Source organism: Balaenoptera borealis (assembly GCF_965194805.1).
Source record: "Balaenoptera borealis genome assembly, chromosome: 9".
Lineage (NCBI taxonomy): Eukaryota > Metazoa > Chordata > Mammalia > Artiodactyla > Balaenopteridae > Balaenoptera > Balaenoptera borealis.
The window spans coordinates 72,247,500-72,319,588 of NC_138873.1; the positions used below are offsets into that span (position 1 = coordinate 72,247,500).

The 72,089-nt window shown below is 39.0% G+C and overlaps 1 protein-coding gene across 2 annotated transcripts; it reads right to left on the bottom strand.

Annotated features, from left to right (window-relative positions):
• Positions 1 to 218: 218 nt before the first annotated feature.
• On the bottom strand, positions 219 to 41,851 carry LOC309635036 (cytochrome b5 reductase 4-like). Of its 2 annotated transcripts, XM_082405772.1 has the most exons (12): positions 39,609 to 41,851; positions 37,383 to 37,443; positions 35,915 to 35,972; positions 34,205 to 34,298; positions 32,364 to 32,396; positions 30,289 to 30,411; positions 17,773 to 17,913; positions 16,004 to 16,156; positions 13,066 to 13,216; positions 12,671 to 12,757; positions 3,536 to 3,700; positions 219 to 1,379 (listed from the first exon to the last, which is right to left on the bottom strand). In XM_082405772.1, exons 1-12 carry the CDS (start codon positions 39,682 to 39,684, stop codon positions 1,325 to 1,327), a joined length of 1,197 nt encoding a protein of 398 aa, XP_082261898.1. In that variant the 5' UTR covers positions 39,685 to 41,851; the 3' UTR covers positions 219 to 1,324. The 2 variants fall into 2 exon arrangements, with proteins under 2 accessions (XP_082261898.1, XP_082261899.1); XM_082405773.1 differs by lacking the exon at positions 32,364 to 32,396.
• Between the last annotated feature and the right edge of the window lie 30,238 nt (positions 41,852 to 72,089).

Here is a 72,089-nt window from a genome sequence, read left to right on the forward strand (position 1 = left end):
TGAAAAATCCAAGTTAGCTTACGCATAGCCGCCTACGCATCCAACAGTTTCCTCATGAAAAGCTCACAATGGCTTTTCTTTTTTTTTTTAACATCTTTATTGGAGTATAATTGCTTTACAATGGTGTGCCAGTTTCTGCTTTATAACAAAGTGAATCAGTTATACAAATGTCCCCATATCTCTTCCCTCTTGCGTCTCCCTCCCTCCCACCCTCCCTATCCCACCCCTCTAGGTGGTCACAAAGCACCGAGCTGATCTCCCAGTGCTATGCGGCTGCTTCCCACTAGCTATCTATTTTACAGTTGGTAGTATATACAGTGGCTTTTCTTGATACCCTTTGCAGAATCCCAACCTGTGAAAGCTTTTGAAGGTTGCACACAGCAGCAGGGAGAGAGAATAAGATGCCCACACAGCAGAGCTTAGGAGGGCTCCCTGCTGAACCGCCAGCTGTGGGGCAAGCAGCCAGCCAGGGAAGGTACCATTTAGGATGGAGTGTTCCTCATTTTCCCAGCTGGTCTAGATGGGCTCAAAAAGAATTTAAATTTAACCTATTTCAAAGCACCGAATGATTATTTTAGACCATGAGACCAGATGCTATACTTTCATTATTTTTCCTGATGCCTCTAGTTTTGGCTAAGAATCAAAATAGTTGTCAAGGTTGTCTTAAACTTTCTAAACACATATAATCCAAAGCTGCGTGTGTGAAGTGTCTCCAGAATCTTTTATTGCTGCTTTTAAAATTTCCCATAGACACTAACCCATACTGTTGCACTCAAACACATTTCTACCACAAAAGATTAAAAAGTACTTAAGAATATTTTTTATTCTACTCTGTATCAAGGCCATAGACACACAAAATGTTTGGATCACTTAATAAGTTATAACATCCCATGTTTTCATAGTAAGAACAAGGACATAAATGATCATTTCCTGAGTTTACAGTGCAATGTAAAATTTAATCTTATTGCTAATCAGACATCTTACAGCATAGAAATGTGATCAAAATGATCATTTGCTTTATCATGTCATAAAACACAAGAGCTTATTGTAGAACAGTGATACAGTTTAAATGGTAAGGAACTTTGTGATTCATAACAAAGAATCCTGTATATACTTGCCACGATTGACCTTCCAGGACAAATATCAGTAGTAAAATAAGTTACGGTACAAAATAAAGTCAACAAGGTATCTATAGTGAAGAAACATTTGGTTTCACTTAAGAAACTAAAATCTGGATTCTAGTTAACCTATATACAAAAATGTTCTTTTAAAAAACCCTAAGTAATCACAAATTTAGCTAAAACAGTTGAATGACAGCTCTTCATTATGCTGTAAAACTATGGATCTCATCTTTGGAAAAGTTCAAATCATGCAGCAACCTGAAAAACAAATAAAAAGCACATGTTTCTTAGGGAAGATGTTTAAAAATAAAGAAGTAAGATCAAAGTTTACCATCGTAACCATAGTATTTTTTCATTTTTCCTATTTAGCATGTGTGTTCTAAAAAACTCCACAATTATCACTTCTAAAAAATTAACAGTAATTCCTTAATATCATCTAATATCTAGTAAGTGTTCACATTTTCAATTGTCTCATAAATGCTGTAATTTTTTAAAGTTTGTTTGAATCAAGATCCAATTAAAGTCTACTCACTGTGATTGGTTTATATGTCTTTTGGGTATTTTTTGATCTGTAACATCCCCTCCATCTCTCTCTCTCTCTCTCTCTCTCTGTCCTGCAACTTATTTGTTGGCAAAATCATATTTTTAAGTGTTGAGTCTCCCACGGTTCTCATTTTGCTGCATCCCTGTGGTTTACTTTAATAATATGTTCCTTTTTCCTTTTATCTCCCAAAATTTAATAATTGGATCGAGAGGCTTAATCAGATACAGGTTCAATTCTTTTTGACAAGACTACTTCATAGTGCTCTTTCATCAGGAGGCACATAATACCGGGTTGCCTCTCTTTTTGGATGCTAACCACCACTGGTGATCTACGTACAGATCTACTAGTTTCATTAGGGACCGAAGTTGGTGATATTCTACTTCTATCATTCTTTATTCGTTTATCAGCCGAGGAATTCTATAAAGGATAACTTCTGCTCATCTATTATGTGGTTATCCAGTAGTATAACTCATACAGAAAAGGGAGAATAAATGCTTGTTTTCTTCCTCTTCATTCACCAGTTTTTGAAGTAAGGAGTTGATCCCCTAGCATTCTATCTTAATTTTCCCCCACTGAACAGGAGAAGCAGAAATACTGCTTAAGTATAATTCAACTTGGCAAATACTGTAAATGGAGACTGAAATCTTAAAAGTAGCTCTGTTTAAAATACTGCTGAAGGGAACTTCCCTGGTGGTCCAGTGGTTAGGACTCCACGTTTCCACTGCAGGGAGCATGGGTTCGACCCCTGGTTGGGGAACTAAGATCCTGCAAGCCATGTGGCATGGCCAAAAAAAAAGGAGGTGAAAAAATAAATAAATAAAATGCTGCTGAAAGTATAAACATTTACTTAGTACTCATTCTTTGTAGTCACTGTGCTAAGCATTTCACACGCATAAATATTATCATTTATTCCCTCGGATAGGCGAGTGCACTAAAGCTTAGAAGGTTTTGGCCCTAGGACACTTAGCTGATGATTGTAGGATGACTGTAAGTCGTGGAGCTGGGATTCCAACCCAAAGTGGCAGCTTCCAGAGCTGACACACACGTTCAGACAAAGGGACAGGACGGCACAGGAGTTACGAGGGCCAACGTGGTGCGGCACGCAAGCCTCTCGCCATCTGAACCCAAATAAAATAGCAAGAGAGAAAATTACCTAGCAAGTGTTAGGTTCAGTCATATACCAAATAAGGAAATGCAGGGCATTTAAGGCAGTCATATTTTAAAATCATCTAGAAACCCAATAGTGGCTATATCTAACCAAATATTTTAAAGTGTCATTTTAGAGTTAAATAAGATCAAGGTGATTTTTAAATAAGACGATCACTACCACTGGTTGTTCTTTGTGCAGAGTTCAACTCTTGGTCTTGGCTTATTTATGTTCTAGTCTTGATTTTTGTCTTGCTGTTTGGCTTTCTCTCACTGTGTTATCGATTAATGCTCACCCAGTTGCAGAGAATGATGGAAGATCAAAAGCTACAATGAGATGAACACTGCTTATTATGATATATTTTAAAAAAATTATTATATATTATGAAGCTTTGGTGGAAGAGGAGGTTGAATCTAGTGTCCCCAAAACTATCTGGCACCAATCTTGTGAAAGTGTCCACACTACCAGCCACTACCAGAGGCCATCAAGAGCTGGCTGTGTCTGACTTTTGTGTTCATGTCTAACTCTGTGCATAATCCAGGCCTCCGACGCTTCACCTGCAAGCAGATTAAACACTTTGTTATTATTTTCTTACGCTGTGACATACTACTGAAGTGCAGGTTCATATGAATAGGAAGAAATGAGAGCCACGTCAACTGCTGTTTATAGGAGGTCGTCATTTCACGGTGCTGGGATTCTCTCTCCTACCACGTTGCTACTCACTTCATTCCTTGTTCTGTAAATGGCATTGGCCCACAAATGCAGATGAGGACTTTGGATGTGTTTAAACTTCTTTTCAAAAATTCAGAAAGCAGAGCTGGTGAAATGTATCCCCGTTTGCCGTTCCATTCAGAAGTAGGTGCTGAGAGAACAAATTCAAGGTCAAATCTGGAGAAAAGAAACATTTTTTTAAAGTCTATTACATTAAATATATTATGAACATGTTTCCAGTTCACTAACGCATCTTTTTCTCCCCTGGAGAACAAATGAATGTATGAAGGTTGACACGCTTGCTAGAAAAGCACTAGAACAGAATGTAAACAAACATTTCGCAAAAACATACAGGTAAGTCCACATTTACTAAAGATAAACTTTTGCTACAGATAAGAGGATAATTTGACATTTTCTATTGAACTCATTAGAAAGAGAGCTCTAAAGGATCTCAGAGAACTCCACATTTTTGTTAATGATTTGCTTGTATAAAGCACAGCAAAGAGCAACGACCAGTGACATGTGCATTTTCATCTCTGACTCAAACCCCTCCAATGAGTCCTTGACCCCGATAACCAACGGCCTATCTGACTTCTTACTGTTACTGTCTTCATGGCTTCAACCTTGACTTACAGTATCCCTGTGCCACACCCAATGTCACTGCTGTGAATGGCACCACAGTCCGTTTGGTTGCGCAAATCCCGGGCAGAAACCCGGGATTGATCTGCCTCACCCTCCACGTCCAAATTCTCCCCAATCCTAGCTCCTAAGACTGTGCTCTGCTTCTCTCAGCCTCCACTGCCACACCCTGCCTGTTCTCTTTCTCCTTCTGTAATGTTTCTACCACGCCCCACTGTTCAGTTTCTTAGCTCAAGCATCATTTCCAGGGAAGCACTGCAGCCCCACCAGTCTGGAGCCCTTTCGTAATTACACGTGGTGTAGAAATGTTTCCCTTTTCCTCTTCCTTATAGCCTTTCTATCAGGCTGTAAATATGTGGCCACCAAGATGATTATTCTAGTAATGTCTACCTTCCCCATTAGACCAGAAACTCCGTGAGAGCAGGGACCATGTTTGCTTGGGTTATCACTGCACCCCTAGTGGCCATCACACAGGAGGCACTCAAACACTATGGAGTGAAACATTTCAAAGAAAAGAAAGGGTACAGAATTACAATCAGAAAGAAGCACATCAAACCAAGTCTCACAAGGGAACAACAGACCATTTCTTCCCACAGCTCGGTAATCTGTTAAGTGAACTGCTGATGAACAGCCATAGCAAATTCAAAATTCTAAGCTGTACCTGCTCCCTTTGCTCCATTTTTGTAAACACAATTAGTTCTTATCATTTTCAGTAGCATCAGATCGAATGTGTTTCTACATTTTCCACTTGAGTAATATGTTAATCTCAATCTTAAGAAAACGCTGAAGTGAATAATTTCTCTCGTGAGGTGGCCCTGGGAGCCAAACATCAGAACAGAAGCAAGACATGGTTGGAGCTGTGGTCCTCGCCTGGCTGGGCTGCAGCTGGGTAAATGCTCCCAAGAGCGGACGGGCCAGCACAAGCATACAGACCAGCTCAGGGCGCCAGCCGGGGCTACAGAACCCGTCCCAGCTCTCACCAGACCCAGCCTCTAGGGCTTATAGGTCCATCTGTGGAACAAGGTGGGAAAACTATATGCTCTCTTACAATTCTAATATTCTGATTTTATATTTAAAAACCCAACAGAGACGTGTTTTATTTCTTGCCTTCAAGGTTCCCATTTCACTTTAGAAGCAATAGGAATCCACCCTATACAAAACAGTACCCCAAATACTTTCTTTCACTAACATTTTTTCCTTCCCAGCACTTATAATTAAGATAGCATTACATAATTCTGGAATGTGATGTTTGTTTGCTGTTCCATGAGGGCAGAGTCCTTGCCTGTCTTGTTCATACTGTATCCAGGCCTGGCTTGAGGCAAGTGTGCAAAAAATACTTGATGAATGAATAAAGGAATTTATTTAACAAGAAGCCATATTGGTTAAAAACAAACACTATACTCAGAAGAACAAAGTCATATGCTGGCATCTATGAAAATTACATATAAAAATGTACGTGAATTTGTAAGGGCATTTTTCTGGGAAGAAGGTCTATAACTTTTCATCAGATTATCAAAGGGGACCCAAAAGCAGCTGTGGAACCACTATCTTAAGACATTTCTAATTATACATAGACAAGGCAATAAAATGTAGCAATTGCCTTGTTAAATTACGAATAAAAGATAGTCTCCTCTGCCTCTATTTCCAATCAGTCTGTCACTGGAATAAAACTGCTAAGATATATAAATCAATACTGGCGTCCTTTGTCATCTGAATAAAAATCTTAATTTTCCTTTAGTGAGATGCTTTAAAAAGAAAAAAAGAAAAAAAAAGCCTAATCAGTGGCATGCTTTCTGCAGGCATCTACTAAAGGGTGAAAAATAACTGTGATCCTTACATAACTGGTATAAATTCCTCATGTATTTTGTATTTATTCACATATTGGTCCCCTGGGTATACTTTTGGGTCTCTCAATGGAAAAAGTGACCAGGTGGCATGGATGCAATTTTCAGGGGATCGTTAGGAGGCTGCTATCCTGTTTATCTTCTCCTTCACAGCACTGGAAAAGAGCTTACACTGGAGCGGGAGCAATCCCAAGGTAAGACTCAAGAATACACGAATGAAGGATTTCTTATACCATATCAGGATACAGATGGTTACTGTGGATGGTTGCTTCTGAATTTTTCTGAAGGGCAACTTACTGTCTGAAGCATTTATAGCCTTGAGGCATGAGGGGATGCACTGGCAAACGTCCTGAAACTCCTTTCTGCCCTGTGATTTCAGAAATGCCAGAAAGGACTGGTACTCTTGAAAAGGTTACCTAAAAATAAATTTCGAGAATCCATAAAGTGCAAAGTAACATGAGAGAGAGAGACAGAGAGAGCGAGAGGGAGAGGGCTGCTTCTGATGAATGCCTATGAGGTCTAAATGTCAATGGAAGTAAACAAGCTTGTCCAAAAAAAATTACTTTAAAGTAGGCTGATAAATGACCTGAGATAAAAAAAATCTTGAAATATAAACATATGCATTCAGTCTAAACCATACGCAGAGACTGAAGTCATTCAACAACATATTCCCTCCTCCTCCAGGCAATCAGCTTCCCAGACCCACTCCTTCCTATTTCTTACACATACATATCCCTGCCTTCCCATTTTTTACTGCCACAACTCCAGGACTGGCCCTTCTATCTCTTGTTTAAGATGCTGCTCTACTAAGCTTACCCTCATCTATCTGGCACATCATTCTTATACTAGTTCTCCTAAAAACCCAGATCCAATCTCACAACTTCTTTGCTAAAGCTTCAGTGGCTTGTCACTGCCCACAAAGTAGTATTTCAGAGTATCTGGGGTCCCAGCTTTTCCTGGTTTCTCTAGCTAAAGAAAAATACTAGAATCTGCAGAAAAACTTGCTATTTGCTCATGGGAAAAACAGCTCACAAAATAAACAGCTAGGGGTTAAAAATATTTCTCAAAACGAATCTGATTAAACACTTGTGCTCCTCCAAATGTTAGTGGTCGTCCATGAAAACAAAAGGCTAACCTGTCAAATAAGTTTGGGACTACTGGGTTAAGAGAAGTTAAATAGATTTGTTCAGAATTTCTCAAAGCTTTGAATATGTTAAGTTCATATTAAACTTCAAGAAGATAACATAGTATACATTATTTCTCAGACTTATTTAATCATAGAGCCCTTTAGGGGGAACACATGAATATTTCAAGGAACACATTCCAAGAAACACACCCCTGGGACTTCCCTGGTGGCGCAGTGGTTAAGAATCTGCCTGCCAATGCAGGGGACATGGGTTCGATCCCTGGTCCGGGAAGATCCCACATGCCATGGAGCAACTAAGCCCATGCACCACAACTACTGAGCCTGCGCTCTAGAGCCCGTGAGCCACAAGTGCTGAAGCCCACGTGCCCTAGGGCTAGTGTGCCGCAACTACTGAGCCTGTGTGCTGCAACTACCGAAGCCCACGTGCCTACAGCCCATGCTCCGCAACAAGAGAAGCCACTGCAACGAGAAGCCCACGCACCACAATGAAGAGTAGCCTCCGCTCGCCGCAACTAGAGAAAGGTCACATGCAGCAACGAAGACCCAATGCAGCCAAAACATAAATAAATTTTAAAAAAACCCAAAAAACTTTGGGAACTGTATTCAATACCTTGTAATAACCTATAATGGAAAATAATCTAAAAAATATATATTTGAATCAATTTGCTGTTCATCTGAAACTAACACAATATTGTAAATCAACTATACTTCAATTTAAAAAACCCAAAAAAACACCACCCCTGGAGGAACATCTGGGAGGAACAGAGAGTGGTATAGGGTCCAGATTAGGGGCCCACAGGCTGGGGAAAAAGAAAGGCATTCAAGCACCTTATTTAACTTACTTGTGCTTCTGGAATCACTGGATTTTGCTGTCTTAAATGGGACTTACACATTGCTGGTCCCCAAACTGACACCAGAATATAGAAAAACTTTACCTTTCGAGAGGCTATTGTCAAAATGGATCAAGAGGCCTTGGTACACTTTGACTTAGTGATTCTTCTGGTGAATCTTTATCCTGCATAGTTAGAGAGGTACAGAAAAATTTGTACTCACTATGTCAAACAGTAGAGGGTTGGTTAAACAAATTATGGTATGAACTCAATGACCAAGTACAATGCAGCTATTAAAAATCATGGTGTAGTGTGAGTTTTCGCAACTAGCACAACTGGCAGTTTGGGCAGGATAATTCTTTGCTGTCCTGTGCTGTCTTGTGCAATGGAGGCTCTTAACAGCATTCTTGTAGGCTCTTAACAGTCTCTACCCACTAGGTGCCAGGGGAACCCCTTCCATCAGTTGTTACGATCAAAAATGTTTCGAGACATAAATGTCCCCTAGGGTGTCAGGGTGTCAGGCGGGGAGAAACAGAATCACTCCAGGTCGAGAACCACAGGTTGAAAGTATTCTATACATAGAATACACACAATTCACTAAAAATGTAGTTATAAACAGTATAGTCAGTATGGCTACATTATTTAAAAATACAAAACAAAAATGTATGCATTTAAGTGTATAAGTGCGTGAGTGCTTGTATGTATGTGTGTGTCTGTGAGAGAGAGAAGGAGAGAAAGAGAGAGAAAGAGAATGGAAAGATACAAACCATAATGTTGTTCCTTGGATGGTAAGATTATGGGTGATCTTTTCCCTTATATATTTTTCTATACAAACGTATTAATTTTATAAACGGGGAATATCAGCAAATCATCAAATTCTACTATTTATAGAAAACAATATGCTACTAACTTTACTAAAATAAGGTTATTATCTTCAAACATGACTGCTTTGAAAGGGAAGGAAAATACTTATTATATTTATATATTACAAAATGCCATCCAGAAGTCAATCTCATTGTCAAACTGTCCTGCACCTCAAAAAGAATTCTGCAAAAGCAGAGAACTCAGAGTGGGCGCATTCTACTGGGGGAGGGGGGAGTACCAGTGTGTAAGACTGAGTCAACCAGGCCTCATAACACTGCTCAGTAGTGGAGACAGAGATAAGTGAAATCTAATTTGGATTTCAGTTTACATAGTAATTAGCTACACCTGCTGCTGTACATATTTACCTTCTACTGGAGTTAACAGTCAAGTGTAATAAAATATTTGGATAAAATTCAGGCAAACTAACTTTTTTTTTTCCGTTGAAATTTTATGCTTAATGACATGAAAAGTGAATTGAAACAGAAACATCCTACAAGAGTACAAATGGTCTACCTATTTTCAGCAATTCTGTTAAGTTTAGCAACATGGGAAAATGAAGAGATCCATTCCCTGGATTGCATGAGAAGATAAGCCAACACAATATCCTGTTCCCTGTTATACCCCCATACAGGCACCTGGGAGACGCTCACAGGAAATTCATGAGTAAATGAAAGTTACAAATATGCTAATTCTGGGCGAGGCACCCACATCTGCTATCTCATGGCCCCCACTCCCAAACAACCCTATGACGGAGATATTGATGTCCTTGCTCTACAGATGGAAAAACTGAAGCTCCGTCAGATCAAGTGACTTGCCCGAGGTTAATAAGGTTAATAAGTTTCCATCATACAACAATGTTTCAAAGAATTTCCTTTGCTAACTATATTATTTGGATAAACTCTGAGGACAAGCACAGCATGCTTGCTGAAAATGAAAATATTAGATAATACACCAGTCTCAGTATACATTTTTCCTATCCCTCCTTGTTCTGCAAAGGATTGAATGGAAAGCTGTGTCCTAATCCTACAGAGTAAGGTATTTCATTTGTTTTAACTATAGAACTTATGTTTTTTAATAGTCACAATCCAATAATAATTTAACCAAGGAGATGTGTTCAAGTTTCACATTCTGCCATCAGAAACTTTATTACTAAAACGAGCAGTGACATAGGAGAGTCAAGATGTAGGAAAGCGTGGTTTAACAGATAAAAAAAATTAAGCCTTAAATGTTAACTAAATGACAGATGTGACAAATTAAAACTACCTTATATTAAATTTGAAGTTTCACTTTCCTTCTATGTATGGGACTCAACAATTATGCTCTGAATGAACAGTACTACCGACAGCCATCAGTAAACCTTTAAGACTAGGTTTCTCCTCTATCTGCATAAAACCTGAGAATATGGAAGGTTCCTGATAAATGTTCCAAAGCCACGTACATACACAAGGCCTCTGTGTTTCCCAGTGAGGGTCTGACCCCAAGGCCTTTGTGTTTTCCAGTGAGGGTCTGACCCCGAGTCTCCAGGGGGCACAGATTATCCGATGCTGGAAGTCAGTGCCAGTAGAGGGCCCCCAGCAAGGAGGGTGTACCTCCAGAAAGTGGAAGGAAAGGGAGGGGGCAGAGAGCGCACAGGAGCAGGAGCAGGCAGGTGAGAGCCGGGAGAGAGGGAGGGAGCAGGAGAGAGAGGATAGAGGCAAGCCAGAGGCAAAACACTCTCACCTCTCCCAGCAAACTGGAGCGTCTCACTCACTTAGAGCCAGTCATCCAGAAGTGAAAAAAAAAAGGGCCCTTTCCTCATCCTCAATCCTGCAGCCTATGCAATTCCACCAACCCAAATTATGTGGACCAAGCAAGACAAAACAAAACAAAACACACAGGGGACGTTGTTAAAGGGCACTTCATATTCAGAAGCTGTCAACACATGCCTTTTTACCAATTCTTTCTTTTTTTTTAATTTTTTTTAACTTTTTATTTTATATTGGAGCATAGTTGATTAACAACGTTGTGTTAGTTTCAGGTGTAAAACAAAGTGATTCAGTTATACATATACACGTTACTTCTTATGTCGAGTTTAACATCAATGGATAGACTAAGAGCACAATGTCTGTTCGCTGAAATAATAGTAAATGAATTTTTCTTGTACAATCAAACTATCTTGAAGAATACTATGTCCCAAAACTGCCAGAAATACTTTTTTTAAAAAACCTAGCTAAGAAAGTGTAGCTATGTCTGCTTAAAGTCTTTTAAATGCTTGTTTAGGAAACAGGAGGTCAAACAGTCAACACAAGAACACATGTATACAGAGGTCCTTCATAGCAGCAATCCAAATATCTGAGGCAGGGCTTCACAATTTCCAAGCATTTACACTATCTTCTCTAGTCCTCACAACAGGCTTATGAAGTAAGTAGGAAAGATGTCATTATTCTATTTTGAAAATAAAGGGACAGGCCCACAGAGCTACGTAATTTTTTAATACAGTTTCAAGCTAGTAAAGGGTAGACTGAAAACCAGAATTTAGGTCTTTAGGCTTTTTGATAAATGCTGCTTCCGATTTTCTACTTTGAAAATTAGTGAAAAAGACACTTGAAAAACCCAGGAATTTGTATTTCTTTAAATTATGCTCTAAATTGCCATGCAACTACTGAAGTATAGTACATATTCTTAGGTTTATGTTTTAAGTATGTAAGAAAACACTTCGATGATTAAATTCAGGTCGTCCTTCATTTGTGCAAATTATTTACTAAAAGAGAAAGAGGGGGAGGATGGGAGACAACAGGGAGGAAAAGACTAGAAGGAATTACGGCATCACCTTAGTGAGGATATTCAGAAAATGTTCAGAAGAACCTGGAGCCCCTGGGACAGCTGAATTTCTGAGGTCTTTAACTTTTAAAATGTCTGGAACTTTATCTCCACCATACTCCATACTGTCATAAATACTTAAGTCAGATATTTTGTATGACTTATGACGTTCTGCAGTTCTTCGAAATAGTTTTTAATGATTACAAAAATGCTTCAGAAATATGACAGCTTGTCCAATTCATTCTTCTTCTGAGAATTTTGTTTTGAATTTCCAACTGCTTTCATATCTTTTTAGGGGAGATGGGGCATATGCGTGGTTAAATTATCTCACTTCCTTGGACTGTGCTAGGGCTCCTTTTTCAATGAAACAAATTGCCACCTTGCTGTCCTTGCTGCCTCATTTTACCACTGAATTCAGCCTGACTCAGACTTTTTTCTATTACCTATACCAGCATTTCCCAAAGTGTGTACTGAGGACCACTAGTGATATTTAATACGTGTTAATGTAAACGAACAATAATGAAGAGAATCTTGCTAAACAATGCAGAAGGAATCCCCTTCTTGGAAAGTCACAATGGACATTGGTATAGTAAAGGCTCTAAGAAATCCTGTAGTAAAAAAAAATGCTTATTTTTGCTTATCCTATCTCACCAGATTTATTTGATCTGTCCCCATTATAACAAGAAAATCTTGAATTACCAAATTGGCTACACTGGATCATTTTCAATGAAACCTAACTCAGTATAAACAACATAACATAAACATAAAGCCCAGTATATATTTTATTGATACATATTTGATGTCACATTGACCTTATCAAACTATTTCTTTGGGGGAGGTGTACTAACATTACTTAACATTACTTACATTTAGCTTTTTTTTCCTTTTTTTAAAAGAGAATTAGTGATTATTTTTGTTTGAAGGAGTTTCCTGGTCAGTTAAAAATTCCAACCAAAGGAGGCAGGGTATCAACTGACTAAACCTGTATGAATATTTAAAAACAGAGCTAGTACCACTTTTATACCTTTTATCCTTAAATGATAATTTCTCCAATTGGCTTCTCCAAATTATGTCATCCTCTGTTTTATTGAAGAACATCAGCTTCACTTTCCTTAAAAGAAAAAACAACAACAACTCAAAAAGTACTATTTCGATTATAGAATTAAAAATATGCATGAATGGAAAGTCTAAAAGTGAACTAGCATGAATGTTTTTTTAGTGACAATTAGGTAACCAAAAATATCAAAAATAAAGGAATCAAGTAAATAAAACAGTTTTGAGTGGAGGAAGAAGAGTGAGAAATGATGACTGAGGGATAACATGTCTGTCAAGGTCCACTAGGTATTTAATCGATTTAGAATACCTTCTACTAATCTAGCAGTCTTACAAGGGGTAGTAATTAAAGACAAAATGACATACCTGAGACTGGGTATATTAGTCAAAGCATAACTCAGTACTTTAACCATTGGTGTGAAGTCTGTTCCCGCTGTCAATAAAAAGAGATCTTCCAATTCTTGGAACTGGGATATTTTAAAATTGCCCTTGGGATTGCTTACAGAAACATAATCTCCTAAACAATGAAATATACATAAAATCAGGAAAAAAAAACTGAGACTGTTAACCTAGCTGAATTAAGAACACTAGGAGAAACAGGTTGCATAATTATCAGACTACATCTCAATTTTTAAGGAATGTAAGGGGTTTTGAGAATACTCATTAGGCTCCCAAGTATGTCATTATACTCAAATTATCATAATCAAATTAATAATCAGATTTCATTATACTCATTTCCCAATATTATTTTCCCAAATCAACTGGAGTCTCTAACATACAAACTACTGCCAAGTATTTAACTACAAATTATCAATAAAGGCTTGATTGCTAAAGTAAAACTAGGCACTTCAAAAGCAGAGTCCGAGTATACCTGTCTTGCACAGTATAGGGTGGAAAATACATATTCACTACTTACATACTGATTCTTAACCACAGTAATAAGCGTAGTAGGAGAGAAAATTGAAATAAAAATGTATTCTAATATCTTATGTTGTTAGTAAATGTGCTAACTTTGCCTCCATCAAATCTCTGAAAATACCTATCAATTAAAACAAGAGCTGTTCTGCATTTAATTTCCATAAAGACAAAACAAGATCAGAAACCGTACTTGGGGCATGCTACTTACAAATTTTCAATCAAAACAGTTGAATAAACCCTTTTCTGCTATGCAGTTGATATAATTGCTATGTACCACTCATATAAGAGAACTGTCTTTAGGACTTTTCAGAAGTTTTCAATGTAACTTTAAAAATAAAAAATAAAGCTGACCATATTTTAAAAACAATTTCAAATGCTCTGGTTTATTTTTAAATGTTTGGATGCTCATAATTTTTCCCTTTTTTGTCCATGGCAGGATAGTAAGAATGTTGTAGTAATTGATGAGTTAAACATTAGAAAGTAACAGAAGCTCCTTGTTATAGTTTGAAAGGGACCATAAGATCAGAACATCCTCAAGAAAAAGTCAGCTGGTTGTTTACTAAAGCAGCCTCACAGAATGATATTAACTTGATAACTTTTGTCCACAGTCCAGTCCTTCCAATGTCATAAAATTGATTAGACTCAGGCAAGGACTTGATGCTAATCAAGTTCACAAGAGATTAAAGCACACATGCCAGAATGGCAATGGATTTTCAGCCTGACTACCTGCATCTAGTGACCTGAGCATTACTTGCCCCATCCAGGGCATCTCATTCCCAGTATTGGAAGACCAAATATTTGGAACATTTGGAAGGGCAAAATAATCGTTTAAAAGTTACTTGATGAGCATGGAATTGAAACAAAGAAGTGGATAATTTTATAGGGTAGCTCACATAGGCCATAATGAGACTTCATGAGTTACCACTGCCATGCCAGTGTACAACCCTCTAAGTGGCACCAGTATCTGTGCCATGACTGGTTCCCCTAGATGAAGTTGAAAAAACACTGATCTTGCTATTTTGACTTTCCTTTCCCATGCTCTATGCTGACTCTCCACGCTGCTCTCTGTTACGCAATCTCTATGGACAGGTTATAATACCATCAGTTAAGTTTCCACCTGCTATATTACAATCATGTTGTCAGTCCTTCACAAGGTGATATCACCTTCACTAGATCTGTAGGTTTTCCAAACTTCTTTAGGTTCACATTTATGTTCAATATTTTGATTTATGTAACCAAAGATGACTCATCACATCTATTATATGTAGACTGCTGAACTTAACTTTCAGACAGCAACAAATTTTCTCTATTTCCAAATTTTAGTGATCTACTTCACTTGATATTACTGCTAATACTGTCTTAAAAGGGGAAGAGCTCTTTTATTGTTAGGCAAAAGGCAGTGAAAAGTTGAAGACACAGAAAAAGGAGTAGAAACAGGAAGGGGGGGTGTCTCTAAATATTAGTAGATTTCATTATAGTCCCTTTGTTAATTCTTTCAAAGTACTTTTATTGAGAGCCTGTTATGTGCTAGCTGCCCTGCTGGGTATGGGAAATACAAAGATAAGACATATCTATCCTTAAACTCAAAGTCCTGTAAAGAAGGAATATTATTTATTCTTATCCTAGATCAATGAACAAAGTGTTAGTTACCGAGGGGTTCAGAAGAGGAGGGAGGCTTCAAAAAGTAAGTGATATTTTAAAAAAAAATTTTAAAAAAGGTACTTGACAGGTAGAGAGAGGCATTCTAAAAATCTCAAGCACCTAAGAATGAGGATGACAAACTTCTGGACTGATTAAGTCCTCTTCATGGCCTGCAAAGACTTGGGTGCTTTTTCCAGCTTCACCTCTCACTATACAAAATACTTGTGCTATTCAGGTAATGGAGACCCATCCAAGGCGTCAAAGCTGCAGAGCAACATGATTAAATCTATCATCAAGGCAGTATGGAAAAAGAACTGGAAAATGCAGATTAATAGAAAGATACCAGTTAGAGGCAACTGTGAGAGACCAATTACAGATTAAGAGAGAAATGATGAAGGCTTGATGTAAGAAGGTGGCAGAAGGGATAGAAAAGAAAGATTAAAAAGTCACTGAGTGGTAGACTCAATAAAACTTAGTGACTGACTGGATTGGGAGGGAGAAAATGGGAAGACTCAGGAATGACTCGAGTCTCCAGATTGGGTCGAGGATGAACAGTGATGCCGCAAATAACAGATGAGGAATATGAAAGCAAGGATAGGTTGGTGGGACTAAGAGAACACGACTTTGGTTGCAGACATGATGAGTTTAAAATATTTGACAGACTCCCACAGGGAAATAACTAAAAGAAAGTATAACTTGTGATCCAATCCAGAACACAATCTAGGTTAAAAAAATATATACTAACCAATCTGAAGATGATCAAGCTCTGGCGTGAAGAGTCCAGCAGGGTAGATTTTGATCAAAAAGTAGATGTATTTATTGTTGGGAAGAACTGGTTCCTTGAGCTCTGAGAATAAGGGATCAGATACAGGTGTATATGGCTTCACAATTTCAGTACCTGGAAAAAGTCACAACAAAGAAATTCAAATCTGAAAATCTAAATGAAGATGAAGCATACAAACTTTATGATGCTATCAGCATATATTTAAAACTATACACTTAATGTGAACTTAATTCTATGTTCTATATGTATGTAGTACATGTATATATACCCTAAACCTATGTGTGCTGAGATAATTTTAACAAATCAGTAATCTACCCATAATATAAATAATCTGTTTTTATTAAGCGTGGCATAAGGTGATGGGGTTTTATGTTAATAAACTTAGACAACCATCTACACCATCAGCATGTAAGCTTTGTAATAGGCCACAACAAAAATGGCATTAAAAGTTTACACAGAGATGCAAGAAGGTACTTACATAATAATTTTAATTATACAACAAATTTTTAAAATATTTTATTTTATTTTATTTATTTTTTATTTTTGGCCTCACCACATGGCATGCGGGATCTTAGTTCTTTCTCCGATCAGGGATCAAACCCGTGCCCCCTGAAGTGGAAGCACGCAGTCTTAACCACTGGACCACCAGGGAAGTCCCCATACACCAAATTTTTAACAATGGATACCGATGGCCAGTGGGATCATTTGAGTTCCAGGAAGGGAAGAATTTCACTTTTTACTTTATATATTTCGAATTGTTTTAACAATTTAATATTTTATATATTACTTTGGTAACTGAAAAGAATGTTAATCCAACTACTTCTAAGAATATAATAATAAAAAACAGGGTAAAATTAATAAGAAGTCATATTTTAGCTAGCCAAATTCCAAAGAAAGAGGAGTCACCACATATTTGAAAGACCAAAATTTTATACATGGTTCCATCACATATACAAAAATTAATCTATGTGTAAATTATAAGACATTGACAATAACCACACTGGGGGAGATACCAGCTATTGAATGATAACGTGGCATTAGTGATGATGGAGAGAAAAACTGAACAGTGCCGTCATAATAGACCATATTCACCAAATCCTGGCTGGTAGTCTGTGAGGCTGATTGCTGGAAAGGCTAGGAGTGTTATCTTCTGCAGTTTCAAAAGACTAAGAAGATGTTAGACATCAGTAAGAAAGGTATTTAAAACAAGTAAATGAGGTAATTTTAGGATGAAAATGAGGGAAAAAGAATTTACACAGTAAGGAATATGTTTACAGAGCTTCTTATACTAGTGGCACATGCAAGGAAATCATTTATAATCATCCACTCATTTTCAGGTTTATAAATTCAACTTCCTAAATGACAAACCTGTTAAGTGGCTAAATAAGAGACGTTAGTGTGTGTTTCTGGCAGTTGTCTTCACGGAAGACCATCTGTGTGCTCCCTCACCTCTTTCCTCTAAGGCTTTGTTAGTAATAAATTACAGTGCTGGTGGCACTACCTCTGTGACGAGTGATAACTTCTTTGTTCATACAGTGATGCAGCACAGCTATAGTTCCCACATGTAGGATCACTGCATCCACAAACCTAGAATCTGGCTATCACTAAGTCTAGCTGCCCAGAAACATTTTATTTATAACCTAAATGGGCGCTTCCTCGAGAGATTACTACTGATTCCGAACTGCTTATAAAAGAAGAAAATGTTTCCGCAAAGCCTCTGCTTGCCTTACCTGTAATAGTTAGCTTGAAGTAAACATGTTGCCCCGTTGGCACCTGAAGATGTATGCTTGGTGGCAGCATCAAGCAGAAAAGCTTCGTATCATGAGTCACATCTTCCTTGGAAATTAACTGGCACTTTCTGTAGTACAAACCTAGAAAGTGATTCGTCTTCTCTTAGTGATGAATAAATTAAATAAGAAGCACTCTCAGACCTACCACGCGAAAACACAGGCTCTGCTTTGCTCTTTAGTGAGCTTGAGTTTCACTAACAGGCCTATGACATTTTAAAAATTCATCAGTATTTTGAAAATCTTATAGTGTTAGTTTTTTCCATTTTGTTTCCTATGATATCCATTTTCTAAAACCTGTAAGTACTTCTGTAATTTGAAAAATAAGCTCTATAAAATGAGTGTTATTTTCTCATATCTGTTGGTATAGCATGTTAAAACCATTATAGTCTAAGAAATTAAAGTCTAGTTTATTTCTTCTTAAATGTACTTTTTAAAATAATTCCATCCTTTAAGCCTATAACAGCTATATAATTAAATTGTAGATGTGAAAGATATTTGATAATCAACAAAGCTCATTCTAAATTCTTTTCTTACAGAATGGAAAAGTCCTGAAACTCAAATATTTAAGGTTTAACAATACCAGCACTATTCAGTAACTTAGAAATATTTCTTTGATAAAGGCAGGAAAAATATACATTCTTGTGTCCCTGTATATGTGAATTATATATACACAAACAAAATTCATATGTATATGAATTATAGAACATTTCAATGGTCAAAAAATGATTAAAACAAAAAATAAACTTAGGTTTAAGGGTGTAAGTTCTGATTATCTGGAAAATTAGTTTAAGTGAAAAACTGAAGATGCCAAGTTTGTGGTACTAAAATACAAGTAAACAAAAGGAATCAAGTATTTCTATAAATATGGGAAATATTTGAAATTAATACCCTAAGCTCAGGAAATATTATTTGTATACAGAGAAAAATAATACCACTTGGATTGGAAGATCTTGTTATAGAAGTTCTGAAAGCATGAACATTTTCACTTGTAAATTTTCTTTCGGATGTAAACAGCATGCCAGAGTAGACTTTGTTTCATAATTTCCTCTCTTTTGTAAAACAGCATTTACAGAGATGTCAGGAATTAATCCTAATAAAGCATCTTATTATCCTAATTATGCTCTTTTTTTTTAACCTAAAAATATTTAAGTAGGGGCAGAAAGATTTACTCCAGACCTTAGGATGTGAAGGTCCTACATCGAATAATCAATGGTTAGTGGAAAACTAAAATTCACATAGAATCCTAAGAAATCATTTTGGCCACAGTTTCATCCAATTCTCTTCTTCCCTTGTCCCTCTTGCTCCCAAAGACCCTGGTCACTAAATCTTTCCATCTATCACCATGGTAGCTCGGTATGCACATAAACTTAAGAGTGCATCGTTGCCAGGGCAAAGCTTAGACCAGATTACAGCTAAGGGTACCGTCCCAGAGTTATCCCGGAACGCCTAATCCAGTACTGGACCAACGAAGGATCAAAGGACCTAGGCTCACCCCCAAGAAGAAATGAAGGTTCAAATGATCTCCTTATCCCTTCCTCTAGACCTTCCTGGGACCCAGAGTGGTAATACAATATGAGACCCCCATCTATATGTCTAAATACGTGAAAGTTATAAATCAGACAAATAACTGCTAAATAAAATATATTCTACGCTGTACCTTGAAATATACTTTCATAATGTCCTAGAAGGCTAGGTTCGAATTCAGGATTCTTGAACTCCTCAGAGTTCCACGCAGGAAGATGGTGGAGGGATGAGAGCTGCACCCCCTTGACTGCCTATGGCCTGACCCCCCTCTTCTCAGCCCCACTGTCTGACCCTGAGTGGAGCCTTGTGCAGGTGTGGGCGCACCAGCCCATATGTTAAGGCTCATCTACTTGCTCTCTCCATAAACAGCCTTGGCCACTTCTTGGACAGAAGCGGTTTTGGGGCCATTTGGGCAGGGAATTCTGGGGTTCCAGATACCTGGAGGGCAGTGGTGAAGGAAAGAGCCTGAACTCCAGGTGGATAATTCTTCATCTTACACACTCATCCTGTGGGAGCAGTGCGGCTGGAGGAGAGCCCTTGTATTTTCCTCCAAGCACGGAGTCCAGGGCAGGTGCCCCTCCTGACAATTTCACCTCTAGCCTTTACCAGAAAGGATTTGCTAGAGTAAGTATGCACCTCTTTGACTATACTTAAAACACAAGGAAACTCTGGGTTCCAGTGATTGACTGGCTTTCCTTGTTAGAGAATTAACACAGTATTCCGGCTATTTAACACCACTGAGATAATTTCAACATCTTACTAATAAAATAATAAAACTGCCATAATTTCACAAGAATGTGCTAACAATAGGTTCTAAAAGTCTTAAGAAAAATTTAAGAATGTTTTCGTCTTTCAGTTGCACTGAGGAGAGAAGTATCACAGGCATGGACCTGAAAAATGGCGGAAAAGGAGTATAAAGCGGCTGCACTGACGACTTCAGTCTGGATAATGCCTGTATTGAAGTGTCAGGGTTTTGGTTTTATAAGCATAATTATACAAGAAAATGAGAAACTGAAAATAAATATGAGATGGTGAAACAAAAACATAAGACAGAAAACTGTCTGCCCAGAAACCTCACTTCTTTTTTTTAATCTTTATTTTTTTATTGAAGTATAGTTGATCTTCAATGTTTCAGGTGTACAGCAAAGTGATTCAGTTTTACATATATATATATATATATATATATATATATATATATATATATACATTATATATATACACACACACATACACACACACACACACACACACACACACACAAACACATTCTTTTACAGGTTCTTTTCCATTATAGGTTATTACAAGATATTGAATATATTTCCCTATGCTATGTAGTAGAGGTCCTTGTTGTTTACCTATTTTATATACAGTAGTGTGTATCTGTTAATCCCACATTAACTTCTTTTAATAACATACATATAATATTGAGACATTCAGCGTAACACTGAAATGCTGGGGATAATATGATAATTTGGGTATCCTTTTTTCTTCTTGTTGAAAAGAAACTATAGCTTTCCTTCTAAAGAGTAGACTTTCACAGGCTAAAATAAAGACAAAGCTCAGTGGGAGAGAGACGTGAAAGAGAGCACTGGACTGGGAGTCCATATTGCCCTCAACCTGTCCTGCAGCTCCTTCTTGCTCCTAGTACACTTTTTGTTTTTCTGGCCATGCTACATGGCATGCGGGACCTCAGTTCCCACACCAGGAATGGAACCTGTACCCGCTGCAGTGGAAGCGCAGAATCCTAACCACTGGAATTACCCCCTAGCACACTTTTAAAGCACCTATCCACTCTCATTTTCCCTGCTGGAAGCAGGGGCTTACAGAAGTTAAACAACTTGCCCAAGATCACGGAGTCGCTTGAGAAGATGTGGGATGAGGCAACAAGTTATGAGAGTTTCTCGCCCCAACTCATAGGCCTTGTTCAAAAAGTTTGAGAATCATCGTTCTAGAACAGTACATCGTTCTTTAGCATCTTCCCCCTTATTTTAACCACATCAGTTCAAGCATAAATGTTTATAGATTATCCCTCCACCCTTTACAACTCCCTACTAACTATTTAGTGTCCAAATTAAGGAACCAGTTCAGCAAGTCACCATCCATCCCAGGTACATCTCTTCTTCAACATCCACGATTCCTACCGTTCTGGTCAACCACAGGTTTTCTTAGCACTCTTTACTACTTTCAATTACCTAAATACAGGTGTCCCCCGCTTTCCGAAATTTCCCTTTACGCCACTTATCTTTTATGAAAAAGCTACATTAGTACCTGTTTTTCCTAACTGAAAGAAATCCAAAGAGGATTTTCACTTTTATGAAAAATGGTGAAAAGGGAAAATAGCATTCAGCGTTTGTTTTGCAGTGAGCTGTTACGGAGGCAGCGTGCACCCCGAGCAGAGAGAGTGGCACCCCAAGCTCCTTCCCCGGGAACTACACTCAGCATCTCAGCATCAAGCCGCCATAACTTTGAACTGTGCCTGTGAGCATCTGCGCTTTGTCTCAGTTTACCTTGTGCATCCGTGAGCTAGATGTGTCCTAGGGTAACTGCTTTTTCCCTTTACACCATTTCCACTTATGAAAGATTCCACAGGAATGCTCTACTTTTGGATAGTGGGGAAACCTGTATGATTTACTTACCTCCTAATTTGCAATCTACCTTTACTCATCTCTTCCTCTAAGATCTTCCTGAACCAACATAGGGCAAGCAGTTAGTGGAACTACACACTTAAAAAATGCTCCAATGGAAAATAAATAACCCCAAACATCAATACTAACATCTACAATACTTAAAAATATACTGATACACATACCTAGATATGTCCATGCAGAAAAACCCACAACCTACAGCCATTCCATTCAATAGACATTCCATTTAGAATCTGGGTTATGTAAGGAGGGAAATCCAATATTACATTAACACCTTGGAAGAGGCTCAGAGCAAGACATGATATTGTCTCTTAGCTCAATTTTATCAGATGCCTGAAAGGGTGAAGACATATGTTGCTGCGACCACTCCTGTTTCTGGAACCTATTAAGGTTGAATAGAAAGACTGCACACTTGAGGGGCCTTGCCCTGTGAGACATTTTTCATATGATGTGGTGATGGACTGGAGAGTTATTAATGACTGAATGAGATTCTAGTAAAGCACCGGTTTCTCCTTAGCTGTGTATCATTTGATATAAATGGTTCACGGCCAGAGACCAGGGGCTGGGCTGTGAGATAAGAGAAAATCTTTATATTGGCCTCTGCCCCCGGTTCCTGGCACAGAGTTCCTAAAACTCTTATAATAACCTAAGTGATAAGAACACTAGGAGCAGGTCTTGTTCTTTATACAGTAGGTTCCCCCTTATCCATGGGGGATATATCCCAAGGGCCCCAATGGATGCCTGAAACTTCTGGGTTTTTCCTATATATATATACATATTATACAGTTGTAATTTATAAATTAGGCACAGTAAGAGATTAACAACAATAACTGATAATAAAATAGAACAATTATAACAATATACCATAATAAAAGTTATGTGAATGTGGTCTGTCTCCCTCAAAATATCTTACTGTACGAACTTAATGCCGTTTTCATCTTAACTAAGTACTTATCATGAACTGTGGCAGTAACTTTTGCAGTTTAAAGTACAACAGCAAAACTAGCACGGATTCCTTTTTCCTTCTTCACAATTTCACAGAGAAGATTTGTTCTCATGGTAGATCTTAGCAACCTCATAATTTGATTTTTTTTTTTTTTCCTTTCCTTGTTAAGACAAGAACTTTCACCCTTTCACTTAAAGGAAGCACTTTACGGTTTCTCTTTGGCATACTGGAATTGCCAGCATCACTTCCCTTGCGCTTTGGGGCCATTACTAAGTAAAATAAGGGTGACCTCAACACAAGCACTGTGATCCCGCGAGAGCTGATCTGATAACCCGGACGGCTACCAAGTGACTAATGGGTGGGATGCGCTGGACAAAGGGATGATTCACGTCCCCAGCGGGACGCCTTGAGATTTCATCACACTACTCAGAACGGTGCACAATTTAAAACTTATGAATTGTTTATTTCTGGAATTTTTCATTTAATATTTCTGGACCACGATTGACTGCGGTAAGTGAAACCTCAGAAAGGAACACCACAAATAAGGGGGGAACCACTGTATTTGTCTTTGACCCTCATCTCTAACACGGGATTCCTAATACCCTTGTAAATTCCTAAGTAATAAGAGAACCAGGAACATTTTTGTTCTCATGAGGTGACTCTGGGTGGGCTCCTGGATGAGCGCTGGTCACCAGAAAGACTCATCTATGATAGAAGTTTGGAATTTCCAGCCCCACGTCTCACCCTCTGGAGAGGGGAGAGGGGCTGGAAATGAAGTTAATAACTGATCATGCCTACGTGAGGAACCTCCATAAAATCCCAATAGCAGGGGGTTTAAAGAGCTTCCAGGTGGGCAAACACATCAACACTGGGAGGGTGACAGACCTCAACTCCCCACGGACAGACGTTCCTGTGCTCAGGACCCTCCCAGACCTTCTCTCACCCTCTGCATCTCTTCCGTCTGGATATTCACCTGTATCATTTATCATATGTGATCTACTCTAGCAAATTAATCAAGCCCAGGGAAGAACCTCCCACCTATAGCCAGTTGGTCAGAAGGACAGGTGGTAACCTGGGCTTGCCACTGGCGTCTGAAGTGTGTGTGTGTTGGGGGACGGGGGGAGGGATCATGTGGGACTGAGCCCTTAACCTGTGGGATCCGATGGTGTCTCCAGGTAGACAGTGTCAGAATTGAGTTAACTTGTAAGACACCAGCTGGTACTGCAAAGAACTGCTTGCTGTGGAGGAAAATCTCCAGGTATTTGGGACCAGAAGTGTCAGAAGTGAAGCGTTCTGTGTGAACAGTAAAGGAGACACATAGGAGAGAAAGAGAGTAGGGAGGAAGTGAGTTTTTTTCCTACACAGGAAAGAAAAATCTGAGTTTTTCCTTTACAGAATCTGTCACAGCTCATACAGCCGGGGTCAGCCTGATTTAGCCTCGCTGGCTGTCTGTTTCTGCCAAGACAGTGACCTTGATGAGCAATGAACTTGTGTGCAGGGATGATGGTCAGAACACCTGAGAACAAGCGGAGACTTCAATAGCTCAGTTGGTAGAGCAGAGGTCTGCAGAACACTTGAGAACAAACTATTTTCAAGAACTGTACAAATATCTAACATTTTTGACTATGGATAAAATAACTCAAACCCATGAAGTCACTAGAATACCTTCCTATGCTGAAGAAACAACAAAGTTTTAGTTATTATATACTTTTAAAAGTATTATATAATTGCATTTATTTTGCTGTTTTTAAAAATTATTCAGCCTTTTCACTAACTTTGGTAAAACTTCCACTTAACCTCACTTAGTATAGTTTTATCATCCTCACCCAAACCACTCTTGAATATATGAATAAGAATACGTTCATAACACAGCTTCAAACACTAGGATGATAAACGTGTATGGGCACACATTTTTCCGTATACTGGGGTAAAACCTAATGAAGCAGTATTAGTAAATTGACAATAAAGCATAGGATCCTTTCTGTTTTAACTATTACTGTTAAAAATATACCTAAAGTGGGCTTCCCTGGTGGCACAGTGGTTAGGAATCCACCTGCCAATGCAGGGGCCACGGGTTTGAGCCCTGGTCCGGGAAGATCCCACATGCTGCGGAGCAACTAAGCCCATGCGCCACAACTACTGAGCCTGCGCTCTAGAGCCCGCGAGCCACAACTAGTGAGCCCGCATGCCACAACTACTGAAGCCCGCGTGCCTAGAGCCCACGCTCCGCAACAAGAGAAGCCACCGCAATGAGAAGCCTGCGCACCTCAACGAAGAGTGGTCCCCGCTCGCCGCAACTAGAGAAAGACCGCACGCAGCAACGAAGACCCAACGCAGCCAAATATAAATAAATTAAATAAATTAATTAATTAAAAAAGACATAAAAAATTATTTTAAAAAAATATATATATACCTAAAGTGTATTCAGGTCTTTTACTACCTCACCTAGACTGATGTGAGCTGAATCCTTCTTTCAAAGTGAGGATTTTATAGAGTTAAATATTAGCATTAAGTTAGGAGAAAGGAAGCTCTTTCTCCAAGACTAGATTCAATGGGGCCCTTAGACAATGGGGTCCACATCATTTAGCAAGGTTGTCACTAGATTTGAACATTTCTGTGCTTATCACTTTTCCTCAGTTCCATAACTAATAATTCAGCCAACATTATACACTGAAGTGCCTGAACTGCCTGAATTCTAAGTTTTTAAACTTCTTCTATTCTATCTTTTAATATAGTAAATAATTTCTTACTCATTTGCAGCCTGCCCCATCTATTCTGTGTTTCTTCTTATTCAGGCCATTCTGCTGGAAATAAGAAGAAGACAGCAAAATGCCAAAGCATCTTACAGTTACTGTGCAAGCAACGACTTTACACCTGCTGGGCCAAGCAGACAATTTAAGAGAACAAAGCACAGTGAAGTTTCTATTTGCTATCCACAATATTTGTTTTTCTTTTCCAGTCATTCTGAATGCTTGTTTTAGGCAGCAAAGAAACATGGATGCACAGGCAAGGAAGGGGAGGGGAGGGGTGAGGGTGGTTCTTTCTACACCTGCAACGAGAGCTGTTATTCACTATGGCAGCAAACAGCTTGCCTGCAGAATCACAGGCTCCACAGAAAGCCTCAATTAAGTGACTGCTCACAGAGTGCTGACAAGCACATTTACACGTACAGACAGTACTTCAGTGTGTGTGCACGCGCGCGCATGTGGTGTTAGCAGTTAGGAAGCCCTGACGAAAGTATAGTTCAAATAATGAGAAACTGCCATTTTTTTAGGTTAAAAAATAAGTATCAGTGATTTCATACAGTTCAACTTGAATTATAAAGACAGTTATAGATTCTATATATATTTAACCTAGAGGTTTATAAACAGCTGCTGACATATCACAATTATGACACAATTTTTTAAAATCTTGTTTATAATTTTGTATCCCAATATTCATTTACTGAGTTGTTTGTTGGCAAATCTGTATAACTGCCTTTGTCTGGTGATCTAAGTTCCCATATTAAAGGCAATCACAATTAAAACAAACTTTAGGTTGGATAAAGGAATAGCAATCCAATTATCTATTAGTTTCTGACTCTTAATAGACACAAGTTCGTTAGGCACCACACACACACACACACACACACACACACACACACAACTACTCACTCATAATCTTCATTTATTCATCTTTGGGAAGAAGAAAATAATTGGAAGCGCCCAAGTTACAAATGGTAGTTTGGTTCTAGTCATATAATTTAATTTACTAACTATTACAGCTGGATTAAAGGTAAAAACAAAGTAGTTTCTCTTCTCTGATTATGTTCTTTGCTATATTTGAATCTTTTGTGTAAGTAAATTCTAGATTTGACATGAAAAGGTAGTGCATTAAGTCTTCAACTTACATGCTTATTTTCAAACTTAAATTTTTAAACTAAGAAATTTCAGTAAGAGGAAGCCAGCATGAAAACCTCCTTGAAGACCAAGGAGCCACGTGATAGACTGAACATTTGAAGCTACTGACAGCAAGTTAATAATAATACTCTGATATGTAAGTATTCAGCTTTGCTAGTGTGGAAAATAACCTATAGTTTTTGTCATGATTTAAGGAAGAGAAAGGACAAAGAAGAAATTATCTATGCTAATTCTGTCAAACAAATTAAAAAAAAAATCCCCTAAACTCTGAGTCATTTTCCAAAGTGGAAAATCTAATTCACTGAAAAATACATGCATGGCTCTAATTTCAGACAAGAAAGCTAAAGCAGACTATGGTGGTTCATGACTCAAGCCAAAATTTATGGCAGGGATGAAAGAGTTCATGGAAAGCTTCAGGAAATTATAGAAAAGAATACTTGAGCAATGTTCATTCTATTTCCAAATGGAGGTCAGTCTGGGTTCTCAGTGTCATTTATTTCTAGGACTTAGCTTTTATCTGGTTTGCTATGATTTTCTAATCACTAGAGAGTCGGATAATTTCAGGGCAACAGATTTCACTTTAATAATATCTCTTTTCATTTTCACTATCTTTTACCTATTCTCTTCTGATCTGCTACATCACTCAGTTATTCCTCTATGTTCTGTCTCCCTACCTTATACCACACAATTGAGACCTCCTGCTCTGGGAAAATGACTCTATTTGAACTTTCCCACATATGGCTTACATTTTCTTTCTCTACCACCTGCAAAAGTTCTGGCACAATAAGTACCCAGTAATGATACCTGGAAAGCCCTTTATAGTTTTTTGGGTTTTTTTTAAAGCCACTTTCAAAATATTGCTTGATATTCACCTCCTTCATTCATGGAGAGTCATTTAAGGTCAAATATACCTGCATCTGTTTGTTCACGTAAGGTAACCTTAGAATACATTCAAGTTTGCACTATGTAACTTGCTCTTACTGGCCTATTTCTTGATACAAGTATTCTTCAGTCTCATGTTTGTGTATGTTCTTTCTTCCGCCTGGGAAAATAATTTCTGATGCCTTTTATTTGTTTCATACCACAATACCTAAAATAGCCTTCTACACACAGTATGTACTCAAAATACAGCTACGTGATACTTCTCTGAAAATAAAAATACTATCCACAAATATATTTTTATAATTTTAAATATTTAAAGATGCTAAACTGAATACATGCAGTTGGTTTCTTCTAACCCCTCCCTAAAATAACAGCAAAGATGGTTTTTTTTCTGTGTGTGTGGTTGTTTTTTTAAGGCCTAGCCTGCAAGGACAATAAGAACAGAAATAAAAAAGCAACAGAAGTTTGGGAGCTGACAAAGCAAAGAGACCACTGGTAACTGACTCAGTAGACTCCGTAAAGCTACATCCTAAGCTAGACAAACAAAAAGCCAAGAATCAACCCATCTGTAATATGAGATCCCTTTGAGGCTCAGAAACTGGCAGGACCAAGTATCTCTAGAATCAGAGTGAAGGCAGAGCTAAAACCACTTTCTGGAAGAAAGTTCATTTAAGAAGCCTAGATGCCACCTCACCCGCTTTCTGAAGTCCTCCCCTACTTCACACGGCCACATGACTGATTCTCTCCTATTCTGGCAAACTATCAGAATTTTGCTCTCTCTGTAGAGGGCAAAACAAAGGGTCTCTAGACTAGGTATATGTTGTAGGCTGAACTGTGTCCCCCTCAATTTTCAACGTTAAAGTCATAACCCCCAGTACCCCAGAAAGTGACTATATTTGGAGACAGTGTATTTTAAAAAGTAAGTTAAAATGAGGTCATTAGGGTGGTCCCTAATCCGATGTGACTGATGTCCTTATAAGAAGAGGCAATAGGGACACAGACACACACAGACGGAAGACCATGTGAACACAGCCATCTGTAAGCCAAGGAGGGGCCTCAGGAGAAGTCAACCCTGCCAGCACCTTAGTCTCAGACTTTCAGCCTTCAGCCTGTGAGAAAATAATTTTCTGTTGTTAGCCCACCAAGTCTGTGGTACTTTTTCACAGAAGCCTTAGTAGACTAATATAGTATACTAGGCAAAAAAAAAGGAAATTAAATTTACAGATATCCCAGCCTTCTTTTCCCATATAACTTCTGAAATGCTGGATGCGAGGTAGAAAACTGTTTACCCTAGAGACTCTGACAAAATACTGGCATCAGACTTTTCCCGAAGAAACCATCCAGCCACATAGTAAATATTACTGTCAACAAGCCACACCCACATGCACAGAGTTTCCAATCAGCTTTTAGAGTTCCACCCTGAAGTACGAGCAGATGGTCAAGGATCAGCAGACATTCAAAGAAAGCATCTAATATGAAAGACAGACCAAAATAAACAAACTGTAGGAACAGAGGCTACACAGGGAGACAAAAAATCTCAAACACTATAATTCTTAAGAAGAGAAGATAGAAAATAGGATGCTAAAACAAAGGAACAAAAATCAAGAGTTCTCCAAAGTTAAAAATATGAGAGTAGAAATGAGTAACACAACAGCAGAGCTGGAAGACACAGCTGAAGAAATCTCTCAAAAAGTAGAAGAAAAGGACAAAATTGAAAATGAGAGAGAAAAGACAAGATAATTAGAGAACTGGTTAAGAAGGCTTAAAGTAAGACTATTTCTAGAAAGTAAGAACAGACCATGGAGGGAAGAAATATCAGTATTCCCCAGGCCCGAGGGTCTTAAGTTTCCGTAATGGAAATATTAGCAAAAAGGATGAACATTCGGCACAGAAGTTCAAACTGTGAACTTTCAAAACACTTGGAAGAGGCATATCAAACCGTGACATTCAAACCGTGAAATTTCAAAACACTTGGAAGAGGCAAATCCTACCAGTTTCCAAAGAGAAAATATGGAGTGCGTTCACTTTGTGGAAATTCATCAAGTAGAACACTTGTAATATGCACCTTTGCCTATAAATGTTATAGTTACATAAAAAGCTTTAAAAAATAAAGAAAGGAAGGAAATGAATGGTATCATCCTTTAGGAATAAACTCAGAAACTGGTTTAGGTAAGCAGAGAGACAGTAAATGTGCCTTCTCTAACAGAAAAAATCTAGATGTGCCTACAAGGCATAAACTTAACTTGTTTTTGCACCTTTTATAAAAAAAAAAAACCTCAAGGAGTGAATGGTTGCACAAGAGTTTGAGTGGGTTTCTCCATTTAGGTATCATTACCTAATGACCTTTGTTATGTCTAAACATTAGATAGCAGAGTCAGAAATTTAATTTCTGCTTAAAAACAAAAGGAGGATTACAGACACAATGTCTGTTTTCAGCTCCTTAGAGAGAGATACAAGGACCCTTTGGCTCACTGCAAGTGGCCTTCCAAACTCTGATACAACTGAGCCACTGACACAACATTTTCATTAATCCAGTACTCAAAATAATAGCACAGCCTACCTGTATCTTTCTTTGGAATAAGTGAATTATGATTCTCCAGGGGATGACCAAGGCATTTCCAAGAAGTATTCTCTTTTTTCTTCAGGACAATCTCTATTTTTCCCACATTCTCAACAACTCGCACTGAAAAGAAGATAAATTCCATTTGTATTCATTGATACTAAATATAAGGTTTTACTTTTAAACCAATCTTTCTCAAACAACCCAAATGTCCCAATCAGATATGAATGACACTGAGCATTTGTGAGATAAATAAAATTTTGTGTACATGTTCATCAAAATTGTTTATGCCTTATATGGTGTTAAATCCAGTTTATGTTAGATTCAGATTAACTTCTTTGAAATTAATTTATCAAGGGCCAAACTAATACATAATGCTAGTTTTCATACAAGCTCAAATAGAGCCATGGCAGCTAATTAACACATAGCTTAAAAAAACAAAAACTTAAATATACAAATTAGCCATTGAATGGATCCACAAAAGCAAATTTAATTTATACTCTTTTAACATTTCTTGGGATCTGAGGGGTTCTTATGAGTGAATTCAGTAAACCAATATTGAGCCTAATAAACATAGAAAAAGCTTCAGGAGAATGAATCCCAATAAAGTGCATGTCAATCTTTGATAATTAAAAATCTTTTAGATTCTCTTTTTACTTTCGAATGTTTAAAACAGTTTAGAATACATGAGTACAATAATAAAATAAACTTTTAAAATTGATTAAATTTTATGAATTGATTGGCTTTTAAAGATCTAAAGTATATTTCTTTTTGTCTTTAGAAACAATCTGTCCTTCCTCATTGTAAACACAAAATTCAGTAGCAATTTAACAACTTTTAAACACAAATTAATCAAATAAATTCAATTCAATGAGCACTGATTTGAAGCTTAACAAACATAAGAAGTCCTTGACTTTAAAGAGCCTAATTTATACAATTTATAGAACTTACTATGGTATAAAGAAAAGGGAAGGTATAGAACCGGTGTAAGGTACTCTGACAGTACTTTTAAACAAGAAACCACATGTATATATGAATATAGAATGGAATATTATTCAGCCCTAAAAAAGGAAGGAAATCCTGTCACTTGCAATGACGTATGATAAATCTAGAGGGCATTATATTAAGTGAAATAAATAAGACAGAGAAGACAAATAGTGCATGGTATCATTTATATGTGGAATTAAAAAAAGAAAAGTCACACTCATAGAAACAGAGAGTAGCAAAATAGTGCCAGGAGTTGGGGCAGGGGAAGGGGGGAATAGAGAGAGCTTGATAAAAGGGTACAAACTTTTAGCTACAAGATGAATAAGGTCTGAGGATCTAATGTATAACATGGTGACAACAGTTGATGACACTGTCTTGTATAATTGAAATTTGCTAAGACAACAGAACTTGTGTTCATACGCATACACACACACACACAAAGGTAAATATGTGAGGTGATGGATGTGTTAATTAATTTGTGTGAATCTTTTCACAGCATATACCTTTATCAAATCATAACGTTGTACACTTTAAATCTTTAAATATATTGTAATTTGGTCAACTATATTTCAATAAAGCTAAAGAAAAACACAAAAAACAAGAAACCACCATTCTCTGATGAGTCTTCTATTGCTAAACAGCTGTGTAAAATCCACATTGTGTATTTACATGCAGAAATATTCATAATTTAATGTGCTCTGTCAATATTAAATATTTGAATATATACACCTAAGAAAAATTTGTCTGGTCCGGTCAGGCATATTTCTACAAGCTGCATGTCAGGAGTAGGGCCGGAAGGAAGAATGGGGACAGGAATTTTTTTTCTAAGGAGAGGAAAAGGAAAGGGCAAAGAGATGAGATGAAAAAGGGGAAAGAAAAAAGGCATGGGGGGAACTGAAACCAGAGGGAAAAGAGTACATTTAAAAATTAATGTATTTGCTTATATAGAAAACATCATGTCCTTGTCTGCAACATGAAAATATACAAATGAATAATAAGACAAATGCTGTCCACCGCCCCCCCGTGTGTGTGTGTATGTATATGTGTGTGTGTATATGTACATAGATAAATTATTTTTGGTAGCTTACCAGAAAAATCTTCCTGAATCTCATGACTTAGGGCTGGAGAAAAAAAAATTTCAGTTAAGATCCAACTTCAGTTCCTATGGTCTACAAACACCATATAAGATCATTTAAATGGTTCTTTCATGCACCATTTCAAATCTCTCAAACATATCCTGAGAAATCAAAAGAAAGAAACTGAACACAACCAAAATACTGTGTACAGTATTTTGAGACAAATTACTTAAATATGTATCTTCAATTTTTCCATTTCTCTCCCTATTAATTAAGGAGTAAATACTCAATTGCCTACAGGTGGATAACCCACACTGGTGCAAGGATAGTCCCAGATTGACAATGCTACAAACCAAGAAGGGAGCAAGGCAGGGAGAGATAGCACGTGAAACACACATACTCCAGGGTGTGCACGTGCGTGTGTGAATACAGGCCGGGACTGGGTCTAGCTGAGCGTTTCCTTTCTTACTGTTCCCTAAGTTGAATATTCATTCAGTTATTGAAAAAGAAAATTATTGGGCATCTATGCGTGTTATGCACTTTCCAGGTGTTACAGTTATCACAGTTAGTAAAAGAGAAAAATCCCTGCTCTTATGGAACTTACATTCCAGAAGGGGGTGATGCAAGAAGTATTTTTACAAACATCTGCTCTAAAGTTCACTGTGTTAATATAGTTATGTGGAACTTAAAATTCTGCATTATTTTAGTCCTTCTGATCTAATATTAGCAACCAGGAGTTTCACATTTTTGACTGTGGACTTTTTGTTTGTTTTTTATATGTGTGCAAGATACAGTTAGCTACAGTGTGAACAGAACTAGCCATAAAGTATTTGAAACATAATAAATGCTGACACAGAGGTCTTCCTTAAAGAAAAATCATGACAGAGCTAATGAATAATGTATACTTTTCCAGACATCTGAGTTTTTGATTAAAACTCTCCCTAAGAGACAATACATATTAGATCTTATGCTAGCAAAAAATAGGGTAGCATGTATTTCTAGAAGAAATGTTTAAGATTTGAGGTTGATTAATGAATGGGGGGAAAATAAGAAAGAAAATACATTTATCAACTCCAATCAAATTCAGGACTAAAGGTCCTTCATTAATATGGTAAAGCCATGAGCTGAATCTGGAGTCATCTGAGGCCTGGAGAATTTCAGTCTCTGTTTTGCAAAAGTAAATGAAACATTCTTTACATAAGAATGTGTGCTTAAAATACAGTTTTCTTCTTGCTGTTTTGGTTTGTTTCATTTCTACTTTCTAACTAGAATAACATCTTCTTTAAAGGAGAAAAGGATGAACTCCTAGAGTCATTATGGGTGAGAAATGGATTAAGAATCTGCTACCTTGATTCTAGATTTTAGTCCTGATTTCTTTCTGATAGATCTGTAACCTCTCAAAACAGACAGAAGTGAACTGTATGGTAGGTCTTTGCCCATGAAGGGACAGGCAGCTGAGGGGTACAGTATAACCTTGCGGCTGGCAAAAGACAGGCCGATAGAACAGCGCCTGGTGATGTCTACTCAGTGGGAGCACATGACAGGCAGGCCTCCGGAGATTTATTTGTAGGTATTAAGTTACAGAGTCTTACAAAGCTGGGCCAACAAGTATTTCATATGATTATTGATTATGATCGCACCTAATTGTTTAAACTTGGGAAAAGTGAGGTTGTACTGCCATTTGCTAGCACTTTCCTTAGTATAAAGAAATAACAGAAAAAAAAAGATCAAAAATGACAAACCAAAATGACAATGGCACATAAAATATTATAGGTACCGAGACTCTACACCAGTAACTACTATACCTAAAGGAAACAAAAGTTGTTTCCATTAATACAGAATAAGGTACTTACCAATATGTATAAGATATGAATAATCCTTGATAACTGTTTCTGCTCTAAAGGAATCATCCCAATGATCAGCTGTTACTGAGTCTAAACTGATATCCTTAAACGGAAATCGAAAAGCAAAAGATTAAAAAGTAAACTTTTCACCAAACTCCTATTACTATACTTTTAAGCTGATCAGTGGAAGTTCATATGGTACTTATTTACAGAACCCACAAGCTAAATACACATTATTCCTGTTTTTTGCTCTCTCATACAACCCAGTTCTTCTCCTTCAAAGCATATATCACAATTTTAACTATGCATTTGTCTATGCTTAATGTCTACCATACACACTCGTCTTTAAGCTCTAAATGTAAGGGGCAGAATATTGTCTTCAGAATATTGCTCAGCACCAAGTAGGTGCTCAAATATTTGTTGGGTAAATAATTTGGAAAAAAAATTAGAATCAGACAAGAAGCCAAGATATTTGTGTTCATTTTTATCTTTCCACTATTATGTGACACTGCGCAAATAACACAACCTCTTAAGCTCAGCTTATCAAAAAAATAATAATAATAATAAATTCACTAACAAATTTTTAGATGTCTCTAATTTCTACGTAGCTTTGGTGCATGTTATTTTGGTGCCTATCGTTTACACCATACACTGAATACATTATTCCACGTAGAAACCTTCCCCCTTCCCTTAATCATCCATCCTCTGTGCTTCACTGATATTACCAATGAGAGCACACAGACCCCAACCTCGCCAGGCCCTGTCCTCTTGGTTCAGGACTGCTTGGTTAGGAGACAATACAAAGAGGGAGTGGAAGGCGGGACAAGCAGTGCCTCTCTGGGCCTCCTGGCTCTTTCAGGCAGAGGCTGGTCACTCCTGCGGAGCCAGCAAATCCTGCTGCAGGAGTAGGAGGAACTCACCAGCTCAGATGTGGTTCTGCTACTACAGAAGTAGCATGAATTCTCAGAAATTCCTAGCTGCCAGAACTTGTCTTTAAATCTCCACAGTTCCTCAAGTGTGGGAACCTTGCCAGTTGCTGGAGGATGTGTCTGGAGATGTTGTAAGTTGCCTGCTTATTTATCTGCTTTCCCAGCTGGACTGTAAGCCTGGTGAGAGTTCAGTCTCTATGAATCTGGCCCATCATTAGATTCCTGAATTCTACGATGGTGTTGCAAATGAAGCAGGGGTTCAATAAATACTTAGTGAATGAATTAACTCCTTAATTTTAGTTTTCAGAGGGCATTAACTGAACCCCGTTAGTGGCTTAAGCATACTAAGCTCCAGCAGTACAGTCTCTCCTGTCTCTTGAATTCCAATTTAAGTGCAGGAAATTAGTTCGTATGGTGAAGTTAAACTGGGACTCTCACTGCTGTTATCCATGCTTAAACACAAACAAAAAAAAAATCACAGAAGAGCACATAAAATAGGCTTCTTCCTAGTCTGTTTTTTCCCTAAGATGCTACGGCGTGGTTGTTAAGAGCATATACTACGGAGCCAGCCTGCCTGGGTTCAAAACGCTAGATCTGCCGCTTACCGTGTGACTTCGGGTAAATTACTTAATCTCTGTTTCCTCATCTGTAAAATAGGGGTAACGAAAGGATCTACCTCACAGAGTTGCTGTAAGTTAATACAAGAAGAGCTCTTAGAAAAGTACACCTGCGCATAGCTAACATTTGTTATTTACTTTTTTGTTTTTTCTGATCTTCAAAATGTGTTTACCTTCTGTTTAGTATATATGACAATGGTGACTAAAGCGTCTGTTTGGAACCAGTCATAGCTGTAAAATATTTTAAAAAGAATAAATAATCATGTGCAGTAACATATATTAAATCATTAAATATATAATTTTAAAATATATACAATTTAAAAATATAAAATATGACACAATAAATACACGATTTAAAACATATAGTTCAAAATCTACAGTGAGAAATATATTTCTCTAGGTAAAGTTTTTTTTCTAAATAATCAGTGGTGTTACCATGAAATAAATAATAAAGCAATTATTTCTCAATTTAAAATACTTATACTTCCATGTATTCCAACTTGGATAAAGACAAACAACATCCTTGACAAGGCACTTTTTATAAAGGTTACACATCTAAAATTCCTTTTATCAGAGCAATAACACAACATGTTTTCTGAAGGAGCATGACAAAATCGACATGCTTATTACCTTCACTCCTCCCTGTCACAAATATATTATTACTCCGCAAGAAATTAACTCACCAAGGATGTTTAATGGTCAACCGTAAAAACTTAAGGAAAAACTAAGTCTTCGGTTTTGTAATAGCTATTGATCAAATTGATTCTGTTTTTGCACTTACTACCTGTATACAGGCCCCCAATGTGAATGCTAGGAGGTATCCTGAGGCCCTTAACTTAAAATTAAATATGAAATAATTTAATAGGTATAGCAAGTAGAGCCGGAAGCTGCTGTTATAGATTCACAGTAGGGGGAAAGGTGGTAAGAGAAAGACTACAAATAACACACATAACCCTAAGGGCATCTGAAATATCATTAACAAAAATATACATGGATTGCTTAATTTACTAAGACAGGGTACAATACATTTTGAAGGATTTCCATTAAAAACTGATAAAGCAAACTAGACACACAAAAAATAGAATAGTTGAATAAATTATGGATATTCTATGATCAATTTCCATCATATGATAGAATACAGACAAAAAATGTTTTTGCAGAATCTTTCATGACATAGGAAATTGATCATCGAACATACTGTAACACCGTATTATCAAAATAGAATAGTATGGAAATAGGTATGACATGAATAAACTGTGTGGAATAAACCAAATATTAAGAGTCTATATCTAGGGTTGATGGGATTATGACTGATTTTATCACTTTCTTTTGTATTTCTCTGTATTTTCCAAGTTTTCTACCATGAATGTATATTTTATAATCAGAAAAAATAGTTCTGAATAGTTCTTTTTTAAAGTTGTGGTGTTTAAAATGGGTTAAACTTCAGTTATGTTAAAAATTCATATTTATGGAACAGCTCATTCTCCAACAATGCCTGATAAATGAGGCACTACAGTTCTTGTGTCAAAGAAGCATAATTAATATAATAAGCAATAAATCAAACTTAGAGCCATTTTTTTAATGTGTATATTTTGGTGTCGAACTGATTAAGCTTTAAAAAAGTAAAACAAGAATGCATACCTTGGAGAACTAGGCCCTTCTTTGGCAAGTGGATCTGTCACTTGGCTCTTGGGAAGCATGCCTTCACAAAGAAAAACAAACAAAATAGCTACAGTTCATCTATGTAGCATTTTTCTTTTTTCCCCCCATCTTTTCAGTAAACTTCTTATTGAAATATTATAAAAGGACACAAGTCATAAATGTACTACTCATTGGATTTTCATAAGTAAAACATACTCTTGTAGCCAGCACCTCCCTGTGCCCCCTTCCACTCAGCGCCCCTCCCCCAAGGGTAACCACTCTTCTTTTAACATCATGATTAGTTTTTGCCTGCATTTGGCCTTTATAAAAAATGGAATCATAAAATATGTTCTCTTTTGGTCTGGATTTTTTGGTCCAGCTCTACAGACGTTTCAGTTAATGTCAAATCACCATGATTAATAGTAAACAATAAATCAGGTCTGGAGCTTTCTGAGATTTTATCCAGGATGCTGAATGCATCAGTAGTTTGTTCCTTTTTATTACTGAGTATTACTACACTGTATGAACATACCATATACCAGAATCTATTCATTCTCCTGTTGATGGACATTTGGGCAGTTTTTAGCTATTACGTATAGTGCTGTTATAAATGTTCTTGTACATGTACATATACATTCTTAAAGAACATCCATCTACATTTCTGGTAGGTATATAGGACATGTATATGTTTAGCTTTAGTAAATACTGCTAAACAGTTTTCCAAAGTGGTCATACCAATTTACACTTTCTACCAGAAGTGTGTGGGAGGCCTGTTGCTCCACCACCTTGCTGACACGTGGTATTCTGTCTTTTTTCATTTTAGACATTCTTGTGGATGTGCCCCAGCATCAAATTTTATTTTTATTTTTATTTTTTTTAAAGATTTAATTTCTAATTTATTTTTGGCTGCATTGGGTCTTCGTTGCTGCACGTGGGCTTTCTCTAGTTGTGGCGAGCGGGGGCTACTCTTCGTTGCGGTGCGTGGGCTTCTCATTGCGGTGGCTTCTCTTGTTGCGGAGCACGGGCTCTAGGCACATAGGCTTCAGTAGCTGTGGCTCATGAGCTCTAGAGCACAGGCTCAGTAGTTGCGGATCATGGGCTTAGTTGCTCTGCGGCATGTGGGATCTTCCCGGACCAGGGCTCGAACCAGTGTCCCCTGCAACGGCAGGCGGATTCTTAACCACTGCGCCACCAGGGAAGTCCTCAACATCGCACTTTCAAGGCTCTGGTTTTCTCATTGTTTTCGAAAACTCTGAGAACACGGAAGAGCTCCAAAGATACTATCAGTGATACTATCAGACAAACAACTTCAGGTGTTACATCACAAATTGCATAAAGTAGTCTACAATAAGACAATCTTTTCTAGTTAAAAAAGAAAAGGTAATTCATCTGGCAATCCAGCTTATTAGCTGAATTTTTATAACTTTCTTGTGCGAACAGGGAGGGAAAAAACCCAATTTTTAAACATACATTAGTAATACGGTTCAGTCAGAGTAGCCCCGTGCATTTCGTGTCATACCAAACTTTTTTGGGGGGTTAGTGGCAGTGTCAGTCATAATTCCAAGTCATACTGAACGGCCGAGGAAGCCAGAGCCGCCGAGCCCAGAGGAGGGGAGATTAATAGGCTGGCTACTCAGCATCTGTGTAGACACTGGAAGAGCGCCCCGTGCTTGAGGGAGGGACCCGTTCAGCCTGGCCTCTGAGGGTGGAACTCCTAGTCACCATGAGTATTCAAGCTGAGGGCAGATGAACACATGTTCAGGGATGTTATAGAAGGGACTATGGTAAGAGTCAGGGCTGTTCGATGCTTTGTGACCCCCTAGAGGGGTGGGAAAGGGAGGGTGGGAGGGAGGCTCAAGAGGGAGGGCATATGGGGAGATATATGTATGCATATGGCTGATTCACTTTGTTGTACAGCAGAAACTAATAACACTGTAAAGCAATTACACTCCAATAAAGATATATATATATAAAGAATGTAAACAGTAATTACACTCGTGAAAAAATCTATCCTATAAAATAAAAACATCAATATATAAAGATTAAAAAAAAGGAGGGCTTCAATAAGGGATCTACAAAGTTCTCTGCCAAATCCTCTAAGCTTAGGCAAGTAAACACATCCTTTGCATAAAAAATATCTAAATACCCCAAATAATTCTGTGAGGCAATATTGTACACAGTCATGTGAATATGATTCATTTTTTACTATAAATGTACATGACTGACCGTTTAAGAGTTTCTTTTCCTCATTATAGTCTGTACGGTGGTTTAGAAAAAACGTTAGGTAAGAATATTGTAACATCAGAGAGAAGATCGGTTAATATTATTGAGTTAAATATAACAGCCCTCTTCTTGAAGGGCTTTCTTCCGAGGCCTGAGGAGAGAAATAAGGCTGATAAACAGATGGCCTATGCTTTAAGTAAGAAATTTCGTCTCTGAAGACTGCAGGCCATTTCTGCAGGCGTTTGTCTCCCATTTCACTGGGACTTTTCCTCCTTCTTTGGACATTTTTGTTCTAATATCTTGGTTAATTTCTTTAGAAATCACATAAAGACCCAAGTTTTGTCCTGGTCATCGTATTCTGAATTAGTCAAAACTATCCAAAGTTTATTAGATTACACTTTATATATGAAACATACATATTAACCCAAAGAAAGACACCTTATTATCTTTCCTATCTAAGTGAGCAGTTAAAATGATTATTATTACTCCAAATTTAAATGGCCAAAATGCTGAAAATATGTTAAGACTTTCACTTGTATATCAGTGCAATCAGTCATTAGGGATACAAGCCAGAAAAAAATTTAATGAGTGTTTTCTTTCAGGATGGCAGCCAGCTCACAAATCTATATTATATTTTGATCACCACAAGTTTTATAACCATATGTCAAAATAAAACCCTCAGCAAGTTGCCAGAGTTTAAAAAAAAAAAAAAAAGCATGCCAAGCTAACACAAAATATTCAAGTAGTAAACTAAATTGATAGACATTACTTGTTAAGGTGACATCATCTTGTTTTGTAGAAAAAGAAACCAAAGTATGTATATCAAAGCTTTCAAATTTTTTTTGTTCTGATTTTCAATCAACCAGAGATCCCATAATTACTACCTCTACACTCACATGCCATAAAATACCCATGATTAAGGAGGTCAGATAACCATTCTTTTTATTTTCCCCTTTTTACTGAAATAAGTTCATAGCTGAAAGGGATCTTAACAACATACACCAAATTATCATCCGCTCCCCTCATTTAAGGCTGAAAATCAGAGGTCAGGACTTGAATGAACCCCACAGCTCTTTAGCAGCAAAGCCAAGATTAAAATTCATCTCCCCTGAAACTAAGCGCCATTTTTCTTAACATGCCATTGTGAGAGATAATACTTTCTGAAAAGACACAGGACCTAAAAACCATTTAAATTATGCCTCAAAATGAGCTTTGTTTTTCAACTGCCAGATGAAAATCTAGTCATTAGTTTGCAAGGGATCACTGATGTCCCTGCTTGCTGACTTACTTTCATACAATTTCATCTGTCTTTGCTACTGCAGTTGTGATCATTTGTTTTATCAATATCTTAGAACAAATAGCAAACTCACAGTAATGTAAGTAAATTAAACCTAGTTTCAGTGTACAACATAGTTGGCAGTTTGATGTATCTCATTTATCATGTAAAACAACTTGTTTTTATCTAAGAGGCTCACAGATTTTGAAAACTTGTCCCCAGGGAATTTGTTTCTAGGGAAAAAATATGTCATCTCATATGATTACTTCCTGTCTGATGTGAATTGATTTGAACCTGTCAGAATTTTATGGATCCTGCTAAGTTATTCATTTTTTTCTGAGTCTTTTTTTCTTTAATACAAGAAGTATCAGTAGGAAGAGAACATCTACCTAAATGATCTAAAATATCTTTAAAACTCCACTAGTGTACTTTTGCAACTCTTTTTGAAAACTGAGTTACAGAAATAAGAGAGGCTATTTTTTTTTTACTGTTAAGCACATTTACATCAGAGTTACTCTGGGCACATGAGATACTTTCCTCTCTAACAAGAAATCTAACATTCTGTCTTGATAACTAATTCCATCATTTGGTTGGCTCCATGGCCAAGAAAATGTGCATCTTCTTATAATATTGGTTAGACTGCATTACTCTGATCAGAGCCTTTCTGGAAAGGTCAGAGTCCTTTAGAAGGCTGGAGCTGTGATCTATCAGCACTCAACTCTTCTTTGGTAAGAGGGCTGACGACAATTTTTAATTGTGACCCCAATCTAGTTTACCTCTTCTAAGTGGAGCCACAGAAGGATCCCCTGGGATGAGGAAAGCTAAAAAACAAGCAAACCAACCAACAAACAAACCCTGTCTTACTAGTATACTCATTCATTTAACAAATACCTGTTGACCATCATCTTAATAGGTATAGTGATACAATATGAAACCCTTTGGATAAAAAGTTAGGAAAATACGACTATATGTTCAGTTTGCTTGTAAACTGCGTAAAGATGATTTGGAAGGATACACAATAACATGGTTACCTGCATCTGTGCACAGGAGGGAAAAGGGTAGGTGGGAGACAAAGGTATGACCATGGCATTTCTCATTCTGGAATCATGTGAACGTATTACTGAAAAAATTAAATAAACTAAATTGAAAACTTCAATATGGTCTTTTCAATATGATATGATAAATGTTTTAAAAGAGATATATAGAAGGTGGTATGGAAGCACAGGGATGAGGGAGGGCATTGCTACTTGGAATTTGAAAGGACTTCATTGAGGAAATAGTATTTTAGCTACATTTTGAAAATATGTATGCATTTGCCAGGAGGCCCTGAACAGAAACATTCTAGGAAGACAAACGCTGCACTTTTATATCTGAATGTCATATTTATCCGTAGCGGCATACCCCAACTTCCTTTCTCACTCCAAAAGGCCGATGTCACGTAACCATCAGATAGGAGCTCCGTCTTATTACCAGGGATCTTAGTCACAAAATCCAAAGTGTACCATTCCATGTTCCCTTTGCTGCTTTGCCTGGCCAGAAGACTTCCTGGTTCTCTACAATGTGTTTAATAACCATTTTTCTCTAGAAATTCTTCCTCATCTCTAAAGAGAACTAACTCTTCATAACACAACTGAGGCCTAATTCTCGGTTTTGTTTCCGAAGTCATAAACTCATTTCTCAAATTCTATAAAATTTAATAATTTATGTATTTCTAAACTATCCTTCTCTTTTACTCTCCTTAATTTATCTTTGTAAGTATCTTTTGAATCTTCTTCAAATTTTGTACATCTCTCAAACTTCAAGGCCCAGAAATTTACTCCTTATCCTAGAAGTAGTCTACTAGCAGAATTAAAATAAAGGTTTAATAGTTCAAACACATACTCTGAAAAATTCCAGGATTAAAAAGTTCTAAAAGTACCAGAGTATATAGTTACTTATTCCTGGTCAGTTTTTCTCTCCACTATTCATTTAACTAATCACAGCAAATACTGCATTTTTAGAAGTTTGTATTTTCTGTTTCCAAGGCTATACTTGTCATTTTTTTAAATTCAATTCTCCAATTTATGAGTTATTTTCTACTCTTGTCCTATCCTGAGGGATTAACCACTCCTTCCTTATTTGGTATTTCCTATACACAAATATACACATGTTCAAAAATCATTTTTCAGGACTTCCCTGGTGGTCCAGTGGTTAAGATTCCACGCTGCCAATGCAGGGGGCCCGAGTTCCATCCCACATGCCGCAACTAAAGATCCCGCGTGCTGCAACTAAGACCCGACACGGCCAAATAAATAAATAGATAATTTTAAAAAAACACTTTAAAAACAATCATTTCTCTCTGAAAACAAAATAAATACTAACTTAAACCAAACACTGGCCAGTCACAATCATACAGCAAGACCCACTTCCTGCTCAGGCCTGCATCTGCCCCCTGACCAGGGACTTCTCACCCCCCATTTTTAATTACCTGTCCCTTATATCTTTCTGGCAGGAATCACTCAGACAATAGGACCTATAGCACAAAAGCAAATGAAGGCAGCCTGGCTGAGAAAGCAAATCTGCTCAGCCAGTAAAGTCCACTTCATCATGACACCCGCTCCTTTCTCTCCACTAGTAACTGTCTTGCTTCCCCCGTACTGAGCCTCTGAGCTTGTGTTCTGTCCACCCACTTGAGCCCTGAACTGTCCCCATTTTATCAATGAGGAAATGGTAGCTCCTAGAAGAGGGAACTTTGACTGACTATACAGAGCTGACCTCCTAGCTGGCAGCCAGCCCACCCAATTAGTGATGCCACTAATACCATCATTTTTAAGAATAAAAAACTAATTCATATATGAGGGTTTCTCCATGTCAGCACTAGGAACATTTGGGGCTGGATGATTATTCGTCGTGGGAGTGTATCCTGTGCCTTGTAGGGCATTTAGCAGCACCCCTGACCTGTCCTCTACCCACGGGAACGCCAGTAGCATCTAGTTCAGCTGTGACAACCAAATCATCTCCAGACATTGCCAAATGTCCACTGGGGAGCAAACTCAACCCAGGTTAAGAACCACTGGCATATACCAAAGAGAAATAAATTATTTGAAAGAGGATAACTTTAATGAGGTGATTTTCTGCCTTACAAAAGGAAGCACCCAGGATTTCTCTCAATGGTGGGCTTCTCCTATTAAATTACTGTAGCCTCTAAGGAAGGTACGTATACCTACAAGCCTCAGGATCTTCCCTTTTAAACTGAGGGTGTTAGAACAGCTCTAAATCCTTCTTCCACCTCAAAAGTATTCTACTGATCTATGGTTCTAAGTGCTTTATAGTCAGCAAGTGCTTGTGAAAACTAAAAACATAAAGTATTAGAAGCCATGATAAAACAATGAGAAATTAAGAAGAAACATTCCTGACATTGGGCTATGCCATTAGAAAATGTGACTATCTTACAGAATGGCCATCATTAAAAACTCTACAAATAACGAATGCTGGAGAGGAGAGGATGTGGAGAAAAGGGAACCCTCCTACACTGTGGGTAGGAATGTAAACTGGTGCAGCCACTATGGAAAACAGTATGGAAGTTCCTCAGAAAACTAACAGTAGAGCTACCATATGATCCAGCAATCCCACTCCTGGGCATATATCTGGAAAAAACTCTAATTCAAAAAGATACATGCACCCCTATGTTCACAGCAGCACTATTCACAATAGCCAAGACATGGAAACAACCTAAATATCTATCGAGAGATGAGTGGATAAAGATGATGTGGTACATATATACAATGGAATATTACTCAGCCATAAAAAAGAATGAAATAATGCCATTTGCAGCAACATGGATGGACCTAGAGATTATCATACTAAGTGAAGTAAGCCAGAACAAGAAAGACAAATACCATATGATATCACTTATATGTGGAATCTAAAATATGACACAAATGAACCTATCTATGAAACAGAAAAAGACTCATAGAGAACAGACTGGTGGTTGCCAAGGGGGAGGGGGTGGGAGAGGGATGGAATGGGAGGTTGGGTTTAGCAGATGGAAGCTTTTATATATAGAACTGGATAAACCACAAGGTCCTACTGTACAGCACAGAGAACTATATTCAATATCCTCTGATAAATCATAATGGAAAAAAATATTTAAAAAAAGAATGTGTGTGTGTGTGTATATATACAACTAAATCACTTTTCTGTACAGCAGAAATTAACACAATATTGTAAATCAACTATATTTCAATAAAAAAATATATATAAAGAAAATGTGACTATTTAAAAAATATAATATATTAAAATTTTAAGAGTACATTTATGATCTGGAACAGTGCTGTCCAGAAGAAATATAATGCAAGCCACAAATATAATTTAAAATTTTCTAATAACCACATTAACAATGTACAAAGAAACAGGTCAAATTAATTTTAATAATCTATTTTTACTTAATGCTACATATCCAGAATCTTGTCATTTCAACATGCAATCAATGTAAAGTTATGAGATATTTTACATTCTTTTTTTCATCCTAAGTCTTGAAATGCAGTATTTTACGCTTGTAGCACATCTCAATTTGGAGAGTATTTCCATACTCAATAGCAGCCACATGTGGCCAGTGGCTATAATAATGACAGCAAAGGACTAAAAAAAGGGCAAAAAGAACATTTATCATCTTTGCCAGAGAATGAAGTGTTTCACATAAATAATCAATAACTGAAACTCACCTTTTCAAGCAAAGTTTCTCCCTTTATTCATTATTGATACCTTTCTAAAGCACAATACAAACCACAATACTTTTTTTTTTCACAATACTTTTTAAACAAAGGTTTATAAAAAACCCACTGATTCTTCTCTTGATAAGGACCCACTAGTATTATGTGTTTTATATTCTGACACTGTTAGCTCTTCTGTCTTCTTCCCAGATACCACTCCTACCCTAGAAGCCAGTAGATAAATGGAAAACTGTCCTCCCAGGACTGCTCAGCTGTGGGGATGCCTACAAAATGCTACTTCTGGCTCCTCCCTGCACTGGGGTCTGGCAGGTCACCCCACCTAAAAGATGGTGTCAAGGATCTCGTATTGAAAGAAGCCCATATATAACATTTCTCTTCAGTATATCCATCACCCCCCCCAACCCCCTATAAATCCTCATGTCAGCAAGTCTCCACCTACTGTTTCCACCTCGTCTCTGTTTTCATCCTCTATTCCTACTTAATCTGCTTTCATCCTCTATTCCCACTTCACCTCTGTTTACACCTCTGTTCCCTTTTCATCTAGAAGCTCTAGTTGTAGAGTGAACATAGTCTCTAGTTTGCTACAGTTACAGTTTACTGCCTGCCCCCTGTTGTCTCAGTGTAACTACTAATAGAGGCTCCATTCATTCTCCAATCTGCCCCAGTTTGGACAATTACATGGTCACCCCATCTAATAGTCTCTATCCTTAAGTCTCAAGCCAGCAGACTTCAAGGATCAATCTCTGCCTATAGATGAAAGGCATAGGAGGTACTGTTAAAACAATATTCACTTTAATTATCACGAACATTCTTGACACATTAAACCTTTCTCTTTAGTTACTTTGTCCCTTTTATATGATCTACTAGTTCTGGTTAGCTTGGAGTTCAGACTATATCTTGCTGGATCTTATGTCTCTACTGTTCCAAAAACCCGATCCATTTACTTGCAGTCAACAACTTTCCTGATTTGTAAAATTCTTGTCTTTGCTTTCTAATGCCTTGCGAGTTCTCTCACATCACTTCCTGCTACTGGCCTCATCCTAGCAAAACACTTATAATGCAAAAAGGCTTTATATATATATATATATAGTGAAACAGAGATTCATAAACATGTTCTCACATGCCCTGTCAATAATAATGATAATACTTAATTTTTCCCAGAAGCAGAGCCATGGTAAGACACATGCTGATAACTATAGGGATACAAAGGAATAGAAAATGTAAGCAGCCTCAGTATTGTAGGAGCCGAGGAGCAAAAGTAGCCACTACAGCAATAACCACTTCTACTATTCCCACCACCTGTTGCTTCTAATGCATCAGGTGGTTAGCAAACATCATTTAATCCTCACAATGACTTTGGGATGTTTCATTCTTAGACCCCATTTCACTGCTGAGCAAAAATATTCAGATCTGTTAACTGATGCTGAAGATCAACAGCTTATGAGTGTAATATGAGGCGGAGATGAGATCTGAAGCCATGTTAGTTTCTATGAAACTTGTGCTCTTTCTACGGATCATGCAGCCTCAGGAACCAATCCCAGGGCCAGAGACAGTGTGAAAAAGGAAACTTTTAATTTATGAATACACAGTATCTCAGAGTCCACTTCTCATTCTGGATAAGAAATATGTTTGCACTTCCCTGAACCAGGTGGTGAGAAGGAGAAGGAATATTCATTATGGTTTAGTTCTTCACTATTAGGATTTAGTCAGAAATCCCAGTTTCCTCAACCCTTCTGATTTTGGTTTCATAAATCTATTTGTTTTTGTTAGTCTTAACTATATTTCATCCTTGTTACTGAATGACTTTAGGTTGTCAGTTGTTTTCCCTCAGAACTTCCAAGATACTGCTCTCTTTGCCGCCTATTGACGTTCTAGTAAATTAGCAGTGACAGCTAGTAAATTACACTAGTAAATTAGCTGTCAATTTACTAATCACTGGTTTGTTAGTAAACCTCTCTCTCTCTGGCTGTTGTCTTTGGTGTTCTGCAGTTTTACCATGAATAGTCTATGTGTGGATTTCTTTTTATTTATCTTGATTGGGGATTTGCTGAACTTGCTAAATCTGAGATTTGTGATTTACCAGTTCTGGAAAAGTCTCAGCCATTCAGATGTTGCCTCTTCCTCATTCTCACTACTACTTCCTTCTGGAAATCTGATGACAAGTGTTAGATCTTATTGCTCTATCCTCCGCGTCTCTTGCATATTTTTCTATCATTTTGTTTCTATGCACCACGTTCTGTTCAACATCTGCTGCTCAGTCTGGCAGTTCACTCAACTCTTCTACTATGTTTAAACTCTAACTATTCATGCTACGCACTTTTTAATCTCACCAGCTCCATTTTTCATTTCTAGGAGTTCTACATTTTTTTCAGTTTTACATGATTATTTTAGCAGTCTCTTGGTTTACTCATGTTACCAATTCATTCTTATTTTCCTAATTACTTTAAACATAATTATTTTTATTCATAATTATTTCTATAATTACTTGTATACAAATAATAAAGTCCAAGGGGTGAAATTCTGCTTTTGTTTCTGCTGACTTGCTTCCTCAAGTGTTGTTTAATTTTTCTACTGTACACTAATAACTGGTGATGTGTCCCTGTGGGAATTTTAAGTGTTTTAGGTTGAAAGTTTGTTCCACCATTAAAAATGTGTACATAAATCTGCCAAGCAGGCAGGGAAACCAGTAATGGGAGACCATCTTATTTCTTGGTTTGAGGTTTCTAAGACCACATAGGTGGTATATATATTTGAATTCCCAACTCTTACGTGGGCAAGACTGTGGTTACAAATTCTCAAAGGAGATTTCTCTTTCCTCTCCTCCATCACCTCATAAACAAGGTCAAGGCAGAGTATCCTGACATCTCTCTTTGTTGTTGCACAGATTTCTTTTCAAGCCTTCCCATTTCACTGATCATATAGACTTCAAGAGTCAAGCCATAGGCAGGGATCTCAGCTCCAACTCCCTGCCTTTACAGACCCAAGATCCGGTCTCCCATTTCCTATGTGACCATTAAAATTCCCATGTGGCTCTACGTTCCAAGTATCTGATAAGTGCTTTGGGGAAATGGAGACATCAGAACTAGCTTATCATCCTGGACTGCTGCTTCTAGCACCCTCCCTTTTTTTTAAAATTAAATATCTGAGGACTTCCTTGTGGAATCTGCTCATTTTAAACAGTGTTTGCCGTATTTGATGAAACATTTTGAAGATTATCTGTCTTTCAATTCCAGGGAGGAAGGAAGGAAACCGGAAAAGTCCTTTTATTAATTTCATGTCTCCTATGACACAGAAGCCTAAGGAGCTGGCACACTTTCTGACCACACTGAACGGTATTACAGAGAAGCACATGACCTTTAGTACCGGACTGTGTAAACAAGATATGTAATGTTCAGGATGAGGTAAAATTAATCAGAAGTTTTCGTTAAGAACATGGCCCCTGCTGGCAGTGAATAGGTGAACTCAGGAGCAGTTAAGAGAAGAAAGGGATTTGTTTACAAAAGTAAACTGGTTTGGAAGAACTGCCAGACACTAAAGTTCAAACTAGTTTGCTTTTGGTATACACGCAGACCTCGTTTTATTGTGCTTTGCTTTACTGCACTTCACAGATACTGCGTTTTTAAAAATTGAAGGTTTGGGGCAACCCTGCACTGAGCAAGTCTATTGGTGCCATTTTTCCAACTGCATTTGCTCGCTTCATGATTCTAGGGCACGTTTTGGTAATTCTGGTAATATTTCAAAGTTTTTCATCATTATTGTATTTGTTATGGTGATCTGTGAGCAGTGATCTGATGTTACCATTGTAATTATTTTGAGGCACCATAAACTGCACCCACATAAGACTGCAAATTCAATCTATGTGTGATCTGACTCCTCCATCGACTGACCATTTCTCCATCTCTCTTCCTCTCCTTGGGCCTGCCTATTCCCTGAGACACAACAATCTGAAATTAAGCCCATTAATATAACCCTACAATGGCCTCTAAGTGTTCAAATGAATGGAAGAGTCTCACGACTCTCCCTTTAAATCAAAAACTAGAAATGATTAGGCTTAGTGAGGAAGGCATGTCAAAAGCCAAGACAGTCTGAAAGCTAGGCCTCTTATACCAAACAGTCGGCCAAAGTGTGAATGCAAAGGGAAAGTTCTTGAAGGAAATCAAAAGTGCTACTCCAGGAAATCAAAACAGCCTTACTGCTGACATGGAGAAAGTTTCAGTGATCTGGATAGAAGATTAAACCAGCCACAGCATTCCCTTCAGCCAAAGCCTAACTCAGAGCAAGATCCTAATCTCTTCAATTCTATGAAGGTCGAGAGAGGAGAGGAAGGTACAGAAGAAAAGTATGAAGCTAGCAGAGGTTGGTTCATGAAGTTTAAGGAAAGAAGCCATCTCTATAACATAAAAGTTCAGAGTGAAGCAGCAAGAGCTGATGTAGAAGCTGTAGCATGTTATCCAGAAGATCTAGGAGGATAATTAATGAAGGTGGCTACACTAAACAACAGATTTTCAATGTAGATGAAACAGCCTTCTACTGGAAGAAGATGCCATCTAGGACCTTCATAGCTAGAGAGGAGAAGTCAATGCCTGGCTTCAATGCTTCAAAGGACAGGCTGACTCTCTTGTTAGGGGCTGATGCAGCTGGTGACTTGAGGTTGAAGCCAGGGCTCACTTAACCATTCTGAAAATCTTAGGGCCCTTAAGAACTATGCTAAATCTACTCTGCCTGTGCTCTATAAATGGAATAATAAAGCACATCTGTTTATAATATGGTTTACTGAATATTTTAACCCCACTGTTGAAAACTACTGCTCATAAAAGAAAGATTCCTTTCAAAATATTACTGCTCACTGACAATGCACCTGGTCACCCAGGATGTCTGATGGAGATGTTCAATGAGATTCATGTTATTTTCATGCCTGCTGACACGACATCCATTCTGTGGCCTGTAGATCAAGGAGTCATTTAGACTTTCAAGTCTTATTATTTAAAAAATACATTTTGTAAGGCTATAGCTGCCACAGATAGTGATTTCTCTGATGGATCTGGGCAAAGTCAATTGAAAACCTTCTGGAAAAGAGTCACTATTCTAGATGCCATCAAGAACATTCCTGATTCATGGGAATAGGTCAAAATATCAACATTAACAGGAGATTGGAAGAAGTTGATTCTAACCCTCCTGGATGACTTTGAGGGGTTCAAGACTTCAGTGGAGGAAGTAATTGCAGTCATGGTAGAAACAGCAAAAGAACTGGAATTAGAGGTGGAGCCTGAAGATGTGACTGACTTGCTACAATTTCATGATAAAACTTGAACAGATGAGGAGTTGCTTCTTATGGATGAGCAAAGAAAGTGGTTCCTGAGATAGAATCTACTCCTGGTGCAGATGCTGTTAAGACTGTTGAAATGACAACAAAGAATTTAGAATAGTACAGAAACTTAGCTGATAAAGCAGCAGCAGCGTTTGAGAGGACTGACTGATTTTGAAAGAAGTTCTCCTGTGGGTAAAAAGCTACCAAACAGGTCTGCATTCTACAGAAAAATCGTCATGACAGGAAGAATCAATCAAGTGGCAAACTTCACTGCTGTCTTACCTTAAGAAGTTGCCATGGTTACCCCAATTTCAGCAGCCACCACCCTGCTCAGTCAGCAGCCATCAGCATCAAGGCAAGACCCTCCACCAGCAAAAAGATTACGACTCTATGAAGGCTCAGATGATGGTTAGCTTTTCTCAGTAACAAAGTGTCTTTAAATTAAGGTATGTACATTGTTTTTTCAGACATACTGCTATTGCACATTTAATAGACTGGAGTAGAGTGTAAACATAACTTTTATGTGCGCTGGGAAACCAAAAAATTCATGTGACTTGCTTTATTGCAATATTTGCTTTATAGCAGTGGTCTGGAACTGAACCTGCAATACTTCCGAAGTATGCCTGTATACATGTACTGCTTATTTGTTTTATAGCAATAAAAAGAAAAAATCCTTTTTGAGCCTCTGTTACATTCATGCTAATTTACTCACATTAATTCTTAGCCCTATGAATCTGTGTACATATGAAAAAACTTGAGGCTCAGAGACAGAAACTGCCATCTTTATGGCACAGCCAATAGGCCATGGAGCTAGGGTTCAAATCTAGGTACGCCTGTGCTATTTCTATACAGCTGACACAGGCCTCTAACAATAAGGCCTTGAAATACAAAACTCACTGAACTAAATAAATAGTAGCAGAGTCAGGTCAAACAAGCCAATGTATTCCTAATTTGGATGTCAAAATCAGGAGTTGTTCAAAAGAAAATACTCCGTTCCATCCACAGTAAAGAATTTAAGCAAAGTACTCCTGCTACTCCAATTGCCTGTCTAAACTTTTCAAAGGGCACTCTTCCAAAAGAAGCTTAGGAGGAAAGAGATGATCTCCAACACCATGCCGATTGTAGAGTGGCAGTTTGGAAGGTAAGGGAAAGAAATCGTGGCCAAGTGGCCGTTGGCAATTTACATTTTTTTTGGTATTGTTTTGTTTTTTTAACATTTATTTATTTATTTGGCTACACAGGGTCTTAGTTGCAGCACGTGGGATCTTCGTTCCAGTGTATGGGATCTTTAGTTGCGGCATGTGGGACCTCAGCTGTGGCATGCGTGCGGGATCTAGTTCCCTGACCAGGGATCGAACCCAGGCCCCCTGCGTTGGGAGCACAGAGTCTTAACTGCTGGAGCTAGTCTCTCACTGGTTCCCCCTCTTCCCGTTCATCCTCAGGACAAATTGCAAACTGTACAAAACAGGAGGTTAAAGGTGCTCATTCTCCAAGTGGGGAGACTGTTAGTAAAGCGTCTGGAATGGCGAACCCGAGCACCAAGAGATGAGAAATAAGGTGCGTTTTAGGAACCTTTCCAGATCACACGGTGTACCATCCTCTGGGATTCCCATGCATATTTTAGCTGTAGGAAGATTCCCTTGAACCTGGAGATGTGGGACCCATGGAATATATACCACGCAGTATTCCTTTAAAGGGTCTGCATTTGCTCACCCAACCTCACCAATGTTCTCAGCCCCAAGAGTGTCCAGCCTTATGTCTCATCCAGCTGTGGATCTAGATGTGGTCAATCCAGGTTGCATCACAGCCCCTGAACAAATTTTGTAAGAATTTCTCTCTCTTTCACTATCTTTGTTTTGTTTTGGTTTTTTTGTAATTTATTTTTATAATGGGGTTTATCTGATTTTCACTGCTGTGTTTATGCCGCTTTACACCCACTTGATTCACTTACAGAGAGATATCAATACATAGGTTTTAAGATTCTTTCTAGTCAGATATATTCTTCTGTGGTGAATAAGGTGTGTTGAGTCCAGTTCATTGAGCAATGAGTAAGTCTTGTCTATTACATATTGGGTTTATGGAACGGTATCTGAGCTAATTTGAAACCCTTGTTTTATGCATCACCCCACCTCTCCTTTCCCGTTAAGCAGCCATAAGTGTGTTTTCTAAATGTGTGACTCTGTTCTGTTTTGTTATTCAGTTCAAGTGTAGCGATTTTTACATTCCCTTTCTAAGTGATATCTCGATAAGTTTCTTTTTCTGTCTGACTTATTTCACTTAGAATCATTGTACCTAAATCCACTCATTATGCTGCTACTAGCCTTATGACATTGATTTCATGGCTGAGTGATATTCCATTGTACATAAGTACCACAGCTTCTTTATCCATTTTTCTCTTTCCTGGGATATTTAAGGTGTACTCAAGTCGAGGTTCTTGTAAACAGAGCAGCACTAAACTTTGGGATGCCTGTGTCCTGTCGATGTTTGGTTTTCCCAAGATATACGCCCATGAGTGGAAGTGCCGTATGTTCTGTAGCTCTGTTTTTTAGATGTTTTAGGAAACACCATACACTTCTCCAGAGTGGCCGTTGGCAATTTACATCCCTCCCATCAGCGTAAGAAGGCTCCATTTTCTCCATGGCCTGTCCTGCATTTCTGGCTTTTATACTTTTCCAGGGCCCTTTTAACGGATGCGAAGTGAGACTTCTTTGTAGTGCTGATTTGCATTGCCCGCTTGTTTGGTTGGCCAACTGCATCATTGGCGAAGTTCTGCCTCTTTTCATGTGCTTTAAATGTGAGTCCAATCTATGTCCTGAAAACTGTTTCCTGCAATTCTGCCTTGCTTTCAAACCCTTTTCGTTACCTTACCTCAATATATTTTTGGATGATATTTATCATTTATAACCCTGCAGGTTTGTGAATTGCATTGCCCCTGAGCTCCATTTTTCAACTCGGTTTTTTGGGAGCTGGCCACAAAACCACAGGATTGCTTCAGGCCCTATTCTGGTTCCTGGGGCAAGCTGAGCCTTCGGTTAATTCTTCTTCCTGATTGGAAATTAGAGTGACATGTGCTTGTCCAAACACCTAGAGCTAGTCCCTCATTGGTTCCCCCTCTTCCCATTCATCCTCCGGACAAATTGCAAACTGTACAAAACAGGAGGTTAAAGGTGCTGATTCTCCAAGTGGGGAGATTGTTAGTAAAGCAGTTGGAGTGGCGAACCTGAGCACCAGGAGATGAATAGATGAGGTGCCTTTTAGAAACCTTTCCCGATCAGACGGTGTACCATCTTCTGGGTTTCTCATGCACGTTTTAGCTGTAGGAAGATTCCCCTGAACCTGGACATTTGGGACCCATGGAATGGGTACCACGCAGTATTACTTTAAAGGGTCTGCATTTGTTCACCCAACTTCACCAATACTCTCAGCCCCAAGAGTGTCCAGCCTTATGTCTCATCCAGCTGTGGGTCTAGATTTGTTCAATCGTGTTGCATCACGGTCCCTGAGCAAAAGTTGTAAGAATTTCTCTCTCTCACTGTCTTTGGTTTTTTTTTTTTAGTTTACTATTATATTGGTTACAGCTGATTTTCAATGCTCTGTTTCTTGCTGCTGTACATCCACTTGATTCACTTACAGAGAGACATCAATAAATTCTTTTTCAAATTCTTACCAGTCGTATATATTCTTTTCCGGTGACTAGAGTGTGCTGAGTGCACTTCTTTGAGGTATAGTGTAGGCCTTGTTGATTAGCTATTTGGTATTTGGAATGGTACCTTTGCTAATTTCAACCTCTTGGATAATGCCTCACCCCTCCCCACCTTTCCCCTTTAGCAGCCTTAAGTGTGTTTTCTACATATTTGACTATGTTTCTGTTTTGTAATTTAGTTCATGTGTAGCCATTTTTGATTCCACCTGTAAGTGATATCTTATGATATGTGTCTTTTTCTTTCTGACTTATGTCACTTAGAATGATCATACATAACTCCTTCCGAGTTGTTGCAACTGGCCTTATGTCATTGATTTCCTGGCTGAGTAATATTCCACTATACATAAGTACCACATCTTCTTTATTCATTTTTTCCTTCCAAGGACATTTAGGTTGTATCCAAGTCGAGGCTCTTTTAAACAGAGAGGCGGTAAACATTGGGGTGCCTGTGTCCTGTCAATTTTTGTTTTTCCCAAGATATACGCCCATGAGTGGAAGTGCCCTATCCTCTGTAGCTCATTTTTTTAGATGTTTTAGTAAACACAGTACACTTCTCCACAGTGGCCGTTGGCAGTTTACATTTCCACTATCAGCCTCACAGGGCTCCCTTTTCTCCTCGCCCTGTCCTGCATTTCTGGTTTTTACACTTTATGAGGATGGTCCTTCCGACTGATGCGAAGTGATACCTCTTTGTAGTGTTGATTTGCAATGCCCACCTGTTTGGTTGGCTAAAAAGGGCATATGCCCTTTTCTTGAATATATTCAGCAAAAACGCATATGCCCTTTTTGGCCAACTGCATCGTTGGCGATGTTCAGCCCCTTTTCATGTGCTTTAATGGTGAGTCCTTTCTACCTCTTCAAATCCCTTTCCTGCAATTCTACCTTGCTTACAAGTCCTTTTCGGTGACTTACCCCAAGACATTTTTCGATGATAGATATCATTTTCAACTCTGCAGTTTCGTGAATTTTAGTGCCCCTGAGTTCCACTTTTCAGCTTGTGTTTTAGGGAACTGGCCACAAATCAGCAGGATTTCCTCAAGCGCTATTCTGTTTCCGTGGGCCATCTTAGCCTTTGGTCAATTCGTCTTCCTGATTGGAAATTAGAGTGGCATGTGCCTGCCCAAACACCTAGGGCTTGTCTCTCATTGTTTCTCTCCTTCTGCTTCATCCTCCGGACAAATTCCAAACTGTGCGCAATAGGATGTTAAAGGTGCTGACATCCCCAAGTGGGGAGATTGTTAGGAAAGAGGCTGGAGGGGTGAACCCGACTACCAGGAGATGAGGAGATGAGGTGCCTTTTCCAAACTCTTCCCGATCAAGTGGTATACCATCTTCTGGGTGTCACAGGCATGTTTTAGCTGTAGGAAGGGTCCCCTGCATGTAAGGGGAACACCACGGGTTTTTCCAAATCAGTGTCTCCCTGAACCCCAAACTGGGGAATTTTTAAGCTACGGGTACATGTATGTTCATTAAGGGCCTTGGGCAGTAGGCAGAGTCCGAGCTTTAGATGATTGAAATCTTCAGGGCCAGAAGCACTCACCATCATCCTCCTTTAGGTTACATTTTATCTGTCGTTGATAGATGATGTAGATATAGATATCTATTCTTTTTCAGATTGTTTCCCCTTATAGGTTATTACAAAATATTGAGTGTAGTTCCCTGTGCTATACAGTAGTTCCTTGTCGATGATCTATATTATACATAGCAGTGTGTATGTGTTAATCCCAAACTGTTAATTTATCCCTCCTCCCACCTTTCCCCTTTAGTAATAAAAAACTATAAGATTTTATACTGCTCAGAAATGGGGTTGCTGAAAGAGAGGTATCATTTTCAATGGAAAAGCATTCAAACCAAGATTGAAGCTTCAGCCAAGATTATTAGATGTACATCCTTGGAAAGAAATCACTTCATTTCTCTAATGTTGACCTGACAAATAAGACAAACCCCTCCACTGAACTTGCTTATAGTAAAGTGATGGAAATATCAAATGGAAGTGTTAGAAACATCTTATTTTACACGAGCCTTATACACTGCTCTATGTTAATTACAGTTTGGCTCACACATCTGTTCATTGAAGTTACAATATTTGGCTCACACATCTGTTCATTGAAGTTACAATGTTCTCAATTTCTGTTACTGATCCTCCAGAGTCGGCCCCAACAAAGGTCCCCCTGCCCAGTGTCATTGGAGCCAACAGATCGAGACTGAGTTTGGTTCAGAAGCAAAGGAAAACTTTATATTTTGATCAGAGAATGGAGAGGTGAGGGCGTGCGCTCCCCCGCGGGCTGTGGGCCGGGCTGCTGTGTAGGGATCCCGTCAGCGTCAGCGGGAGGGACGGGGCGGAGCTCTCGAGGGCCGGGTTGGCTGGAGCTCAGGCTCTATGTGGCGGAGTCTGCACGGGACCCCGAGAGCTGAGGTGTCGGCCCAGCCATTTTGCACTAGGAAATCGGGTCTGAAGTGCCAGGTGTGGGACCTCTGCCTGTGGAAACCTAGGAACAAGTGAAATTAGAAAAAGCACAAAGGAAAAAAAGGTTAAACTTTATTTTATTGCCCAGATTCTATTTTTATCTCCCAGGAATTTTTAATGGGCTTTGCCAGTGACAAACCCCTCCTCTGCCTCTTGTCCCATTCCACATTCTTGGGGCGCTGAGGGTGCAGACACCTCTTCTGTAAATGCTTCGTGCTGAGTTGGGTGTCCTCATACCCGGGGGGAGGGGCAGGACTTCTCCCCAGCAGCCTCCAGGTGAGGTTGATTGTCCCCAGGCCTCCTCCCTCACTGCTCGTCTGCCTGAGCACCAGCATTGGAAGTTTTATAGATTCTAATGACCTTTAAGGGTCCAGGAAAGAGATGCGCAGGGACGCTGGGGGGGCCAGTTTTACCCTGTTCCACATTGGTTCGGCCCCCTTAGGCTGACGGTTTCTGCCAGCCTAGATGCTCTCACCAGTAGTCTGAGCTTTCTTCAATTAGGCCCCTGAATTAATGTACAAACAGCACCAGGTGTCAGAGCCCTGCTTGCTCAACTCCCAGACAGTCCAGGGCCGCTGGTGATCGAGGACCATGACGGCCACTGAGTCAACGGCCTTTTGAAGTAGCTAGGAGTCCAGCCGGTCTCATTGGCCGCCGTCACCGTGGTGTCTGTAGGCTTTTCTATGGTGGCAGCGTTATATACGGTTTCCCCGCCAAGCTTATTAGCTCCCCTCTGGGTGCAGTAAGTCCTGCAAGCAATAGTCTGTTCTTTTGGGGCACACTCTTGTTGTTTTCTGAGAGAAGCTGCAGGTCAAGTGATGGTCACAGGAGTCGTCATGGGGGCCCGTTGCCCCAGGTTTTCTCTCTGGAGGTTGGAGTTGGAGGGCCTCCTCACTCGAGGTCATTGTGCCCACGGAGCAATCCCTGCAACTTCAGGGCATGGTGGGTGGTTAGGATCACCAAGTGGCGTCCTTTTCCCTCAGGAGGGAGCTGGCCTTGGGGGTGCTGATTTCCAGGTTTTTAGATACCCCCAGTATCCTGGCCGGATGGGGCGGCTGGCCAAGCCCTTGGTGACCGTAGTTTCTCCTACCTGGAGGGCATTCTTGAGTTGTTCCATTTTCAGGTGGTTCCAGTTTTTGCACTAATACTCCAAGGGCGATACACCTTCTACCGGGAAGGTAAAAGTCAAAGGGTTTAGCTAAATTTGGGAGGTCCAGGGCAAGGGCTTGAATTAACTACTCTTTCCATTCTTGAAAGGCCGCTTCTGGATTCTATTCAAAAGGATCATCATCTTTTCCTTTCAGTGTTTCATATAGAGGCCCAGCTATTAGACTCTAGTTAGGGATCCAGATGCAGCAAACCCCAGTCTCCCCAGGAACCCTTAAGCTGTCTTCTAGTTTTAGGAAGAGTGAGGCTGCAAATGGCTTCTTCCCTTTCCTGGGATGGGCTTCTCCGACCTTCTGTGAGAATGAAGCCCAGGCAGGTCACCTTAGTCTGTGATATTTGAGCCTTTTTCTTGGACACCTTCTATCTTTTATTGGCTAGGTAGTTCAGAGGCTTCCTTAGTAGGGCTGGCGATCAGAATGTCATCTGCATATTGAAGGAGGGTTCCCTTCTCCAGAGGTAGATCTTTTAGGTCTTTAGCTGAAGTTTCCCCAAAGATGGTGGGGGAATTTTTGAACCCTTGTGGTAGGACGGCCCAGCAGTATTCTTTTTGTTGTATGTTGAGTCCTGCCAGTCAAAGGCTAAAGTTTCTTGTGACTCTGGGACTAATGGAATACAGAAGAAGGCATCTTTTAAGTCTAATACAGAATAGCATGTCCTGGTGGATGGTAGAATGACCAGCAGAGTGTAGGAATTAGGAACTACTGGATGTATATCCTCGGTGACTTCACTGACTGTCCTGGCGTCCTTTACCAGGTCCCCAGCAGCCCACGGAGCTCTCGTGGTCAGGCCCCTCCCAGGATATGGAGCTCACCTGTGCAGGTACCCAGCAGCCCACGGGGCTCTCATTGTCAGGCCCCTCCCAGGATATGGAGCTCACCTGGGCAGGTACCCAGCAGCCCACGGGGCTCTCATTGTCAGGCCCCTCCCAGGATATGGAGCTCACCTGTGCAGGTACCCAGCAGCCCACGGGGCTCTCATTGTCAGGCCCCTCCCAGGATATGGAGCTCACCTGGGCAGGTACCCAGCAGCCCACGGGGCTCTCGTGGTTAGGCCCCTCCCAGGATATGGAGCTCACCTGGGCAGGTACCCAGCAGCCCACGCGGCTCTCGTGGTCAGGCCCCTCCCAGGATATGGAGCTCACCTGGGCAGGTACCCAGCAGCCCACGGGGCTCTCGTGGGAAGGCCCCTCCCAGGATATGGAGCTCCCCTGGACAGGTACCCCGGCAGAGCTGGGCACACAGGAACCGTGCACATAGCCCTCATTGCAGAGCACCCTCAGCACACCTGTCGCTCAGAGCTGACACAGAGCACCTCAGAGCAGGGCTTGAACTAACAAACAGCAGCTCCGACAGGTCTGTGACCCTAGGCTTCTCTCTGTGCGGCCTCCCTCCGCCTGGTCTTCCAGGGGCTTCCACTGCAGCCGGGGCACCAGGCCTCTGTCTCCACCCACCAACCCTCCTCTCCCTGACTCCTGGGTTCCTCTCGTTAGGAGAGGGTCTTCTTGAAGTTGTCTCCCACTCATGGACCAGATAAAATGATTAGAAAACAAGCCAGGGCTGCCGCCCCTTGTCTATCCTGACTCTCGGGACCCTACACCTGTTCCTTGGATCTGGCCGGTGCAGCAAGGCCCATTTTCTACAACTCTGAACCCCTGAGGGGCGAGGATTGGCTGACCTGGGCAGCCTGACCTGGCCGGCCAGCCCTCCCCAGGTGTGCCTGGGTTGAGGTCAATATAAACACCCCTCCAGGCAGCAAAAGCCTCTGCAGCTGGGCCTGACGCCATATTCTCTGCCCCGTCAGCAGTCTCAGGGCTGGGCTGGTGGGAGGGAGTAGGGCCCACGGCTTTGTGGGTGGCCCGGTCTGAGTGGGGCTCTGCTGGACTTTCTTCAGTAGTTGCTGGCTGCCACCTGCTAAAGAAGAGGATGTGTCACCCATACCTGCTGCTGGAATTTCTCCCCAGGCAGAGGTGAGGAAGGAAAAAAGCAGTGTGGGCCAGGACAGGAGGGGTACCTCAGGCAGGGAAATGGAAAGCTTCCAGAAGAGCGCCCGGGGCCAGGACCATCCTGGCTGGCCTGCAGACACCAAGTTGGCCTGCGTGCTGTCGCTGGTGTGGCTCCAAGCCCCTTCCTCTAGGCTTTCAAGTCCCTGCACACATTCAGGTATTTTACCTGGGAAGGGTGGGAAAAGTTCAGGAGCAGCTGGCCTGGGGCTCAGCTCACGTTTACTCAGAGACGCCTCCTCACGGTCCCCCAGCTTTGCAATGAGGACGCTCCTTGCGGGGGGGCTGCTGGCTGCATGGGAGACGATTCCCCACCTCTGACCAACTTCAGAATTGTTTACCACTGGAGCAAGTGCCCTGATAGGGTTTTCCTCTGTATGACCAGTGGGTTCTGTTTTTTTTTTCTTTTTTGGTTCAAGGTAGGTTTTATTCCTCTTTTTGTATTTATAGATATAAGCATGGAAATAATTCATTCATATAAATACGTCTATGGGAAGGAACGAACTTTTTTTTTCTGTTTTATTTTTTTAATATTATTTATTTTTTTAATTTTTGAATTTTATTTTATTTATTTTTTATACAGCAGGTTCTTACTGGTTATCTATTTTATACATATAAGTGTATATATGTCAATCCCAATCTCCCAATTCATCCAACCACCACCACCCCCCGCCACTTTCCCTCCTTGGTGTCCATACATTTGTTCTCTACATCTGTGTCTCTATTTCTTCCCTGCTAACCGGTTCATCTGTACCATTTTCCTAGGTTCCACATATATGCATTAATATATGATATTTGTTTTTCTCTTTCTGACTTACTTCACTCTGTATGACAGTCTCTAGATCCAACCACGTCTCTACAAATGACCCAATTTCATTCCTTTTTATGACAGTAATATTCCATTTTATATATGTACCATATCTTTATCCATGCGTCTGTCTGTGGGCTTTTAGGTTGCTTCCATGACCTGGCTATTGTAAATAGTGCTGCAATGAACATTGTGGTGAATGTGTCTTTTTGAATGGTTTTCTCTGGGTGTATGCCCAGTAGTGGGATTGCTGGGTCATATGGTAATTCTGTTTTTAGTTTTTTAAGGAACCTCCATACTGTTCTCCATACTGACTGTATCAATTTACATTCCCACAAATAGTGCAAGAGGGTTCCCTTTTCTTCACACCCTCTCCAGCATTTGTTGTTTGTAGATTTTCTGATGATGCCCATCCTAACAGGTGTGAAGTGATACCTCATTGTAGTTTTTATTTATATTTCTCTAATAATTAGTGATGTTGAGCAGCTTTTCATGTCCTTCTTGGCCATCTGTATGTCTTCTTGGGACAAATGTCTGTTTAGGTCATCTGCCCATTTTTGGATTGGGTTGTTTGTTTTTTTTTTTACTGTTGAGCTGCATGAGCTGTTTATATATATTGGAGATTAATCCTTTGTAAATATTTTCTCCCATTCTGAGGGTTGTCCTTTTGTCTTGTTTGTAGTTTCCTTTGCTTTGCAAAATCTTTTAAGTTTCACTAGGTCCCATTTGTTTATTTTTGTTTTGTATTCCATTACTCTAGGAGGTGGATCAAAAAAGATCTTGCTGTGATTTATGTCAAAGAGTCTTCTTCCTATGTTTTCCTCTAAGAGTTTTATAGTGTCCAGTCTTACATTTCGGTCTCTAATCCATTTTGAGTTTATTTTTGTGTATGGTGTTAGGGAGTGTTCTAATTTCATTCTTTTACATGTAGTTGTCCATTTTCCCCAGCACCACTTATTGAAGAGACTGTCTTTTCTCCATTGTATATCCTTGCCTCCTTTGTCATAGATTACTGGACCATAGGTGTGTAGGTTTATCTCTGGGCTTTCTTTTTTTTCTTTTTTCTTTTACATCTTTATTGGAGTATAATTGCTTTACAATTGTGTGTTAGTTTCTGCTGTATAAAAAAGTGAATCAGCTATACGTATACATATAACACCATATCCCCTCTCTCTTGCATCTCCCTCTCACCCTCCCTATATCACCCCTTTAGGTGGTCACAAAGAACCGAGCTGATCTCCCTGTGCTATTTGGCTGCTTCCCAGTAGCTATCGATTTTACATTTGGTAATGTATATATGTCCATGCCATTCTCTCACTTTGTCCCAGCTTACCCTTTCCCCTCCCCGTGTCATCAAGTCCTTTCTCTACATCTTTGTCCTTAATCCTTTCCTGCCCCTAGGTTCTTCATAAACTCTTTTTTTTTTAGATTCCATATATATGTGTTAGCATATGGTATTTGTTTTTCTCTTTCTGACTTACTTCACTTTGTAGGACAGACTCTAGATCCATTCACCTCATTACAAATAACTCAGTTTCCTTTCTTTTTATGGCTGAGTAATATTCCATTGTATATATGTGCCACATCTTCTTTATCCATTCATCTGTCGATGGACACTTAGGTTGCTTCCATGTCCTGGCTATTGTAAATAGTGCTGCAATGAATATTGTGTTTCATGACTGTTTTTGAATTATGGTTTTCTCAGGGTAAATGCCCAGGAGTGGGATTGCTGGGTCATATGGTAGTTCTATTTTTAATTTTTAAGGAAGATCCATACCATTCTCCATAGTGGCTATATCAGTTTACATTCCCACCAACAGTGCAATGTCTATTTAGGTCTCCTGCCCATTTTTGGATTGGGTTGTTTGTTTTTGTGATATTGAGCTACATGAGCTGCTTGTAAATTTTGGAGATTAATCCTTTGTCATTTGCTTCGTTTGAAAATATTTTCTCCCATTCTGAGAGTTGTCTTTTCATCTTGTTTATGTTTTCCTTTGCTGTGCAGAAGATTTTAAGTTTCATTTGGTCCCATTTGTTTATTTTTGTTTTTCTTTCCATTTCTCTAGGAGGTGGGTCATAAGGATCTTGCTGTGATTGATGTCATAGAGTGTTCTGCTTATGTTTTCCTCTAAGAGTTTTATAGTGTCTGGTCTTACATTTAAGTCTCTAAGCCATTTTGAGTTTATTTTTGTGTATGGTGTTCGGGAGTGTTCTAATTTCATTCTTTTACATGTAGCTGTCCAGTTTTCCCAGCACCACTTACTGAAGACACTGTCTTTTCTCCATTGTATATCCTTGCCTCCTTTGTCATAGATTAGTTAACCATAGGTACGTGGGTTTATCTCTGTGCTTTCTATCCTGTTCTATTGATCTGTATTTCTGTTTTTATGCCAGTACCATATTTTCTTGATTACTGTAGCTTTGCAGTATAGTCTGAAGTCAGGAAGTCTGATTCCTCCAGCTCTTTTTTTCCCCTCAAGACTGCTTTGGCTCTCTGGGGTCTTTTGTGTCTCCCTACAAATTTTAAGATTTTTTGTTCTAGTTCTGTAGAAAATGCCACTGGTAATTTGATAGGGATTGCATTGAATCTGTAGATTGCTTTGGGTAGTATAGTCATTTTCACAATATTGATTCTTCTAATCCAAGAGCATGGTATATGTCCCCCTCTGTTTATATCATCTTTGATTTCTTTCATCAGTGTCTTATAGTTTTCTGAGTACAGGTCTTTTACTTTCTTAGATAGGTTTATTCCTAGGTATTTTATTCTTTTTGTTGCAATGGTAATGGTATTGTTTCCTTAATTTCTCTTTCTGATCTTTCATTGTTAGTGTATAGGAATGCAAGAGATTTCTGTACATTAATTTTATATCCTACAACTTTACCAAATTCATTGATTAGCTCTAGTATTTTTCTGGTGGCATCTTTAGGATTCACTATGTATACCGTCATATCATTTGCAAACAGTGAAAATTTTACTTCTTCTTTTCCAATTTGTATTCCTTTAATTTCTTTTCCTTCTCTGATAGCTGCGGCTAGGACTTTCAAAACTGTGTTGAATAAGAGTGGACATCCTCGTCTTGTTCCTGATCTTAGAGGAAATGCTTTCAGTTTTTCACCATTGAGAATGATGTTTGCTGTGGGTTTGTCATATATGGCCTTTATTATGTTGACGTAGGTTCCCTCTGTGCCCACTTTCTGGAGAGTTTTTATCATAAATGGGTGTTGAATTTTGTCAAAAGCTTTTCCTGCATCTATTGAGATGATCATATGGTTTTTATTCTTCAGTTTGTTAATATGGTGTATCACATTGATTGATTTGTGTATATTGAAGAATTCTTGCATCCCTGGGATAAATCCCACTTAATCATGGTGTATGATCCTTTTAATGTGTTGTTCGATTCTGTTTGCTAGTATTTTGTTGATGATTTTTACATCTATATTCATCAGTGATATTGGTCTATAATTTTTTTCCTTGTAGTGTATTTGTCTGGTTTTGGTATCAGGGTGATGGTGACCTCATAGAATGAGTTTGGGAGTGTTCCTTCCCCTGCAATTTTTTTTTGAAGAGTTTGAGAAGGTTGGGTGTTAGCTCTTCTCTAAATGTTTGATAGAATTCACCTGTGATGCCATCTGGTTCTGGGTGTTTGTTTGTTGGAAGATTTTTAATCACAGTTTCAATTTCATTACTTGTGACTGGTCTGTTCATATTTTCTATTTCTTCCTGGTTCAATCTTGGAAGGTTATCCCTTTCTAACAATTTGTCCATTTCTTCCAGGTTGTCCATTTTATTGGCATAGAGTTGCTTGTAGTAGCCTCTTATGATGCTTTGTATTTTTGTGGTGTCTGTTGTAACTTCTCCTTTTTCCTTTCTAATTTTATTGATTTGCGTCCTATCCCTCTCTTTCTTGAGTCTGGCTAAAGGTTTATCATTTTTGTTTATCTTCTCGAAGAACAAGCTTTTAGTTTTATTGATCTTTGCTATTGTTTTCTTTGTTTCTATTTCATTTATTTCTGCTCTGATCTTTACGATTTCTTTCCTTCTACTAACTTTGGGTTTTGTTCTTCTTTCTCTAGTTCCTCTAGGTGTAAGGTTAGATTGTTTACTTGAGATTTTTCTTGTCTCTTGAGGTAGGCTTGTATTGCTATAAACTTCCCTCTTAGAACTGCTTTTGCTGCATTCCATAGGTTTTGGATCATCGTGTTTTCATTGTCATTTGTCTCTAGGTATTTTTTGATTTCCTCTTTGATTTCTTCAGTGATCTCTTGGTTATTTAGTAACGTATTGTTTAGCCTCCATGTGTTTGTGTTTTTTACGTTTTTTCCCCCTGTAATTGATTTCTAATCACATAGCATTGTGGTCGGAACAGCTGCTTGATATGATTTCAGTTTTCTTATATTTACTGAGGCTTTATTTGTAACCCAAGATGTGATCTATCCTGGAGAATATTCCGTGTGCAGTTGAGAAGAACGTGTAATCTGCTGTCTTTTGATGGAATGTCCTATAAATATCAATTAACTCTATCTGGTCTATTGTGTCATTTAAAGCTTGTGTTTCCTTATTAATTTTCTGTCTGGATGATCTCCACTGGTGTAAGTGAGCTCTTAAAGTCCCCCGCTATTATTGTGTTACTGTCGATTTCCTCTTTTATAGCTGTTAGCAGTTGCCTTATATATTGAGGTGCTCCTATGTTGGGTACATATATATTTATAATTGTTATATCTTCTTCTTGGATTGATCCCTGGATCATTATGTAGTGTCTTTCCTTGTCTCTTGTAACATTCTTTATTTTAAATTCTATTTTATCTGATATGAGTATTGCTACTCCAGCTTTCTTTTGATTTTCATTTGCATGGAATATATTTTTCCATCCCCTCACTTTCAGTCTGTATGTGTCCCTAGGTCTGAAATGGGTCTCTTGTAGACAGCATATATATGGGTCTTGTTTTTGTATCCATTCAGTGAACCTGTGTCTTTTGGTTGGAGCATTTAATCCATTCACGTTTAAGGTAATTATCAATATGTATGTTCCTATTACTATTTTCTTAATTGTTATGGGTTTGTTTTCGTGGGTCCTTTTCTTCTCTTGTGTTTCCCTCTTAGATAAGTTCCTTTAGCATTTGTTGTAGAGCTGGTTTCGTGATGCTGAATTCTCTTAGCTTTTGCTTGTCTGTAAAGCTTTTGATTTCTCCGTCAAATCTGAATGAGATCCTTGCTGGGTGGAGTACTCTTGGTTGTAGGTTCTTCCCTTTCATCACTTTAAATTTATCATGCCACTCCTTTATGGCTTGTAGAGTTTCTTCTGAGAAATCAGCTGTTAACCTTATGGGAGTTCCCTTGTATGTTATTTGTCATTTTTCCCTTGTTGCTTTCAATAATTTTTCTTTGTCTCTAATTTTTGTCAATTTGACTACTATGTGTCTTGGCATTTTTATCCTTTGATTTATCCTGCCTGGGACTCTCTGCGCTTCCTGGACTTAGGTGGCTATTTCCTTTCCCATGCTAAGGAAGTTTTTGACTATAATCTCTTCAAATATTTTCTCAGATCCTTTCTCTCTCTCTTCTCCTTCTGGGACCCTATAATGCGAATGTTGTTGCGTTGAATGTTGTCCCAGTGGTCTCATAGGTTGTCTTCATTTACTTTCATTCTTTTTTCTTTATTCTGTTCCATGGCTGTGATTTCCACCTTTCTGTCTTCCAGGTCACTTATCTGTTCTTCTGCCTCAGTTATTCTGCTATTGATTCCTTCTAGTGTATTTTTCATTTCAGTTATTGTGTTGTTCATCTCTGTTTGTTTGTTCTTTAATTCTTCTAGCTGTTTGTTCTTTAATTCTTCTAGGTCTTTGTTAAGCATTTCTTTCATCTTCTCGATCTTTGCCTCCATTCTTTTTCCAAAGTCTTGGATCATCTTCACTATCACTATTCTGAATAGTTTTTCTGGAAGGTTGCCTATCTCCACCTCATTTCGTTGTTTTTCTGGGGTTTTATCTTGTTCCTTGATCTGGTACAAAGTCCTCTGTCTTTTCATTTTCTCTGTCTTTCTGTGAATGTGGTTTTCCTTCCACAGGCTGCAGAACTGTAGTTCTTCTTGCTTCTGCTGTCTCCTCTCCAGTGGATGAGTCTATCTTAGAGGCTTGTGCAAGCTTCCTGATGGGAGGGACTGGTGGTGGGTAGAGCTGGGTGTTGCTCTGGTGGGCAGAGCTCTGTAAAACTTTAATCTGCTTGTCTGATGATACATGTGGCTGGGTTCCCTCACTGTTGGTTGTTTGGCCTGAGGTGACCTAGCACTGGAGACTACCTTGCTCTTGGTGAGGCTAAGGGCGTACTCTGGGAGGGCTCACGCCAAGGAATATTTCCCAGAACTTCTGCTGCCAGTGTTGTTGTCCCCACGGTGAGCCACAGCCACACCCTTCCTCTGCAGGAGACCCTCTAAAACTATCAGGTAGGTCTGGTCAGTCTCCTACGGGGTCACTGCTCCTTCCCCTGGGTCCTGATGTGCACACTACTTTGTGTGTGCCTTCCAAGAGTGGAGTCTCTGTTGAGACTCTCAGTCTCTGAGTGGAGTCACACAGACTCTTGGTCCTGTGAATCTTCGACGCTTTGTGGTTCTGGAAATCCTATAGGAGACGGACCACAGTAGGTGAAGGTAAAGCTGTCAGTAGAGGTGGTGAAGCCAAAGATCTGCAGTTCTGACTAGAGGTGCTGATGTACATACAGGACAAAACCATCTCGTGTGAATGTAGTTCAGACACGTTTAACATGAATGCAGTCATGTTAATGCCTAACATCTATCTTGTGCCTCCCCTCAGGGACCCCCTCCTCAGTTCCTGAGGCTCCTGTAACTCATGTACAGGGGAATGGAGAGTGAGCTCTGTCCAGTCTGAGCCCAGAGTTACCCGGTGTGTATCTCAGGATACTTTGTATTTCTGTGGTGTCTGTTGTAACATCATCTCTTTCACTTCTGATTTATTTGGGCCCTCTCTATTTAAAAAAAAACATACTACTGTTGTCTTTTATTCTTTACAGAAGCTTAATAAGTGTTTGAGCTACTACCCTTACTCTATGTATACCTTTTGCAGTGAGATTTTTACTTTTGTTTGTTTTCTTGTTAGTATCAGTAATTAGTGAGATTTCTTTTAAGCTAACTTCAACATTGTTTATAAAGCTGCTTTATTAGTGATGACAGAAACTTAATGGAAGTTGTGTTCTGGTTGTAAATTAGAATGCAATGTGCCAGCAAAAAGCCCCTTAAGTTTATGTCTCATTACTTCTTGTTCTTTTTTTAATTTAATTTTTATTTTTTATCAGAGCAAATTTGATTAAAATGTTTTGTTTGTTCTAGTTGTGCAATATGTGGTTCTTTTACACATATACATATATCTATACTTCTTCAGATCATTTTCCCATGTAGGTTATGACACAATGTTGAGTAGTCTTCTCTTGGTATTCCATAGGTCTTTGGTGATTATATATTTCACATGTGTTTCTATATCTAAGTTAACCCCAATATTGTAATGTATCCAATCCCCACACCTTTCCATTGGTGAACCGTAAGTTTGTTTAATGAATCTGTGATTGCATTTCTCTGTGGAAATATCTTCATTGGTATCAATTTTTAGCTAACACATATAAGTGATATTATAGGATATGTGTCTTTTGCTTTCTGACTTAGTAAAATTTTCCTGATTACCTCTAGAATCATCTATGGTGCTGCAAATGGCATTTTTTCATTTTTGTCCCTAGCTAATATTCCATCTGTGCATGTACCAGTTCTTCTATATCCACTCACCTCTTGATGGACTTTTTGGTTGCCTGCATGTCTTGGCTATTGTAATACTGCTGGAATGCACATTTGCCTGCCTGTGTCTTTCCAATTCTGTCTTCTTATGTTATAGGCCCAGGAGTGGGCCTGCTGTATCATGTGGTAGCTCAGTGTTTACCTTTTAAAGGCACCACCATTCTGTTCTCATTAGTGGCTCTTTCCAGGTTACGTCCCACTTAAAGTAGAGGGTATGCATTTCTCCACAACATCTTCAGCATTTAGTGTTTGTAGTTTACTTGCTTATGGTTATTCTGACTTGTGTGAGCTAATACCTTTTTGTGGTTAGATTTGCATGCGCCTAATAATCCATTGAAATTGAGCTTTCAGGCATGTCCTTTTTCTTTTTTCAAACTGTGAGTAGAGCTTACCTCTTCAAACTGTTTTCTTGAAGTATGTGCCACATTTTGAAATTTCTTGGCCATTACTTCCCTCAAGACATTTTGAGGGCAAGTTTCATATTCAGCCCTGCAGTATTTGTGCATATGAAGTAAACACTAGCACAGGTTTTAAAGCTGCTGTTGCAGGTAACAGCCAGAGAGCGGCAGCATGTCTAGGTTCCCCACTCTGGTACCTAGGGAAACAGACCTTCCTGCCATTGGTGTTCTTCAGTTATAAATTAGAGTGGAATGTGCCCTGATAAACCCCCAAAAGCTTATGTCTCCTTACTTATGTTTGTTTTTTAAATTTAATTTATATTGTTTAGTGGAGTAATATTCCATTGTGTACATGGGCCACTTCTTCTTTGTGCATTCCTCTGTTGATGGACATTTCTGTTGCATCCAGGTTTTGGTTATCGTAAATATTGCTGGAGTGCAGGATTGCCAGCCTGTGACTTTTTGATTCTCATTTTCTCAGGTGATAGGCCCAGCAGTGGATAGACTTCACTGACTGGTAGCTCAGTATTTACATGGCAAAGCACCTCCATTGTGTTTCCATTAGTGGCTGTTACCACGTCCCACTGAGAACCAAGGGTACGCATTTCTCCACAACCCCTTTAGCATTTATTGTTTACAGAATTTTTGCACATGGCCATTCTGACTGGTGTGAGCTGATAGGTTTTTGTGATTCTGATTTACATGTCTTTAATAATTCCTAATGTTCAGAATTTTTCCACGAGTTTTTGTTTTCTGTTAGGAAAAAAAAAAGAAAAAAAGTGTCAGTACAATATACCTCTTGGAATTTTCTTCTTAGAAGGTTGCCCTCTTTTGTATTTTTTGGTCGATTTATGACCCCAGGATTTTTTTTGAGGGCAGGTGTCATTTACAGGCCTCCAATGATTGTGAATATTTAGTGACTTTTAGCGCTGGGTTTAAGCTGCTGATGAGGGAAACGGCCACAAGGCAGCAGCATTTCTCCATTACGAAATCTGGTTACTGGGGCAGCAGAGCCTTTTTGGAAGTCATGTTCCTAGGTTGTAGATTAGAATGGAATGTGCCAAGAAAAAGCCCCTTAAGTTTATGTTTCATTACTTCTTGTTCATTTTTTAATTTAATTTTTTTTATCACAGCAAATTTGATTACAATGTTTTGCTTGTTCTAGGTGTGCAAGATGTGGTTCTTTTACGCATATGCATATATCTATTCTTCTTCAGATCCTTTTCCCATGTAGGTTATGGCACAACGTTGAGTAGTCTTCTCTTGGTATTCCGTAGGTCTTTGGTGATTACATATTTCACAGGTGTTTGTACATCTCTGTTAACCCCATTATCGTAATGTATCCAATCCTCACACCTTTCCATTTGGTGAACCATAAGTTTGCCTAATGAATCTGTGATTGCCTTTCTCTGTGGAAATATCTTCACTGGTATCAATTTTTAGGTAACACCTATAAGTTATATCATAGGAAAGGTGTCTTTCTCTTTCTGACTTACTACAAGTTGCGTGATTATTTCTAGACTCATCTATGGTGCTGCAAATGGCATTGTTTCATTTTTTTTTCCCTAGCAAATATTCCATCTGTACCTGCAGCAGTTCTTCTTTGTCCACCCATCTGTTGATGGACTCTTTGGTTGCTTCTATATCTTGGCTATTTTAATACTGCTGCAATGCAGATTTGCCTGCCTGTGTCTTTTCAATTCTGTTTTCTTAGGTTATAGGTCCAGGAATGGACCTGCTGGATCATATGGTAGCTCAATGTTTACCTTTTAAAGGCACCTCCATTCTGTTCTCATTAGGGGCCCTTTCCAGGTTACATGCCACTTAAAGTTGAGGGTGCGTATTTCCCCACAACACCTTCAGCATTTACTGTTTCTGTTTTTTGCTGATGGTTTTTCTGAGTGGTGTGAGCTGATACCTCTTTGTGGTTGGATTTGCATGCATCTCATAATCCGTTGAAATTGAGCTTTAAAGCATGTCCTTTTTTTTCTCAAACTGTGATTACAGCTTACTTCTTCAAATTCTTTCCTTAAAGTATGTGCCACACTTTGAAATTTTTTGGCCATTACCTCCCTCAAGACATTTTGAGGGCAGGTTTCATTTACAGCCCTGCAGTACTTGTTCATATGAAGTGACAATTAGCATAGGTTTTTGTTTTTGTTTTTTAAATTGTGTAACTGTATATTTGATATCTCCATTTGGATTTCTTTTTAAACTTTAATTTTATTATTTATTTATTTATTTATTTATTTTTGGCTGTGTTGTGTCTTCGTTTCTGTGTGAGGGCTTTCTCTAGTTGCGGCAAGCGGGGGTCACTCTTCATCACGGTGCGTGGGCCTCTCACTATCGTGGCCTCTCTTGTTGCGGAGCACAGGCTCCAGACGTGCAGGCTCAGTAGTTGTGGCTCACGGGCCCAGTTGCTCCGCGGCATGTGGGATCTTCCCAGACCAGGGCTCGAAGCCGTGTACCCTGCATCGGCAGGCAGATTCTCAACCACTGCGCCACCAGGGAAGCCCTAGCACAGGTTTTAAAGCTGCTGTTGCAGGTAACGGCCAGAGAGCGGAATCATTTCTATGTTCCCCACTCTGCTACCTAGGGAAACAGACCTTCCTGCCAGTGGTATTCCTCAGTTATAAAATAGAGGGGAATGTGTCCTTATAAACCCCCCAAAGCTTATGTCTTCTTACTTATGTTTGTTTTTAAAATTTAATTTATATTTTTTATTGGAGTAATATTCCTTTGTGTACATGCTCCACTTCTTCTTTTTGCATTCCTCTGTTGATGGACATATTCGTTGCTTCCAAGTGTTGACTGTGCTAAATATTGCTGGAGTGCAGGTTCTCTCACCTG

Coding starts and splice junctions, on each gene's coding strand:
- LOC309635036 (XM_082405772.1), bottom strand. CDS start 39,684: ATGTTACAATATTCTTACCTAACGTTTTTTCTAAACCACCGTACAGAC. Junction 35,973..37,382: donor GAAGGGCCTAGTTCTCCAAG/GTATGCATTCTT, acceptor AATATTTTACAG/CTATGACTGGTTCCAAACAG. Junction 1,380..3,535: donor TTTACAGAACAAGGAATGAA/GTGAGTAGCAAC, acceptor TTTGTTTTTCAG/GTTGCTGCATGATTTGAACT.